Genomic DNA, 71,911 nt, shown 5'->3' with positions numbered 1-71,911 from the left:
ACATAACAAATAAAAAATAATGTTTTATTCTATTTTTTATGATAGAATATAGTATTGTCATCAGTATGACATAAGTATACCAAGTTTGCAGTCGATACTATTGTGGGAAATGGGTAGAAATAGAGTTACAAGATTTGAGGATACAACAACGACAGACAGAGTGAGTTAATAAAAAGCGTGTAATAAATGAATTGCCTTCTTCGTAGCTCATGGGATTTCCCTCCGTCCAGTCGAACTCAAAAGAAGACAGACCTCTCGACGCCGGTGGCGCGCGTAAGGTCACGGGGTCAGCAGCGACGGCACGCACGGCCACTCCCAGCGCACCGAGGGGATGGGAAGTGGCCATCGGTCGTGCTGTGCGGGGTATTGGGGCGGTGGCTCGCCAGCAAGACGCCCGACGTCGATCCACGTTCAGTTCAGCAGGTGGAGCAGGAGCGGGGTTCTTCGCTGCAAGGCCACTGGCAGCCCCTGATGTGCGACTCCTACCCCCCCCCACCCCCGAACAATACACAAATCGTGAAAATACCACCATCATCATCGTGCTGCTGTCAAACCCCCAATTGGTGTCAAATGTGTGGCGGCCTTCACACTGATGAAGAACAACCGCCGTAGATAATCGTACCCAACATTATTCATGATAATCGGGTGTTTTTTGGGGGGTGGTGGTTGGGTTGTGATATCGCGTAAATGTTGCCGTACACCCACGGACCTGCCACTCAACACCGCCAGTTAGTAAGATAAATACATCGTCACATTCTGTTCACGTGACAAACCTTACTCATTTGCCCTGTCGGGTGGAGGTGGGTGTAATGACACACGTTCACGCGATCGCATCCTCACCACACCCAAAACAAAATGTTCAAAAAATATATTTAATCATAAATCCATCCGCGTGTTACCGCTGCCGATTTGCCTTCCCCGATTGTCAGCTGAATTCCCTCCCCAGGTGTTGGCGTCGTGGTGGTGGGGCTGGGGAGGTGCGGGGGAATTGGTCACTCCCGCCCCATCCCACCCGCCCCATGCCCTAGTCACACCATGTCCCCACGTAGAACTCTTTGCTGTACAGTAACTCGTAAACGTGTGCCCATACATGGGCATAATTGATCGCGGGAGGTACCGCGTGCATTTGTGAGTGCGTGTACCAATGCGTGTATGTGCTCGTACTTGCCTCAAAAGTATGTTAGGGCTATACGGGGGATCTTTATCTTTGTTGTCATCGGATCAGCCTCAAATGAGTACCTGGTGAGGTGTGTAAACATCGCCACTGGGGAGACAAAGGCGGTCGGGCGTGGTTCTGGCCACCCACTCCCTCGTGTATCGTTCCGACTTTCATAGGCGGTCGCTAACAGCACTTGCCCCAACAGTCCGTTAAGGCTATACGGGGGATCTTTGTCTTGCTCGTGGCCATCTGTTGTACAGGTCTCTGTGTGCACGTGTGTGTCAATATCTTTATATGTAAGGGTCGATGTGTGTGGTTGTGAGAGCCCGTTAGTGTGTGTGTCATTGTCTTTGTATCATATTATGTGTGTGCGCTTGCCAGTGCGTGCGTTTGAGTGCCACTGTGTGTGTCAATTTGTGTCAATGTACCTATTAATGGGTGCGCGCTAACAGCATTTTTCCCAGCAGTCTGTAAAGCCATCAAGGGTAATCATTGCCTCATTTGTGTCTCTGTGTGTGTGTACCTAGCCTGGTACAAGCGCTGTGGTGATGTCACCACCACTTCATGGCCATGAGCGGCTGTAGTTGTGTGCACTGTGTCGGTCGTGGGAGTTGTTTAACCATACTTCACCACGCTGGTGTAGGGGCGGGTACCCAGTACCTGACGGCTTAGTTATCACTCGCCACTGATGCAAGCCGTGGCTGGGAATAGAACTCGGGTGTCCAGCTTCAGCCAGCCACCGCTACACCCCATCCATCACTCGTGACAGCCACGTTTTTGAATAACTTATGTTGCTCCTTACCGACTATAATCGCCCAGAAATGTCTGTCCGTCCCGGACGTGACGTCACTCAACATGAGGCCCACCCCCCCGCGTGACGTCACTCCACATGAGCCACCCCCCCCCCCCCCGCATTAATATTCATGAGTGGGTGTATTTCTACACAAACGCGGAGGAAGGTCGAGCTGAATGAAATAATGTATTACGCAAAGTCGCTTCAAATATGACGACGTTTATTTACAGAAAGTGACGGTAAAAAATTAATGTACGCAGCACAGTGCTACGTCCGTGCGTGACGTCACTGCAAAAGAGCCCCCCCCCCCCTTCATTAATATTCATGCCCGCGTGGAAATTTACACTAACGCACAAGAAGGTCGTACACTCCACATGCCGCACCCCCCTCCCCCCTCATTAATAATCATGAGCTGAACAATTTTTCTCTTGAATATTTCAGATTTACTGCAACATATACCTATACACCCGTCCTTGGCCGGGCGATAAAAAGCTCGTCTTAATCATAATCATCAACAAGTCATCCCGATCGTCAGCTCGCTTCTCTCTCGCTCTGCCTCCTCATCTCTCGCTCTGCCCCCCACCCACCTGTCGACTCTTGCCCCAAGCTCGTTTATTCTGTCGTATGACCTCGCCGCTCAATGATCCGTCAAGGTTTGTTGACAGCTCCTCTTGGTCGCTGGCCGCTTGAAGTTTGTTTTACTGGTTGGAACCTCCTGGTTACACCAGCCCACAGGGGATTATTGTGTCCGTCCGTCCGTCGGTCCGTCCATCCGTCGTGCAGGGAAAGGCTGGATGGGGAGGAAGGGGCTGGGTGGGGAGGGAGGGACTGGGTGGGGAGGGGCTGGTCACCCCGTGGTGCCCTTATAAAACTCAACGTTTAACCTACTCACGTCGGCTTGTGCCCGCCATCACAGTCGGGCATATTTGCGGAATACACCACGCCGCCGTTGACCCTGGCCATTCACCGAGCAACCCAACGTTCCTACCAGCTCCCTCCGCAGGAATGTGTTTGTGTTTTGTTTGGCGCTTGGGCCTCTCTCTGCTCAGCAACTTTGTTCAAACAAGTTTTAAAAAATCATCGATACGTGAATTAGTATTACCATCAACGTGATCATGATCACCTGCACAATTTCTCGATCTATTCCTAATTTTTCCTACACCCCCCCCCCACTCCATCTGCCACACCTCGCCTCTCCCCACCCACGATCTGTTACCATCGTCAATTTAGTTGTCATAATGACCAATACATAACCATCCTTCTTCAACAAAGTCGGTCGTTATCAACATCGTTGTTATCATCATAATCGCCTGCACATTTGCCCCCACCGCCACCCCCGTGCGTTCCTTTGCGTCGTCTTTATCTGGAAACCATTCACCCCCTCCCCCCTCTCTCTCACCTGTACCTGTTCTGTCTTGGCACCTGCAGAAGAGCATCGCAACAGGTGACCTGGTTTTGCCCATACCAGGCGCGACGCGTGTGGTGAGGGGAGGGGTGAGGGGGGAAGGGGGGTGAGGGGAGGGGTGAGGGGCGAAGGGAGTGAGGGGAGGGGGAAGGGTGAAGGGGGTGAGGGGAGGGGTGAAGGGGGTGAGGGGAGGGGTGACGGGAGGGGTAAGGGGTGAAGGGGGGTGAGGGGAGGGGTGAGGGGAGTGGTGAGGGGAGGAGTGAGGGGAAGGGGTGAAGGGGAGGTGAGGGGAGGGGTGGAGGGGGACGAGATGTGGGGGGGGGAGAGGCGTCCATGCGTAACTGGGAAGTGGTCACTGCGGCGCATGAGGTGTGCGCGTGTGTGTCAGTGTGTGTGTCAGTGTGTGTGTCAGTGTGTGTATGTTTGTGGTGTGAGTCAGTGTGTGTGTCAGTGTGTGTGTCACTGTGTGTATGTTGTGGTGTGTGTCAGTGTGTGTGTCAGTGTGTGTGTCACTGTGTGTATGTTTGTGGTGTGTGTCAGTGTGTGTGTCAGTGTGTGTATCACTGTGTGTATGTTTGTGGTGTGTGTCAGTGTGTGTGTCAATGTGTGTATGTTTATAGTGTGTGTCAGTGTGTGTGTCAGTTCGTGTATGTTTGTGTGTGTGTATGTTTGTGTGTGTGTCAGTGTGTGTATGTCAGTGTGTGTGTCAGTGTGTGTGTCACTGTGTGTATGTTTGTGGTGTGTGTCAGTGTGTGTGTCAGTGTGTGTGTCACTGTGTGTATGTTTGTGGTGTGTGTCAGTGTGTGTCAGTGTGTGTGTCAGTGTGTGTATGTTTATGGTGTGTGTCAGTGTGTGTGTCAGTTCGTGTATGTTTGTGTGTGTGTATATTTGTGTGTGTGTCAGTGTGTGTATGTTTGTGTGTGTGTGTCAGTGTGTATGTTTGTGGTGTGTGTCAGTGTGTGTATGTTTGTGGTGTGTGTATACTGCACGTGTGTGTGTGTCAGTGTGTGTATGTTTGTGTGTGTGTCAGTGTGTGTATGTTTATGGTGTGTGTCAGTGTGTGTGTCAGTTCGTGTATGTTTGTGTGTGTGTATGTTTGTGTGTGTGTCAGTGTGTATATGTTTGAGTGTGTGTGTCAGTGTGTGTATGTTTGTGTGTATGTTTGTGGTGTGGGGATACTGCATGTGTGTGTGTGTCAGTGTGTGTGTTTGTGGTGTTGGTATACTGTGTGTGTGTGTATTTGCGATGTATGTGTGTGTGTCAATGTAAGAGCGGTAGTTGCAGTGGTTAGCGCACTGCGCTCCGAAAACGACGACCCGAGTTCAATTCCTGCTCGCGGCCGACATCGGTGACAAACATCTGCACCGGTTCTGGGTCTCCCCGAGATCATCCCAACCTTACATAACAACCCGATGCCGTGTGATAACATCAGCACTAAAAAGACAAAGGCAACCGAGCGTGGGTTCTGGCAACGCCACATGTGCTCGCTGACAGCCATTAACCCCAAGAGTATGTTCAGGCGATACGGGGGATCTTTGTATGTCTCGTTGTGCACGGAGAGGTACGGGTGTGGACGATGCATGGTGGAACGATAGGGAGCTCTGCGTGTGTGAGTGTTGGGGAGAGGGTGTGTGTGTGTGTGTATCTGTGTAGCGGTTAGCGCGCTGTGCTACGAACCCGGCGACCCGGGTTCGATTCCCTGCTCACGGCCAACACCCAGTGACGATTATCCGAACCGGTCCTAGGCGTCCCCTAGGTCGACTCAGCCTCATATGGTGCAGCGTGTAGACATCGCCACTTGGGAGACAAAGGTGGTCGGGCGTGGTGCTGGCCACCCACCACCTCGTGTACCGTTCCGGCCTTCATAGGCGGCTCGCTAACAGCACTTGCCCCTACAGTTTGTGAAGGCTATACGGGGGATCTTTGTCTTTGTATCTTTGGGTGCTTGGCGGGGCTGCGGAATGTGGGAGGGAGGTTTGCTTCAGTGTGCCTCTGTGTGGGGGTGGCGGGGGGCTTGGGTGCAAGGTGTATTGGGGGAAAGAGTGTGCATGAGAGGGGTGTGGTGGAGGTGGGACCATGTGTGATTGTATCTGTCTTTGTGTAGGGGGTGGAGGGGGCTGTGTGTGTGGAGATATATGTGTGTGTGTGTGAAGGAGGGAGTATGTATGAAGGTAGGTGTGCGTGTGTATGGGGAGCGGTGGTGGAGCGGTTAGCGCGCTGCACTATGAACATCGGCGACCCGGGTTCGATTCCCGCTCACGGCCAAGACCATTGACGATTATCTGACTCACCTAGGTCGACTCAGCCTAAAATGAGTACCTGGTAAGGGCGTGGTGCTGGCCACCCACCCCCTCGTGTACCGTTCCGGCCTTCATATGTGCTTGCTAACAGCACTTGCCCCTGTTAAGGTTGTTAAGGCTGGAGGGGCTATACGGGGGATGTCATCACACAATGGTTCGTACGATGCACGATAAACTCGGCATCATAGGTTCGATTCCCGGCGAGTGATATATGAACCTGTCCTGGTCTTTCTTCGTCGACTGTAGTGCCTGCTTGATGATGACGATGATGTGCGTGTGTGTAAATATTGAACACCGGGGAGACAAAGACAGCCGGGTGTGGCTCTGGGCACATCCACCCTCTCTTGTACAACTCCATGCTTTCTGCGTTGTCTGTATTTTTTGTCTTATAATTGGAAATACCACGTGTCTCTCTGATCCATGTGCCACACATGATAATACCGGGTGCTTCAAAAAATGTTTACACTGACATGGGAGAAATAACGGATAATACACTCTAACATGATAACAAATGTATGTTAATAGCGTCAAAGAGTCTTCACTTCTTCGCCATCATTGTCAACACGTGCCTGGCATCTTCTCTCGGTGGTCTCCAGAGCCCGAAGGCGGCACATTTCTCGTTGACAATTCTCAGAAGAGATATTTCAAGCGCCGTAGCATCACCCGTGGCTGGTGGAGACCGCGTGCACCCGCGACAATGCAAGGTGTGCGAATTACCGGTCCACAAACGGCGATTCGTTTCCAGGTGGAATTTCAGTAGACACGTGGGGCTGTTCGCGAACACCTTGTTAAGTCTGGTTTGAGGAGCACGAGGGGGTGTGTGGCCAGCCTTTTGTCTCCCTCGTGCTCGATGTTTGACACACGCCGCGCCAGAAACTCAGCCGAGTCGACCTCGGGGAGGATCCATGAGTGGTTGAAATAAAAAATCGTCACTTGGTGTTGGCCGCGAGCGGGCATCGAACTCGGGCGGCCGGGTTTCGTGGCGCGGCGCGCTGACCACTGCACCACCGCTCCCCACGCTTTGCCCCGCCACGCGTGAACTACCGATCGACTCAACACGTGGTGTGATGCACAGCGACGCTTCTGGATGTGACAAAGGCAGCGGCGTGGTGGTAGGGTGGGGATGGGGTGGGAGGTGAATGAAGAAACTCGCCACGCCGAACCTCGGCGAATCTGGATGTCAAGTCCAGTGTACATACTGCCAACCACTGTGGCAGCTCCCGCCGTCCTCTCGGTCAATTTAACAAAAAAGGTTTACTGCTCCAGATATGTCTATGGGGGTGGGGGACAACCGGTTGTTTTACGGAGATGGGTTGTTGTGTTTAGCTTGTCCTACCCGCGCACCTCCGACTAGCACGGTTGGCTACGTACGGGGTGAAAGAAGTGCAACATACAAACATGATGCCCAACATTTATGGCTCACGACCTCCACTACCTCCGTGACCTTATCGCCACGGTGGCGAGATCTCAGCTACCTCGCCTGGTATACAGGAGGTCGTCGGTTACAGCCTGACCCTGACGCCTGCTGCACACAGTACTTTGGAGTTTCCATGTCCTCTCTCTCTCTCCCCATGCGGTTACCGGTTTCGTATATTTCTTAGAACGTTCGACGCTAGAGAATAGCGGTCCTTGAGAATCGATTCGACCCTTATCGGCCTGGTCCAGGTAGAACTCTGGTTATGCAACAACCAATCTGGCAAATCGCCCGATGATGCTGGATGTCATTACCAGCGAAACTTCGTATTCAAATTGTCGATGTTGTGGATTTACTCTCCAACACACCGGTGGGCTGAAGTAGTAACTAATTGGCGTTGTGTTTACGCGACAAATCCCTTACTAATTGGCTGTGTTGGTTGGTGGAGGGTTACGACACATTCATACTTACGCGATCTAACCCAAAAACCTTCACTCAAAGCTTTCGTGACTGCAGAAATTAATTTTCTTTGGGTCTTTCGGTAAAGTCACGTAGATATGTTCAAAGAAAATAACAAAAAACTACGACGTTTCGATCGCAACACAAGCTAAAGATGATGACTGCTTGTGTTGCGATCGAAACGTCGTAGTTATTTCATTTTCTTTGAACCTACTTACGTGACTTTACCGAAAGACCCAAAGAATACCAAAAGCGTTCATTATGAATAATATTGGCCACGAAAGCCTACGATCTGTTAAACGCAACAACCGTACAGCGGTAGCACCCTACTCCGTCCCTTTACCGGCGCGTATTGACCTTTGACTTTACCCACTCATGCAAGTGATGTTTGACTCAACCGATGGAGTTTCAGCCTGGCGATCTGAAATAAATAATAACTCAAATGTTACACCGTCATCAAGCAGCCATGGTCGATCCACTGCTGGATGAAGGCGTCCCCATGTCGTCCGCTGCCATCACTCATGATATGCATCATCATCATTATCAGCAGCATGAGGCATGGTCAATCCACTGCTGAATTAAGGCCTCCCCAATTCCACTGGTACCGCTGCTGATATCATCATCCATGGTCGATCCACTGCTGGATGAAGGCCTCCCCAAGCCCACCATCGCCTCTCACGGGTCTACGTGGCTGTGTTAATCCACGGGGGCACCTACAAGCTGATCTGATTTCGTCGCTCCATCTCCTCCGGTGGACGTGCTCTCGGACGGCGTTCCATTCCTCGGCTGCCACTCCGTTCTTAGTCTTGACCGTCTCGACGACATCTCTTCTAGCCATGGCGTGTCCGGCCCGAGCGCTTCCACCTTTTTTTTCTGAATACAGGAAGGCTGCTAAATAATTTATAACAACAATTATACGTATTAACACGTAAGTTTTCGCGAACAATATCATCCATAATACAGTTTTTTGGGGGGTGGTTAGATCGCGTAAATAGCAATGTGTCAATAAAATGCTTGGTAAAACCCGCCACAGCCCATCAGTAAGATTTGCCACGTAAACAGAACGTGCCAATTCGTTACCAGTACAGCACATCGGTGTGTTGGAGAGTAAATCCACAACATTTACAATCTGAGTACTCAAAACTTACAAATTGGCTGTGTCCGGTGGTAGTGGCGGGTTTAGCGACACATCTGTATGTACACGATCTAACCCCCGCTCCCTCCCAAAAAAACAACCCACTGTATTATGAATAATACATATTTAGTTGCTATTAAATATATATTTTTGATATGGAAACAACAAAATATATTGCCGAGATTGCGGTGGTCTGCGTGGTCGGTCGAGATTGAGCGTTAGCAGCGGCGTGAACTCGTGGGCGTTCAGCCCCAGAGAGGAGGAAAGGGCTCAACGCCTGGACATTAACGGGAAGTGAGGCCGGAATAAAGGGGTGAGTGGACATTGATACAGGAATGGGGTTTGGTGGGGAAGGGCAGGGAAGAAGTTTTGGAGCCGAGCGCATGAACTAATAACTAGCGAACCAGGCCCTGGTACTATCCATCTCACTGACCCTAACTCAAAAAAAAACTAGAACTAGCCACTACACTAGCCCTCTCTCTGTGCCTCCTCTAAATCAACGAGCTAACTAGCTAACCATGTGTGCTGATCCTCTTATTGATCCTAACCCAAATCAACGAGCCAACCAGCCCCTAAACTAGCCCACTCAATTAACTGAAACCAAATCAACTAGCGAACGAGCCAAGCATACAACCATCTCTCTTTCACCCTAACCGTGATCAATCTAACTAACTAGTGACCACACTAGCCCACTCACTGGCCCTAACCCAGATCAACAAACTAGCTAGCCACTATACTAGCCCACTCACTGATCATAGCCCAGATCAACAAACTAGCTAGCCACTACACTAGCCCACTCACTGGCCCTAACCCAAATCAACAAACTAGCTAGCCATTACACTAGCCCACTCACTGACCATAGCCCAGATCAACAAACTAACTAGACACTACACTAACCCACTCACTGATCATAGCCCAGATCAACAAACTAGCTAGCCACTACACGAACCCATTCACTGATCATAGCCCAGATCAACAAACTAGCTAGCCACTACACTAGCCCACTCACTGATCATAGCCCAGATCAACAAACTATCTAGACACTACACTAGCCCACTCACTGGCCCTAACCCAAATCAACAAACTAGCTAGACACTACACTAGCCCACTCACTGACCCTAACCCAATCAGCAAACTAGCTAGACACTACACTAACCCACTCACTGGCCCTAACCCCAATCAACAAACTAGCTACACACTACACTAACCCACTCACTGGCCCTAACCCAAATCAATAAACTAGCTAGCCACTACACTAGCCCACTCACTGGCCCTAACCCAATCAACAAACTAACTCGCCACTCCACTAGCCCACTCACTGGCCCTAACCCAATCAACAAACTAGCTAGACACTACACTAACCCACTCACTGGCCCTAACCCAAATCAACAAACTAGCTAGACACTACACTAACCCACTCACTGGCCCTAACCCAAATCAACAAACTAGCTAGACACTACACTAACCCACTCACTGACCATAGCCCAGATCAACAAACTAGCTAGCCACTACACTAGCCCACTCACTGATCATAGACCAGATCAACAAACTAGCTAGACACTACACTAACCCACTCACTGATCATAGACCAGATCAATAAACTAGCTAGCCACTACACTAGCCCACTCACTGATCATAGCCCAGATCAACAAACTAGCTAGCCACTACACTAGCCCACTGACTGGCCATAACGCAAATCGAACTATCTCCTCTCACTGAAGCTAACCGTCATCCATACCCTCGCGTGCAGTACTTAACAAGACGCCCTCTCTTTGCTGTTGGTTCTCCGGTCAGTTTTTTGCTTCGTCATATACATCATTCCGGTAGATTCATCAGAACCACTTAAACTAAATAACTAAAAATAAACAAAGCATGCCGGTGAACAATTCATCAGTTGCATGAACCAGGGTCAGTCAGGTTTATGGCCGAAGAGGTTTGGCGAAATCACGCTTGATTTGAAGCTTTCGTGACTGCAGGAATCCATGCTCTTTCTTGCTGTGGTTGTCCTACCTGATGAGCATTGCTTGTGTTGCGATCGAAACGTCGTGATTTGTTTTATTTTATTTCTCTACCTACGCGACTTTACCGAAAGAACCAACGAGTATGAAATCACGCTTGCGCGTGGATTACGTGATGCTGTTCAACGCGCGTTTAACCGGCATCGGTATTTAAATATATTCAGTGTGAGTAATAATGCAAAACTTGCAACGCGCAGCACAGTATCTGCTGCTCGCTCTCGTCGAACGGGAGAGTGAGGACGACTCAGAGGCGCCAGGAGGAAGAACCACAGGCGAAGAGCGGCAAGTGGCAGCGGCCGGCCACGTGGTGAGCAGCCGATGCCAAGTGTGCCCCCCCCCCCCTCAGCTCTGACGTCCTCTGTATATGAAGGCAGTATTGGTGTCCAAATATTCGAAGGCGTTATCGTGAACGTGTTATCGGCCAATTCATGAGGGTGCCGAGGGCATGAGCGCACCTCTACATTTGCCAATCGCCTGTCCCAAGTTCTGATCAACGTGCCCGGTTTTGTAGTCGGGTGAGTGTCCGAGTGGTGGTGAGTGACACAGCTGTGTAGAATCTTTGTCGTGTCCAACCCCCCCCCCCCCCGCGTTACGAACAGATGTACGGACGACACAGAGCTCGTGTGGTTTCAACACCAGTTTGGGGAAGGTTACGAATTAAACCCCCAGTCAGCATAAACAGCGCGCGTCTTCCGAGCAAATTTTCGAATCGCGTCTCTTCCTCGTTGCTCGTAAGGAAATGTCGCGCATGCCACGCATGCCACGCACTTTGTGTTTTTTTTCTTTTTGTTGCATCGACAAAGAGGAATTGAGGGTTTGGTTATCGGTGCGAGGAATTCACTTCGCTAAATCGCGCACGTGCTTATCGCACGTGGTCAAAGGCGCAGCCCTGCAATTCCTGACTTGCGCGACTGCCCGAGAGCTCCCCTGCGGAGGGTTACGTTGGCCTCGCTCTTCCACGATGGCCAGACGTGTTTGGAAGAGGCGGCAGTAACCCCGCTCTTTTACCCCACCGCACGCGACCTGCCCGCCTACGATTAGCGCGGTTGGCTACGTACGACGCGAGCGAAGTTCAACATTCGTGCATCGCCTTTAGCGCGGCTGGGCTGTACACATCGATACTGCTGGCTCAGGGGTCGGCAACCACAATAGCAAGAAGAACCATTATTGTTCGAATTCGGTAACAACAACAAAAAACGCGATATTTCAATACCCGCAATGCACTGTGTGGTGAACACGACACGGAGGTTCCTAAAAAAATAGCTGTCACGAGGCAGACCTTAAAGTGCCGCATGCCGCTTTAGAGAGCCACGGGTTGCCAACTGGACAAAGGCGGCGGGGAGATCTAAGAAACTTGCCCCATGGTTTTAACTGCACCCCGGCAGCTCTAACCGCGAGTGACCACGGCGGGGTGACGGTCGGCGCACTGGACTTGCAATCCAGAGAGGCGCCGAGTTCGACTCCCAACTCGCGTCCGTCGCGGCAGTCAAGACGGTGGGATGCGAGATTCTAAAGTCCCGCCGCCTCTGTCCCAACCACCGAGAGAGAAGGAACCACGGGTGAAGGCGATCGGCAGGTCGCGTTGTGGCGGGGCAAATTGTGTGCATCCCCCGATTCTCCCAAAACGTCTGGCTAACCGTGGAAGAGCAAAATAAAACAATATTATCTCGCGTTTCCTTCTCTTGCCAGCAATGGCATGACCAGCAAGCAACGGGCGCCACGGATGGCGAGATAGTAGCTACTTCGCCTGGTATGCAGGAGGTCGTGGGTTCGATCGCAAGCCTGACGCCTGCTGTATATTTAGAGTATGTGGGTGCTTTGCATGTCCACACGATAAACCACTTCGTTGACCTATCATTTGTGGCAAGGTCGCGTCTGAGAAAAAGAGCTGTGTAGCTCAGTGGGCCTTACCTGTTAAAATTAAAAATAGTTTAGTGTTCGTAGTTTTAACTGCAGGGCTACACCTTGACGACTTTCATTGCCCAGACCTTGGAGTCTCTGCCTATTGCCCCCTCAACCCCTGCCTCCCAGCCCAGCCCCCCGCCCCCCGCCGCCACATTATCATCAATCGCCGTGGAATTTACAACTTCTAAACGTAGGGTCTTAACCGCTAAAGTAGATGATCCTGCGTGCAGGTGAGACGGGAGCGTAAAACTGTCGCCGTGTCTACAACGCAGTAAGCTAACCGCTGCGCCACCGCTCCCCGCCCCTCAAAAAAACTCATTCGGGCGCGCGTGCATCGTTCACGTGTACGTACACACGTTTGACGACACACACGCGCATATACTCTCTGAGACAACAACAAAACAACAACAACCGCCGTTCACCACTAAGTGGCTGTGACGTCACCACGGCGCTTGTGCCATGCTAGGTGCACTTTGAGGCCACGTGAAGGTTCGAAGGCCCGCTGGCACGAGGTAACTGAGCAGACCCAGGTGCCATGGGTTGACTGACTGAGATGACCGGCAGATGCACCAACTGTGCTCCCGCTGTGACAAATCTGTGCGTTTTAGGTGCCCCACGCTCCTCACATTGTTGTGAGCGTCGCTCCTCCGCCCTCCGCTATTGTTGGAGGGCGACTGCCTTCAACTGCCCAGTGGCGTCCTTCACGAGACTCCTCCATAGAGGCCGATCTTGACAGCGCTGGTACCAGTCTTCAGCGAGTCCACTCAGCTCCACATCCTCCTGTATCGTATCACTCCATATCTTCAACTAGCCCGTGCCGCGCCCGTTTAGCCCCCTCTGTCCGGCCAAACAGAAGCTACTTAGGAATGCGGTGGCTGGACATGCGGGCTACATGACCCAGCCAACGCACCCTTGCCTGCCGGAGGAGCTCACTGATGCGAATGTGTCCAGATCTTTAAAGGATTTGTGAGATCCTCACACAATCCTGCTTGGTTGAACCGAGGATGGGTCGTTGGTAGGCAAGCCTGAATGTTTCTCACCAGCGCAGATGTTTCATTAGAGGGGTCCACATTTCACAAGAATAGAGAAAGGAAGGCATGCCTGCGTAGCGCTTTGTGGAAGCTACCTGGCCTGTCGCTCTCGGACACACCCAACCTCACACATTCAGTCCCACGCAGACAAACACACCTCACTTCACTCCCACTCTCATTCACTCATACTCAACACAAATACTGACACACACACACGCTCATTCACGCACCGACTCACACATGCATGCTCACTCACGCACACGCTAACATAGCCGCTGTCATATTCTATCCGGCCAAACAGAAGCTGCTTGGGCATGCAGCGACTGGTTAGGCGCGCTGAATGGCCCAGCTAACACAGCCTCGGTTGCCGGAGGGGCTCACTGATGGGAATGTGTGTCCATATATTGCAAGGATTTATCGGGCCCTCACACAGTTAAACCCGGTAAAAACTCAGGATGGATCGTAGGCGGGTAAGCCTGAATTTTTGCAACAGGCGCAGATGCATCTTCAAAAGGGGGTTCACTCTTCGCACGCAGAGAGAAGGGAGGGCATCACCGTGCACATGGGTGCGCTGGGGCCAGGTCGCTTCTACACGGTGTAACGCAGCTGATCCAAAAAAACAAGTTTAATACGTAGGCTTTCGCGACCAATATTATTCATAATCAACGTTTTTGGGTTTAGATCGCGTTATTTATAAAGGTGTCGTAACCCTCCACCACCCGACACGGCCAATCAGTAAAAAAGTGTCACGTTGACAAAAGACAAATAGTTCACTGCTTTAGCCCACCGGTGTGTTGAAGCGTGAAACCACAACATTTACAATTTGAGTACGACGTTTCGCTGGTAATTGCATCCAGCATCATCGGGCAATTCGCCAGAAAAAAAATAGCCGATGGACTGACTGAGTGAGGCCTCCGCACTCACACGCACGCGCTCTCGTTCACTCACTCTCATAGGGACACTCGCTAATTCACAAACATACTCATACACTCATTCACTCGTGCACACTCGTACGCACAAAGACACGGATCTCCCAATAGTCTCAAAAGACGAATTGGGTTAATGGCTGTGGGCGAGCACCTTTGAAGGCTGGCACGGCACACGAGGGGGTGTTGTAGCCAGGACCACGCACGGCCGCCTTTGTCTCTCCAGTGCTGATGTTGTCACACCACATCAGGTATATTCATTTGAGGTTAAGTCGATCTAGGGGTGGACTGGTTACCGGTTAAGATGACCGTCACTGGTGTTGGTTGTGAGTGGGATTCGAACTCGGGTCGTCGTTTTTGGAGCGCAGTGCGCTAACCACTGCGCCACCGCTCCCCCAGATCACTCCCCCCCCCACACACACACATTGCCCCGCCCCCCCCCCCCACACACACTCATTCCCCCACACACACACACACTCATTCTCCCCCCTCACACACATTCATCCCGCACACACACACACACACTCATTCTCCCCCCCCCCACACACACTCATTACCTCCCCCCACACACACACACTCATTCTACCCCCCACACACACACAAACTCATCCCCCCACACACACACACTCATGCACTCATGCGTACACGCGCCGCGCACTTCCTTTAAGTCGTGAATGTGCGAGGCTGTGTAGAAATCCCAACTTCCGCACACCACGTACACAGGGAAACGGGGCCGTGGTGGACTTTTTTTATTGGGGAAGGAGGGGGAGCCAGGGTAGGAGGGGGGGAAGGGCAGTCAAGAGTGAGCGGAAGGTAAAGGTGCAGCCCCTGCAATTCCCCTGCTCGCGCCACTGCCGGCGGGAAGGGTTTGACACTTGAGACTGCTCTGCAGAGGTCCCTCCAGAGAGGGGAGGCTATTCTCACCTAACCCTTCGCACGCTGGCCAGACGTATTGGAAGGGACTGGATCACTTTCGCGTTCCCCTACCGCACGCAGCGACGTGGCGACTGACCGACCGGCCGACTCTGGTGTGGTTATTCACATCCCACTGATGGGTGGCCAGAGGCGGGTAGCGAGACGGGAGGAGAGGGGCGTGGGGGGATAAAGAGACAAACTTTGACACTTTTTTTTTCAACTGCCACGCCGTGACATCGAATGGAATCTTGCAACCCCTGCGTTGAAATGGCAGTGCACTAACCATTGCACTCAAGCAGCATCTCAGATATTATAGCGACATTACGAAAACATATCCATTGAAATCATACTACAGTGCAGCATATTAGAAACAAGTTTTGCTGGCTGGCAGGACGTCATGTCCGGGAGGGACGGACGGACGGGCATGTGCTTGTATACACATTAAACAAAAAAAAACCTTTGGCATTGGACAAAGCCCTCTTACATCCCATACGTGTGCTCTACTTAAGCGCTCCTGTTACGGAACGTGTTGAATAATGCATGGGTGGGCCATGCATGATTGATGAAGATACATTGTAATTGATATTTAAGGACACACGCGCATATATAGCAGACTACAGATCAGAGAGAGAGGCACTGGATCGTGAGTAGTAGCCCTGTTTGTGTGGCGGGCGCGTTAGCCCATTGAAAACCCGATGCGGATGTCACAGCTACTACACGGCTGCTTTTACTTAAACGTATTTATTCGCAGTGACATTCATCAATATAGCCAAAGTCTTCCGTCAATCGACTGCTGGATGAGAGTGTATCCCCACGTTCTGATGTCAGGCTTGTTGACTTGGGGGTCGTTTTGCCCGTTCAGTGCGGGTCAGTGGCGAGTAGGGAGCGGCGGTGTTTGGCGTTGGGACAGGACAGCGGACGGGACAGTCCAACCGGTACCTAACCATCCTGACATTCCTAAGCAGTCATCTGCTCTGCCCCTCCCACCCCCCCGCCCCACTAACCCGCATCATCCGAGCACTGGGCAGGCTCAAACCTGCTTAGCTTCGGAGATTCTGACGAGACGATACCGGGCGTACGGCCAGAGGCGTCTTTGTCACTGGGCACTCAACTCTCTTTTCCCTGCCAAATATGGTGATGCCGACAGAGCGTACCCTGGCGCGGCTCGGGTCCGCGTGGATTCGGCGTCAATGATTACATGTGGCGCTGTTGGTCCTAAACGAGTTTGAGGTTGGACCACGGGGCAATGTTGCTTGTATTTTTTTTTACGACACTTTTTTTTGTCTACGACTTACTCCGTTTATTATCAGCGCGCGCATATTTCACGCAAACCCCCACGGATTCCGGAGTTGGATGTTGGTTATTATTTATGCAGTCGGCTGCGTGAATCACACCTATGGGTGGTAGTAGCACGCGTACGCGCAGTAACGTCTGGAGCACCAAGTCAGACCGCGTTGGACTGACTGATGCTGCCTTGTCCATCACCATACCTGGTGGGGTGGCGTACACCCGTTGTCACGCCTCGCTGAACGGGGTAAAATTCAAAGTAAAGCAGCCACGTAGAAAGAAAATAAATTAAATAATAGAATAGAATACGACGTTTCGATTGCAACACATGCAATCGTCATCAGGTAGAACTAAATTTGAGAGCGAGACAAAACACAGACACGGAGACACACAGACACACAAGCAGAGAGAGAGACAACACAGAGACACACTGCTTGTGCGTCTGTCTGTGTGTTTCCGTGTCTGTGTTTCGTCTCTCTCTCTCTCTCTCAAATTTAGTTCTATCTGATGACAATCGCTTGTGTTGCAATCGAAACGTCGTATTCTATTATTACATGTATTTTTTTCTACGTGACTTTACCGAAATAACCAAAGAGTAATTCCTGCAGTCACGAACGCTTCAAATGAATTTTAAAGCTGTCAGCTTGATTGACGAGCCAGCGGTCACTGATTCAACGCAGTCGCTGGCTCGCCTCCTAGTCGCTCTTCCATCGCTACTGCCACCGCTGCCGTGACCTCCACTCATTGATGCCTCCTCGCGCGTTGAGGCCCGCCAGACTGTGTCGTCTCACGCCGAGTTCAACTCCCACCACACAGCAGGGCGCCTCACGTATCTGTCCGCCTCTCCCCTTGTACTGGTCCACTTGGAAATGTCCCACAATCGTCGTCTTTTTTCGCAAGTTCTCGTGACTTTGCTCGATTAAAGAAACTGCTGTCTGTTGCAACGTTCACAGTGCTGCCTGTTGCCAACCGCCTGGTGTGTTTCGTGTGTTTGAATACGTACCCGGCAACAATGCTTTTCTTTTTCTCCCAGGATGGTACTCTTGTTGAGACAGCTGTTCTGCTAAAATCCGAAAGATTAATACACCGCTCAATACAATATACATTGCATACCTCCTCCCCCCCCACCTCACCATCTCTTCTTGCATTGTGAGATCTTCTCCTTCACACGAGAGGTCCCGGTGTTTTTTTGTACCACGGAAGTGGCAATCAACCGTTGCCTGCGCATTGTGAGCCCCATCACTGACACTCGAGCGCTGAGCGAGCCATCACAATGCGGTGTAGCAAATGCAATGTTTGCTCATGTGCACTATGGAAACCATATCAATATTTAATTGTATTTATATGCTGCGACTGAAGGCTGAGCGCGTGACAACGCGTGTACTCGTGTCTTCGCAGCAGCGAGGCGAGCAAATATTGAATGAGGTATTGTGCGAAATAAATAAACACATCTTTTGTCCAACTTGGTGTATTCTCGCCCAAAATATGTTTTACAGCCCTGGGTCCATTCGCTGCTGGATGAAGACTTGCCCAAGCTGTGTCCGTCATAAGGGGCTGTTTGAGATCATATTTCACCGCGATGGTCAACGAAAGTTTGTGAAGGGGGAGGGGAGGGTGGTGTTAGCCGTTGACTGGAATCGAACTCGGGTCTCTGGGTTGAAATCGCAGTGCGCTTATCACTGCTCCACCACGTGCCTCTGTTAAGCTCAGACATTGACACTCAACGATAAGTACCCTGAAGGGGCCTTCGTCTGGCTCTATGAGCCTCTATCAATGACGTTACACCTAATACACCTACAGGTGCTTTAGTCTGGCTCCATGAGTCTGTATCATGAACGCACACCCCTAACAATCCTAAGTGTGCTTTAGGCCTGCTCTACGAGTCTTTATCGTTGATACAAACCCGAAGAAACACGTGGTTTATTCTGGCTCCACGAGCCTCTGTCATTAACACCCAAGCACCCTAAAGTTGAAATAGTCTGGCTCTGTGAGCCTCAGCCATTGACAATGGATACTCAAGAGGCTTTATTCTGAGCATCGGACGTCAACAATGAAACCTGGAACCATCAATGAGCTTTAGCCACTCATCACGTATACGTTTATAAATAGAATGTACCGTAAGGATAAACTGACATTTAGAAATGACACTGCTATAATAATACTAAAAAGCATGTGATATGTTGTGATGTCACCCACACGTCCCTCCCTCCTCCCCCCTCCTGCTTCCCCACCACTTGCCACACGTATTAAACAGGAACACGTGGACTGGAGACATCGCACCGACTGTTGAGAAAACTCGGCCGGGCAGGACGACACGTCACGGCTCGAAGGGACGATCATCCCGTGGTCGAGAATAACAACGGAGTGGAAGGCAAAGGAGGGAACGCGCCACCAAGAGGACGTTGACCGCGGGAGTAGAGCGATAAAATCAGCTCCTGTGCAGTGGGCTTAGAGGGATTGTTGAGGCCTTCATCTAGCAGTGGATTGATCAAGGCTGATGATTAATTGTATCCTCGTGTCGTGATTCAAAAATCGTCGCAATTCCATTCAGTTGCTTCTTTTATGAAAGTGGTGAATTTAGCGGCCTCTCGTGACTTCATGGGGGTCACGTGAGCCCATAAAATATGACCTAGACATCGATTGATACACACGCGAATCAATTTATCGTGAAGATGATAACGACGACGAATCGCCGCATCATTACGCCCCTAATATAACGTGCGATATTTTTGTATTTAGTCATTTATTTGTTAACACCGTTTCCCAAAATTTAATCCAAATTATATCATCGGTGGCAGGCGATGAGATGAAGAATCCATCCCGATCTCTCGCAGATAACGACCCGCGGAAGAGGATGTCACAGAGCTACCTCTGAGGTCGTCTCATGACACGTGACCTCTCATCCGCACAGTTGAGGTGGAGGGGGGGTAGCACATTCCGCAACCGCTCTGCGACTGAGAGTCATGTCCGTGCCTCTACAGTCAAAACGACGCTATAAGTTTTATTCTTAGACCTGGAAATGGACCACATTTTTTTAAGCGGGGAAAACCCGATGAGTTGCGAAGAGCTCACGTTCACGGATGTCCAGCCCACACTGGGTGGTGCCGATTGTGGAAATGTACTCAGGAAGATAAGTAGATAAATTAAACACTCATATATAAATGCAATCGTGCGTATCATCAATTATACGTAAGCTCAAACAAAGCAACATACATTGAAATAGAAAAATTATTAACAGGAATACAGTAGTTAAAATGTAATATCGAACGGAGCAATTACACTTGCAAATTCGCAGTTGTCAAATCGCAGTTGGCAACTTGCACTTTGAAAGTCAAAGTAAAAATAAAAATCGCAGTTGCAAACAACAGTTGGCACATCATCGCATTTGCAAGTCGCGGTTGCAACTCACAGTTGCAAGTCCAACTTGCCAACGTGACTGCAGTTGACGCCGAGCGTGCGTTTGAGAGCCATTGCCTTGACGGTGAAGTCACCGGATTGAGAAAGAGGGGAGGATGAGGATGAGGCAGGAGGATGAGGAGGAGGAGGCAAGGGGGATGCCGCGCGATGGGTGGTGGCACCGCAACAGCAAGAGATGTGGCACGAAGTCCGACTCGCGGTTCAGGGACGATCAGCAAACAATCGCTCGTCTCATGATTGATCTTGTTTGCCAATGGTGTTACAGAGTTGGCTCGATATACTGCTCGATGTAGGTTTCATTTTTCTCCGCGTAATCATTGGCGACCGGGATGATACCATCAACACACTGTACAGTACTTGAAAACCCGGTTTAGTCATGAGCTTGGTCTCTATGAAGGTCCATGGCACTGTGTGGAAATTCATTTGGCCTATCTGTAATTCTATGAGTCTCGAAAATCATAAATAATAATACTACGTTCAGTTTATATAGTGTCATTCATGCTAATAGCCTCCCATAAAGTTGTACATTAATTATATACGAGGGTACAATCCCATGTACAGCCATCACCGAGCAAATGGAAACCTCACTACTAAGAAAAAAAATGGCACCAAAACACAAATCACAAACAACAAGAATAAAACGTTACGTTAAATCACTCGGTCTCTCTTTAAGTCGATGTGTCTCTATGTAAGTCAATTGGTCTCTATGTAAATAATTGTATTTCTAACTAAATCAATGGGTCTATGCAAGTCAGCGGATCTCTATGTAAGCCTATGGGACTCTGCGTAAGTCAGTGGAGAGCGAGCTGATAACATCAACTCGCTACGCCGAGAACCCAGTTCCATTTACAACTGGGCGGCTGATACCCGGGAATCGATCTCCAGGAACTGAGCGGCATTAGCTGAGCGCTCTGACCCTTGAGCCGTGCGGCCACGTGCAGAATGATCCACCTTCACCCAGGTGAGTCGCCGCGGCTGGCGCGGCCAGGTGAGTTGGGTCAGTAGCCGCGTGTTGTGTGCTGTTTACCTGCATGCCTTATAAGGCAATCGGCGTGGACAGCTGAGCAAGGTCGTAGAAATTCCACCACCACCTCACCCCCCCCTATGGCTGGGCGGAGCCTCTCCCGTGTGACGTCACGACCCACGCCGCCTGCCAGAAATAGGGCGTATAAAATGATTGTTTTTGCTTTACACCTTGAGACCCAACAGTGTCGGCGGAGGGCTCTTTGCGTGCACCGGCTGGCAAACGGCCAGCGTTCTATAGTGAACAAGGCTACGCCTTGCTGATGAGACTCGGAGAAGTTGAAACTGGTGCAGTGTTTGACTGCTGGTGTACACATCCTGTTGGAAACCAAATGTCCGGAAAGCCGCTAGGCTGGTGGACGAAAGTTACAGCGTCCACGTTCTGTCTGTATGTGACTTAAGATCGACTCTGGTGTTCGGGCGTGGTGGTGGCCAGCAACCCTCCCTCGTGTGGCGTGCCTGCCTTTATAGTTGTTCACGAACAGCACTTGCCCCAACAGTATGTGAAGGCTATACGGGAGATCTTTCCCTTTAAATCAACACGTGTCGGTTTGATATAATGAATGTGGGGTGTGACGATTCGTTTTAAAATCTATGATTATTATTATTCTTCTCAAGATGAGTTCATAGTTTATTTATATCTTTGTCGTGGGGTGGTTCGTGTTTGTCCGGTGTGCGGGTTCCCTCGAGAAAGAAATAACGTGCTCGTAACGAGGGGACAGAGAGAGAGAAAAGACGAATCGACTTGTGAATGAATTTACGACAATTCATCGTGGTATCTCATTCATTTGTGGCGGTGGAGGTGGTGAATTGTTATAATAACAACAACAACGTACAGCCTTTTGTCAATACACTGCTGGATGAGTGCATCCCGACTCTGTGTGGATGGAGGGGTTGGGAGGGGTCACCCGGGTTATTTGACCATTACTGGGCCACGCTGGTCAACGAGGTTTGGTGAAGAACATAGACGTGGCAGCATAATACAGTCCAACAGCTCACTGTAATGCAGGGCCACCCCGCTGACAATGTACCCTCCGCAGTAGATTTAGACCTAGTCGCTTATCACGTCTCTCTGTGTGTGTGTGCCGTCGTTGTTGTTTCACGCACGGCGGTCACCATCATTCAAGCGGGTTCCAAGGCTCAAACTCCCGCTCAGCTTCTCAACTGTGGCGGGTTCAGCTGCATTCCGGCCAATTTTGTCATAGCCCCGGACGAGATGTTGAGTAAATTAAGAACATTTCCGGTCAAAAGTGGTCTCGATGTTCACTTCTGGTCATAAGAGGTAGTAACAGGAAAACGTGTGTGGGCTGTGGTGCAATGATGGTTGAAATATATATTTATTTACTTATATCTTATTTTATTACTGTACCACGGCGTTACGGCTTCGTGTCTTCGTGCTGATGGCCACTGGAATCGGTGAATCGATTCATCTAAGGCTGAGACGAACAGGATGTATGTTGTGTATATTATATATTAAAATATCTACACATTTATGAATACAACACTGTGGTCGTAAGAGAAAAAAATAGGCGACGTTTTGAGCAATAGCCCTTCTAGATAGCACTTAAAGCCTTCATAACAGATATAAAAACTTTGTCACAGCACAAATGATGTACTTTGAAGTAAGAACATTGCCCAAATTGTGGAATATTATAGATTTTAATTATCTTAAGGCCAGTGTTATTAAGTTTGGAGTGCATCTTATCATACGTTAGGTGTGTGTGTGTCAGCTCTGCTGTATTGACACCGGGCACGAGTTGGGGGTGCGTCTTATGATCCGGTACATACGGCGCATCCTTGCTAAGTGGAAATGATCACTGGCTTTCACGACAAACACGTGGCCACGTTTTAGATTTAAGAGGGGGAAAAAAAACAATCAGCCGATTACGTTTAATCATCAATTACAGCTGACGACGTCTGCAGATGTGCACGTCAAATGAAGGAGTTAATTTAGCGTGGCGAAGCAATGTATGCGCGCGTCAGTATAGCTGAATCCACGGAGACCTATCAATTATACAATTAACGCACGTTTTAATTAGAACATCTGTTGAGGCGGCCATCGAACAAAGACGGTTAACTGCATGGCGCGCTTTTAGATGCACACCCGCGGCCGTCTGGAACGTTCTTCCTTCCGATATTAGGAAGCTACTGGAGCTATGCACTTTAAAATCATCAAGATTATAAACCCGTTTCTTTAGAACTGCTTTTTGTGTTCAATTTGTTGTCCTTCCCCACGCTCCTCCGATTATGGCGCGAAATAACTTTAACATGCATACATACATGGATGGTCCGTTGTTATTGTTGCTGTTGTGCCAAATCAAATGGACGTTTCGGCCATCCGGCCTTCTGCAGCGTCTCTTTTTTTTCAAATAGTGACGCAGAAAGAAATCGAATCGGCGAGAATGCGCCAGATCTGGCAAAGGGGCCGTCCATAAATGACGTCACGCGATTTTGGACGATTTTTGACCCCCCCCCCCCTAGTCACACGGCGTCACAAAAAGTCAGACCCCCCTCAAATATGACGTCACAAAGCTCTGCCCCCCCCCCCCCAAAAAAAGCATGCTTCAAATCGCTTTAAACCATTGTCATTGTAGTGCGTATTTAATGTGGCGCTGCACTCTGATTTTGTAGGAGAAAACATTTATTAAAAAGTATATTTAATTAAGGAGAACGTGTTGTCTATATTTATTTAAAGTTGCGCATTTTGATGTGACGTCACATTTCTCAAACCCTCCCCACCTCGTCACACATCGTCACAAATGTCTGACCCCCCCCCCCCCCCGTAGGTGCGTGACGTCATTTATGGACGGCCCCAAAGCAGGGTTGAGCCTGAATAGTGATTGAACGGGCGGTCATCAACAGGTTTGCTATCGGCTGCTGTGGGACTACGTTGCCAGCAGAACGCAGTGGAGACAAATCAATTGTTGTGCTGTACTTTGCTTCAACATCTATGATCCCCCGCCTACATCATTAACCCGCACAGCCCTTTTGTCAATCCACTGCTGGATGAAGGCCTCTTCCACGGGGGTTGTTTGACCATACTTCACCACGCTGGTCACTGCAGTTCGGTGAAAGGGTAGTGGGGGTTGGGAGCGGCTGGGTGGAGTTCCCTAGAATCGGTTCTCAGATATCACGCGCCACTCATGTTAGTCAGAATCAGACTCATGTCGGGTGCATAGTAGCGTGGTGTGAAAACCACTGCGCTAACCCCTCCACTTAACAATAATAACACACGTGTTGTGTGATCTATGGAGGCACACACTGTACTAGTAGGCAACACGTTTATTCCATAACGCCAACAGGGTCACTGCGTAACTATCACTGGTTAACTGAACCACAACGGGTTTCAAGACTGAAACGACGACCGAAGACCGACGAGTTGATTCCACAATGCAGCCGCGATTGCTCTCCGACCATCCCTCTTATCCTCCCGAGCGTGGCCTCGCTCCGCCTCCGGGCACGCCCCCCTCTGGATCTTTCCAGAAGGATCTGGCGTCAGTGTCACGTGTCCCTCAAGCCCCATTTTTGGGCCCCCTTGCTACCCTGTGCCAGTCACGTGCCCTCTCAGTTTCACCCAACGGCCACGTCCTCATGTGTCCTCTCTCTCTACCCGTCAACAGGACGATGTCCTCTCGGGCCCGCTTCCCTGCCTTAACTACGCCAGTATCAGGGAGAGGCCGAGAAACCCAAATCCGGGCTTGTGACCCTAGATGGCGCCCACGCCATAGTGACCCTATTACCGTCTCGACACACGCCTGAGATTACATAAGACACGGCGTCACGCGATGAATCCAACACAGAATTGGCCAAGTATGGGCTTACGAGTCGCATTTGCTCACGTTCATTGCCTCGGGGCATTGGTGAACGTGGCTGTACAATTGCACACCGACGGTGTTGGTGTCACCCCCGCGAACACGATGAGTCGATTGATAATATTGATTATAAATCGACTGTCATGCACACAAGTCCGCACGTGTTTGTTCAACAGAACAGTCGACACGCCAGTCTCTCCTCACATCCCATCAGCCGAATGGCCTTCTGGGTATCCGTAACTTATCAGCAGAGTTGAGTCAGTACGAGCAAAACTCTGGACCGGTTTCCACATCCAGCGTCTCATCGGCAGAGTTGAGTCAGTCCAAACAAACACCTCTGGACTGGTTTCAAACAGTCTGTTAAGCCTATACGGGGGATCTTTGTTTTTTTAGTGGTCTTTGTGGGTAGATTTGTAGAACTGTACTGACACTGGGCAAACGTGATGGGGTGCGCCTTACTTTCCAGGGCCTCTTATAACCGGAGGAACAGGTAACTCCCAAGATCGCGAGATAAGGCGGTGATTTGACGAGGCCTTCATTCAGCAGTGGATATATGATGGCTGATGATGATAATGACGTGCTCTGAGCGGCGACGCGACGCACACCAGTGACCGAAGGGCTGGTGGATCACGGAGAGATTTCCGAAAGTGCTCAGCTCCCCCGAGCTGATAACTGGCCAGTCGATGAAGGTGTGGGGGGTAAGCGGGTTCGTGAATCAGTCCGTGCGGAGTGGGTTCAGTCCGGTTGCTACGGATTCCTCGCACGCGAAGCCAAACTCCCCATTACAGGAACGGAATTGGCCAAACATGTCAATGCGGCAGGACCCTCCTGAACAGAGACGCTCGAGGCTGCTCAGTGAAGCGTCCCTATGGTGGAATTGTGGCACAGTGGTTAGCGCACTGCACTGTGAACATCTGCGACCTGAGCTCGACTCCTGGATACGGCAAAAAATCAGTGGCGAGCGATGTTTTGAATGGTCCTGCCCCCCCCTCCCCCCCATTAACTTCACCAATCTGCACTGAGACCAGCGTGGTGAAGTAAGACCAAGTAACCCCCATGACTGACCAAAACCTCACGTCATAAAAACAATGTCTTCCCATCCGCTGTTGGCCTCTTCAGCAAGGCCAAGGGTTTAAAATGACTTTTACACTTACTTTAACATTTTATCTACAAAATTACACCTTGCCATCTTTACAACATGTTACCCTATTTGTATTTTTGTATTTTAAGATTGTATCTTACGGCTAATTTACATTTTATATTGTATATTTATGAAATTTTTAAAAATATTTTAGCCCCTTAGTATTAGTTAGACTGTGTAACTTTAGTATAGTTAGACTGTATACCACTTATTTAAGTTTTAAGATTCCTACATGTTGAATGTATGCACCTTCCTGCCATAGTAAATTCCTTGTCTGTGCGAACTTTCATGGCGAATAAAACCTTTCTGATTCGGATGGCTGTCCATGATAATGATGCGAGCTGTACTGGGTTCATGTCACCCCTGCAACCGCTAGAGGCGCTGTCATTAACCGCGATGGCGAAGACACGGAACGAATCCGTGAGTCGAATTGCTCAGATAGACAATCAAAAATCGAAGTGATTTTCTGCCGCTCAAGTGAGCATTGAGGCATTGTTTCTCTTGTCCTGATTACAGCCCTGAGCCATTGGTGGACATCCCACATTCCCATGGCGGGGGCGAGTCTCTCCATAGGACAACCACAGTGTGCAGACTTCCCTGCAACGTGGTCCCGAATTGTATCGACCCCCCAACAACGTGGGCTGATGAGTGAATCACAATCACAATCCGATGATCTATAAAACCTCTTTTTCCACAGATGTCGAATCCGAGCGGCTCAGCAAGTTACAAGAGCGAACACAAAAAGAACACGATACAAGTGCAAAAAAACCCACACAGAAAACGGTAATTCAGTCGCTAAATGTAAATAAATAATCAACGCACTGAAGTCAACTTCCCTTCCGCCTCCCTTGAGCGAGGCTGTCAACCTTCTGAATGGAAGCTGCTCCCCCTAACGCTCAGTGGTTTAGTCGGGATACGCGGTACAGTACGGAATATTAACTCCCATTATAATCAGGGCGGAGGGTTCTGGGCACGTTGAACGAAACTGGTTTGTCCTGTGCACGTGTAATGCTAGAGTGAGTGGGTGGGTGAATGGGGGGGCGGTTGAGTGATGGTAATGGTGATGATTGAGCAATGTTAGGGAGTGGGGGGGGGGGGCACACGCGTGCTGTTGATGTAGGGTGGTGATGGGTGGTTTATGGGGTGATGTTGTTGTGAATCATTCGGATTCACGATACTATTTTTATGTCGTTCATTCGCATCGTCAGCGTCGTCGTCGTAGTCATCGTCAGTCATGATCAAGCCACTGCTGGATGAAGGCCTCTTCCGTGCCACGTGGGTCATTCGCGTTCTTTGACCATACTTCACCACGCCGGTCAGTGCGTTTTGGTGAAAGGGGGGATTCTGCGATGCCACTATTCACCGAGCTCTCGCCAGTACACGAACTGATTTAATCGCTCCGTCTCCTTCGGCTGGACGTCCCATCCGTTCCCTGAGCTGCAACTCCGTTATTATTCTAGACCGCCAACCACCATCATAGCCGTGACGCCCAAATCCACTTCTCGTAACACTGTAGTTTGGATCATGTCTGTAGCCTGCCCTGTGTTCTCTGAAATGCACGTGTTCCTCTTTTCTGTTTCCCAATGCACTTCCGATACGTGTCATCCCAATTGCAATGTGTCAAGCACATCAACACCGGGGAGACAAGAGGCAGGCCGGTGCATGGTATTAGCAAAACAAAATTCAAGGAACGCGTTTAACTCTCATCCATCGCAAGCTGAAAAGTGCTGCGTGTTGCTGGCTGTTTGGCGCATTTGGACCTCTGGGTCTGTGTTCAGGAGCAGTGATGGAACGCAAGACGAATCAACATCCCTTTGAGAGCGCGTGTCGTTATGGCCTTCGAAGGTGCTCGCTAACTGCACTTGCCCTCAATAACAATCGCAGGCAATACAGGGGGCCTTTGTCTTTGTTTTGGTGGGGGGGGGGGTGTTTCGAGTCTCGTGGGGTGTCAGGCGTGGCAGTGCTGTTGATGTGGGGAGGGAGAAGGGTGACAGTTGTGAGTGTGTGTGTGCGTGCTTGTGTGTGCATGCTTGTGTGTGTGCGTGCTTGTGTGTGCATGCTTGTGTGTGTGCGTGCTTGTGTGTGCATGCTTGTGTGTGTGCGTGCTTGTGTGTGCATGCTTGTGTGTGCATGCTTGTGTGTGTGTGTGCGCCTGTGTGTGTGCGTGCTTGTGTGTGTGTGCATGCTTGTGTGTGCGTGCTTGTGTGTGTGCCTGTGTGTGTGCATGCTTGTGTGTGTATGTGGGGAGCGGTAGTGTAGCGGTTAGCGCGCTGCGCTACAAACCCGGCGACCCGAGCTTGATTCCCACTAACGGCCAACACCAGTGACAATTATCTGAATCGGTTCTGGGCCACGCCTAGGTCGACTCAGCCTCAAATGAGTACCTGGTGCGGTGCGTAAAACATCGCCACTATGGAGACACAAAGGCGGCCGGGCGTGGTGCTGGCCACCCACCCCCTCGCGTGCCGTTCTGGCCTTCATAGGTGCTCGCTAACAGCACTTGCCCCAACAGTCTGTGCCAGCCTTTACGGGGAACCTTTGCCTTTGCGTGAGTGTGTGATGGGGGGGGGAGGAGGAAGAGGAAGAGAAGAAGTGTGGTGGGAGGGATGCGTGTGCGTGTGTGCGGTGGTAAAGGCGGTGGGGGGTGGGGGAAGGGAGAAGGGAGGGTGACTTGGGGTTAGTTTAGCAATGTGGAGATTCAATATCCAATGGGGAGAGCTGCTGGCTATGCATGCCCGTATAAGGAGGTATTTATGCAGCCTCGTAAGCCCGGTCGCCTCTTTAAAAGCGCGTGCGACACAAAGCCGCATCACCCAGCGCTCTTCCCACTCGATCCGCTCGCACGGACCTGCCGCACCTACTTCTCATCACGGTGAGACGCCAAATCTGAGCCGCTCCCTTCTCTCGAATGCCTAAATTGCCTTGCGACAATCGTTTTGCCTGTGTGTTTTTATTATCATTCCAAGTCCGCTTGCTGCTATGTGTCGGATTATATCTGGCCCGTCTGTCGGATTATCCGTCCTAATTATACCTGCGTGTCTTTCTCTCTGGCTGGCTATCCGTTTGGCCATCCGGCTTCTCGGTTCGATTGTCCTGTCTGCTCGCCTGCCTGAAATGATTTTTGTTTCTTTTCCCGATTGAATTGCGTCTGGTGTAGTGTTATATTTCCGTCTAAACGCGTACGCATGCAATTGACGCTTTCTAAAAGATAAACGTTCTTAACTCGCTCGATTTAATCGATGAAATCTTTCGTCCGGCTTCTTGCATTCCATAAAAATCGGTGTTCTGATCGAACGAGTGCATCGGGAACGCGTGAAAATATATTTGCTGCTTATCCTGCGGCTAGCGATGATGGCAGCCCACGATTACGCGAACGCTAAGTGATGCCCCCACTTAAATATGCCGATGAAACCGTTAAATCTTTCGATGGCCGCTTGCGCAACTGCCAATGCCATAGCAATATCAGCAGCAGTTGCTGCTGCTGCTGATGGCGACGATTGTGAAATTGATGAATTCTGGTGCCACGCGGTCGGTGTGTCCGTGAAGGGCACCCAGCCCGGGCGCCTCCCGATTGGACGGATTCTGTGCGCAGTGCAGATGGCACCGAGCGCGATTACAATGCCGGTCACGTCTCCGTGCCGGGTGGAGGAGCCGCTCGCTTGCTCCCTACAGATGTGGGGCGGGGGGGGGGGCGCTGTCTCCCCACCCATCCACCCAGCCCCCCAGCCTCGCCCTACTCTCCCTGCCAACCCCAGAGGCAGACATGCCCTCCCCCCACCATCTTTATTCCGGTAACCAATAGCCAGGACTTTGCTTCCAACCGTTTTTTTTCTTGGCAAATATTGATTTTGCTGGACTCCAAACCTCACCACTCCACTCCACCCCATCCCCCAGTAACGGTGAATTTGTAAGCCCCGAAAGCCAGACGGATTATGATGGTTGCTTGTGGTGAGACCGTGATGGCGGTCCATTTTAAATTTTTTTTAAAAAGACGTGTCGACTTTGTGCCACGAAGGTGAGACTTGGAAGGCAGATTTTATGGCGGTTGTTTAGACGATGGAGCAGACATTGCTACTTGCAATTCGAATCTAGCAGAAGGAAGTAAAGGCGAAGAAGGGGTGGGGTGGTAATGATATCCGCTACCAAATTCGTCTGTTAATGAAAGCCACCAATTATATTGTACGAACCTTCAACGGCTCTACAAACCTCGATCCGCCCCAGTTTCGGGGCGTTGTTCGTGGTTGTGCAACAATAATAATCAATATAAAATGTTAGGAATGGGTTTTGGGTTTGAGTTCCGCTAATGAGATCCATAAGCTTTTTTTTTTTGAGCCTCAAGTGTTGGGGTGGGTTGGGGTGGGGGGTGTTCCCCTTCGACGTTTCGGGCGTGGCTGTGACCCATTGTTACCATATAAGGGCACAACGAGACGCTGCGCTCCCATTGGCTCACGGCTCTGCGACCGCACCCCAAAGCTGCTCGATACAAAAATTGAACCGCGTGACCACGTGGGAGGGTTTTCTCCATTTTGTGCGTTTGCCTATTCATTCGTGTTGGGGGTAAAGTATTATTGATCGATGTTTTAATTTAAACGTCTTTTGTGGGGGATTGCGATGCTGTGGCGATGTCGGTGTTTAACAGATGACAAATTATCCATGCCGTGTAGACTTCGGAATCTATATAAATGGGTGACGTTTTGAACAGTGGCCCTTGATACTTCGAGAAGCCTAATAATTAGATATGTAAAATAAAATCCCATTTTTACCAAACGAGAGTTAATTTAAATAGTTGGGCGAATTTATGATTATTAGTAAATGCTTTTCACCACGGGGCGTTGACGTTTATTTAGTTCGGTCGACGGTATTGTCGTGTAACTATATACGAGGGGGCTGATTATTATAATTCGAACAATGCCGTTCCGCCGATTATCGGGTTCGATTATTCGACTCGTTTGGACAACACGTGACGTGGTGGGCGGGGCTTGGTGACGTCACCACTGGGCGTCGCCTGGAGGCGGTTTCCCGCCCTTTTGTCAAGGCCCCCCGAGTAGTCGACCACGAGTTGGTGGACTACGATTTTTTTTTTAAACGAAATAATTCCAGCTGTAGATTTTGTTTTATTCGTGCTCCCACCGGTGTATACATCAAATACGGCATGTGATAAAAAAAGCTTTACGCATTAATCGGTGATGTTTCCTTTTTTTTAAAGGAAATCTAAAATAACTGCCGCTAACCCTTTTGCTCATGGTGGCCGTTTATAAATTAAATATATTTAAAGTAGCGATTGCAACTTAATGGTTAGGTCGTCTAATCGCCGGGTATCATTCGTTAACACCATAATTGCTTCAGTGTACAGTGATTTTTAAACAGTGCCGTTTTTTAGTATGCAAATTTATCATGTGATTTCTATTTTTTTAAACAACCTCTTGAGTTTAATCGGTATCGTGTAGCCGCTTGCCCGGTGGTTACAAACTACATCGGCAAATTAGTTTATATCCACAGGCATGAAAACTGGATTTTAAAAAAAGTGCATTATACCGATTCCGGCAACCCGAGTTCGAATCTCACTCGCGGCCAACATCGGTGACCGATTATCTGACCAGATCCTGGGCCTCCACTGGGTTGACTCGGCCTCAAATGAGTACTCAACTCGAGCAATGTGCCAACAACATCGCCAGTAGGCAGACGGGAAGTGATGGCCACCCACGCCCTCGTGTGCCGGCATTCACAGCTGCTCCCAAACAGGACTTTCACCAATAGCCTTAAGTCTATGCATGGCATCTTTGCGTTTTTGGTTATCCATCCATTTGCAACAAATGCTTATCATGTTTTCCATTGTGTTTGTGTCCACACAGCTCTTGTGGTTAGCACCGATCAACCGGCACTATGATGGACGATGAGATCGCAGCGCTCGTGGTGGACAACGGCTCCGGCATGTGCAAGGCCGGCTTTGCCGGGGACGACGCACCCCGTGCAGTCTTCCCATCCATCGTGGGGCGACCCCGCCACCAGGTGAGGACTCTTCCTCACCCCCAAAAATCTGGCCTGCTGGATTGCTCCCTCGCCCAACCAGTCCACCCACTAAGTGCCCTTGCTGCGAATTAGCTCTCACACGCCCAGCCACGCACTTTCTCTCGCCCATTCAACCATCCGCCCACACTTGGCAAACTCGCACACTTAACGCTGAACCCCACCCGCCAGCCTACACACGCTCAGGCATGTGCATGCACAGGCACTTTCACGCCGTCACCAACACTTACTCCCTCGCCCCATCCACACACATTAATTTGTCCACCCACTTAGCCCACACACCCCATGGTCCATGCGCCTACACTCTCAGCCCCCAAGACTTTCCTCTGCAATTTTGAAGGATGCCAGTTTGCCCGCAACATCTGCATCACTAAAGTTAAGCAGCTTCCTGGTGCACGTATTTGATTCTACTTTAACTTAAATCGACAAATTCACCTTTTGTAGACCCAGCCCCTTCCGCCTTAGGCGCTCCACCCCTTCCTCGGGTACCTGCCCATGCCCTTTAGACCCCCTACCTCTCCTCGGACAGGGTTTGGGTTGTGGGTGTACAGCAGTGGTAGCGGTGAGCAGGGCACATAGGGCTAGAGGTAGGATGTCTTCAAAGACCACCAACCTCCACTTTAGAGCGGCAATACAATAGCTATAATAAATTATAATCGCTCAATGCTCCACCCTCTGCAGAACGCCCCGGTATCCCCATGCATCAAATCCAATTCCCCAAATACCCTCAAACGCTTCTTACCCAAATCCTCACCGTGTGCGTGTCGTGTTTTCCTCCCTCCCTACAGGGCGTGATGGTTGGCATGGGCCAGAAGGACTCGTACGTGGGTGACGAGGCACAGAGCAAGCGTGGTATCCTTACCCTCAAGTACCCCATCGAGCACGGCATTGTCACCAACTGGGACGACATGGAGAAGATCTGGCACCACACCTTCTACAACGAGCTGCGCGTGGCACCCGAGGAGCACCCGGTCCTGCTCACTGAGGCCCCCCTCAACCCCAAGGCCAACCGTGAAAAGATGACCCAGGTGAGCCCAGGGGAGTTTTTGACTGGATTGACAGTGGTACCAGGGGCCGTCCTGAGGTTCCCCCTGGTAGGCCCAGATGAAGAATGCAAGGTGGCAAATAGCCCATTTTTTCATACGCCCACTTTTGGCAGATCCCAGGTCTCCCTTTGAATTGGCCGATCAGCAATTATTCTTTGCCACGAAAAGAATGCTATGTAGGAACTACCCTGGCCTATGCCCTCCACATGGATGCTCCGGGTGTTCCCTACTGCCATTTTTTGTGGCCTTTCTAGGCTTGCAAAATGAGGAGTTTTGTCATAGTTGGACGCAGGCTTTGTGGGCAGTACTGTGTAGAGCTTCCATGCTCCTGCGTTGCCGTCGCCAACTCCCACTGAGCAGCGTGATGGAAGTGATGAACCCTAACATGATTATGAGGAGGCCCTCATCCAGCAGTAGATCGGGCAGGGGGCTGTGTGCAGACCCATCCGCAACTGATCATTGTTCTTGTTCCTTATTACCTCTTTGGGTCTCTGCAGATTCCAGGCTGACTGTGGCCTACCTTTCTACATCAAGGTTTCATTTTCCCCACTTTGATTTGCCTGCTGTTGATTGTTCAATGTTGTTTGCCTCCTTTGTTTGCCGTGTGCATCCATCTCCTTTAACTTTACTCGTGCCCTTCTCCTCGTGTGCGTTTTGTCATTCTCTTGACTAACCTCGAGTGGACGGGACCTTGCTGTGAACAATTGCAACGTTTGTGCCTCCGATCTTGAGGGTGGGGGGGGGGGAACTACGTTACGCATGGGTTTTGCAAATTGCCCAGTAATCTAATGTCATTTTTTTTAACTCCGTCACATGTTTTGGACTTGGCCGGCTGTCGGCACTCGCAAAAACTTTAATTGTACAGTCTAAAGTCTTTTTTTTTTAGCAGAAGGAACCGAACGGCCTATAGTATTGATCATTATTTATTTACAACCCGAGGCTCTGCTGATGAGATGCTGCATGTCGAAACCGGTCCAGAGTTTTGCTTGCTCCTGAAATGCACTCCCATGAAGCGGTATAAGAAAATCCTTTATAGATTTTTGTGGCGAGATATGTGAGGAGAGCCGTGTTTGTCTGCTTTTTCCATCTTGTTCTCCACAAATGACGCTTGATTTTTTTACAGTTAATTTATAACCAATAGTTTGAGCCGTTTAAAAAAAAATCAGTTTTTTTTTTTAAACCGACAACCCAGCGTGTTCACAACGACGCTAACAGCAGAGTTGTCTCGCCACCTGGTGGACACGGTTCGGCATTGCACTAAGGAAATCAACAGCACAGTCAGGAATTTACTTGGCCGGTATTTATCCAGGAAAGCCATTGAGTCGTAGGACTTTTTATCAGGCGAGTCCTACTGCGTTTGGGTTTTTTGTAATTTGAAGGTGTTTTTCGGCCAATCCGTGAGTTCGTACAACGTGGGAGGGAAACCTCGGGCAATCAACCTGCCTGGCGGAGGACCAAGCCGAACAGGACGTGGGGGCTTGCTGACGCCGTTCAGTTTCGTCGACGTCGTAGTAAATTTGCGACCAAAAACTCGTACGCTGATCTCGATCAATTTTTTGCGCATTCTAACAAAGGTCTCCTCTCTCTCCTCCCTCCCCCACACAGATCATGTTCGAGACCTTCAACACCCCGGCCATGTACGTGGCCATCCAGGCCGTGCTGTCTCTGTACGCGTCCGGCCGCACCACCGGCATCGTGATGGACTCTGGTGACGGCGTGTCGCACACGGTGCCCATCTACGAGGGCTACGCGCTGCCCCACGCCATCATGCGCCTCGACCTGGCCGGTCGCGACCTCACCGACTACCTGATGAAGATCCTGACGGAGCGCGGCTACTCGTTCACCACGACGGCCGAGCGTGAGATCGTGCGCGACATCAAGGAGAAGCTCTGCTACGTGGCGCTCGACTTCGAGCAGGAGATGGCCACCGCCGCGTCGTCCTCGTCGCTCGAGAAGAGCTACGAGCTGCCCGACGGGCAGGTCATCACCATCGGCAACGAGCGCTTCCGCTGCCCCGAGGCTCTCTTCCAGCCGTCCTTCCTCGGTGAGCTGGGCCTTCAGGCCGGCAGTGGATGGAGTTTGTGTGTGCCCACTAAACCCCCCTGCTCCCCTCCCCTCCTATTGCTGGTCTCATCAGAGCTGTAGATTTTGATGCCTCCCAAGCAAGGAAAGCGAGCTCGGACCCTAGAGCAGTTCCAATTTGACTTGGTGGACCACATGAGGCTATGACATTTATTTTTTTGCGCTGCGTTCTCGAGTCTCAACCCTGCTTGCGTGTGTCCTTCCCCGTCTCTCGCCACACAGGCATGGAGTCTGCCGGCATCCACGAGACGACGTACAACTCGATCATGAAGTGCGACGTGGACATCCGCAAGGACCTGTACGCCAACACCGTGCTGTCCGGAGGCTCCACCATGTACCCTGGCATCGCCGACCGCATGCAGAAGGAGGTGACTGCCCTGGCGCCCCCGACGATGAAGATCAAGGTACTACTGACCCCTGACCCCTGGAGACTCGTGCTGGGGATGTGGGGGGCTTGATTCCATTCTGTGCACCGGGAGGGGGGGCCCAATGCCGATCGATCGCGTGGCTCTCTGCTGCAGTACCACTCCACGTACTTGTCTGCACCTCTGTGCCCAGCTGGTCCCATCATAAGCAACGTTGCCGTACACCCCCCCCCCCTCCTTGCATCTCATTCTAAACGGTGGCGAGAATCCCGAATGTGCCGATTGGACCAATCGCTAACCGCTGCTTGCCGTGCCGCTGTCTCTTTCTCTCGCAGATCATCGCTCCCCCCGAGCGCAAGTACTCCGTGTGGATCGGAGGCTCGATCCTGGCGTCGCTGTCCACCTTCCAGCAGATGTGGATCAGCAAGCAGGAGTACGACGAGTCTGGGCCCTCCATCGTCCACCGCAAGTGCTTCTAGACGGGCACCGCCACAGCGGACCAAAGAGCCACCCATCCTGTTATTTCCCCCCCCCCCCTAATCTCTCCAAACGCAACGCCCCCCCCTCACCCGCTCCATCCCCCTCCCCCTTTGGCCCCCGGCACCCAATTTGACATTGTGACGGGAAAAAAAAACTTTCTGCCGAAATGGTTTTTTCGCTTTTGCTTTTTAAAGTGGGGGGAAAAGTGACAACCGCAGATTTGGTGGAAAGTTGGTGGCTGGCGGTTTGGCTGCCGTTTTGAGGGTTTTTCGTCTCTGCCAAAAAATGTTACTGGAAACTGCCCTTTCCACTGCCCCACCCCCATCGTATCCCCTCTACCCACTCCTGACAATGCCAGCAGATCGTGGTAGTCCAAATCAACTCGCTGCTTTTTTTAAATGTGGGCGGGGGGGGGGGGTGTTAGGGAGGCCTGTTGGAGATAGGGTTGCCACCTATCCTGGTTTAAAAACAAATCTTTACCAGGACCATTGATCCATTTTATGGGTTGGGGGTGGAGTGGGGTTGGTAGCAGTCCCCGGAACATTAAACGTCCAGGTTTGTCGGTTGCATCGCAACCAACAACGCAGCACTCTGTGACGACACATCCACGTGCAGCGTTGATGCGCTTATTATTCTTCCTCCCGTGGTGTACCCATCCTGGTTGGAACCCGGGAGGTGGCAACCCCTAGCGAGCGTGAGAGGAATGGCGATGCCAGCTGACGATGACCGATCATCAATACGATTTTTGTAAAGCTGTGTCTTTGTTTTATTATCTGTTATTCTTATTTGTTATTATTTGAATTAGTATTTAAGTTGTAGTAAATGCAAATTCATCTCCCTGTTGAATGTTTATGAACCTGCTGTTTGGGCAACGTCACGCATAGCCAGGGCTGCCCAGAGGTTCATGGGGGTGGGGTGAGGTTTGGGGGTGGCAGTGCCACTTTAAGGGGGAGGCCCCTTTCAAGAACCAGGGGGGCAAATTGCCCCCCCCCCTCCCATCCACTGAGCAGCCCTCTGTAGGTACCCCCCCGCCCGACTGTCAATGTGAGCAGCTCCAAATTTGTTTTATTTTCTTGGTTTTTGTTTTGAATCCTAAAAAAACCTGATGTACATTTTTGTAGCCGAAAGTTATTTTTTGTTACTCGCCTTTAAACGTGTATTGTAAAATTTGACTGCGGAAACCATGAGATTCTTTGTCTGACCAATGCTCCAGTGCATGAGACTATGCAAATTGTAAGTTGGAAATAATAAACGTTTGCAAAGATTTACGTTGCGTGTTGTGAAATGGTGTGGGGAGTTGAAGTCTTGTGGTTGTCATGCTGCACTACAAAACCATCGACCCAAGTTCAATTTCCACTCGTGGCCACCAACGAAGTGGTGGCTTATCTGAACTGGTCTTGGGCCTCTTCGTGGTTGACTACCTTCATGAGTACCTGATGTGCCTAAACATCCCCATTTTTTTAAAATAAGTGGCGAGGTATCGTGTTGGCCACCCACTGTGCTGTGCCGGCCTTCATACGTGCCCATTAACAAGCACTTGCCCTAAGGCTATATGAGGAATCGATCTTTATATTGGTGGAATCTGAGCTAATAAAGCTTTTTTTCAGATGTCCAGTTGGGGGCGGATTGAAAAGTTACAACAACAATACAAAAACACGATAGGAGTGCGAAGTATATAAAGGGTAAGCACGTGGGTGTTGCCTGAGAAAATATTTTAGCGACATCTATTGGCTTTTTCACAAGTGACCCGGCCACAAATGATAGCTCTGAGCTTGTCATGTGGGAATTCATAGCAGCCATAGTGGGTCGGCATAAATATTGAAGTGTACAGACACTAACTGCACCAGAGGTGCCCACACTGCCAGGCTGTGAAGAGCAAGGGAAATTATTGGACAAGGTGGGAGCCATTTCATCCCTTGCACCGTGGCCCATTTGAGGCCCACTGCCATACACCCATGGATATAAATGGGCACCCGCAGGCGTGCATTGAGACCCATAGGTTTCCTTAAAGCACAAAATACTTGTGCACATTGCCAACGGTTCGTATGGGGATCCAGAAACTTGTACAGGAACTCGACTTCCTAACTTTCAGAGATGCGAGAAAAAAACCTGTTCATGTTCAACTGCCTGTTCGGATCAAGAGTCGTAAGTTCAACCGCTGCACAATAGATGGTGGTGGCATCTTCATCTGCAGAACGTGAAGAACCAGTGGCATCTACATTGAGATTAATTACACAACGTTTAAATCCATTGTGTTTCGTGTGCATGCCGTACAACGTGTTTGGAATCGACAAGAGTAAAGTTGGACTTTTGCACATGCTTACAGATGCCCACAGACTTGCGCCAATACTGACGTGTGTATATAGCCACGAACGCCCATCGATTTGCTTAGACCCAAAGACTTGCTTTTATGGTGACTCGTATGTTTGGACGGTCGCAAGGCTATCGATTGGGACGGGTGGTGCAACTGACCCGGGGCTGTTGAGGGGCAGGTCCCACACTACAAAGATGGGGGGGGCGAGGGGGTACATTTCATTCCTTTCACAAGGGGCCCATGTGTTGGTGCACTTCCGATTTGCACGGTTGGCTATGTACGGTGCGAAAGAAGTTCAACATACGTGCGGAACGTAAGATGCAGAGCAATGAACGGTAAGGCAAGCCCCCCACCCAACCACCACTTTTATATCCTTCTCAAAGATGGTTTAATCGCCTCTTCTGATATGGTGCATTCATTGCATACAATTAATGGAAAGGCAACCACTGCGTGGCTGCAGTTGTGATACGAGCCATCATTGAAAACATTGACAATACATCATCAACATCGTCACCACCACCACCAATCTCAGCAGGGTGGAGCCTGGATCGTCTGTGGCTGAGTGATAGCCACGCCTACACAGGTGGTAGAGGCCTCTATCCGAGCCACGTGCTGGCCAACGCAGGTACAGTTTCAACAACAAAATATCAAAATCTTAATTTGAAGCTTTCGTGACTGCAGGAATCCATACTCTTTGGTTCTTTCGGTAAAGTCACGTAGGTATAAAATAAATCACGACGTTTCGGGCGCAACACAAGCGTCCGTCATATTTTCCCACCTGATGATGGACGCTTGTGTTGCGCCCGAAACGTCGTGATTTATTTTATACCTACGTGACTTTACCGAAAGAACCAAAGAGTATAAAAATATCCAAATGTTATACTGTACTGTGCGCCTATGCTCTATGGCACTGGTTCTTAACCTTTAGTTGAGCCTTGCACCCCTTTGGTTCCCAATCGTTAACATGTTATAATGTTAATACAAACATAAGTTTCATGAAACAAAGTAGTTGTACCTACTTGTCCGTGCTTAATTTGTGTTTGAATGATTTACTTTTTTTTAAATCTTCCCACGTCTCGCATCCCAAGGAAGGGCATCTCGCACCCCCCAAGGGAGTGCGTGCACCCCCAGGTTAAGAACCATCACTCTGTGGGTTCCCCTTAATATTACGGCGCTTGGAGGTTGATTGTCGTCACTCAGAACGGCGTCAGTGTCAAGTTCTGTATTGCTTTCTCGAGACGTGTTGCCCTACTTATATACGTTGTTGTATAATGCTTCAGTATGAGTTAGTTTAGTTCGTGTTAGGTCCATTGAGCCAATGATTCATTTTACAACGGCGACCCTGCCAAAAAGGCGAGGCGCGTTCAATGGGAAGGGTTTATAGGGCCTGCATGGCACGGCTGGTACCACAGGAGCCAGCACGCTCCATGGGCAGGGATGGTTTACTGGGGCTGCATTGAACAAAAAACGACATTGTCTGACTACGAGTAGAGAACTCGTTGCGGAAATGCAATGGAAAGTGACAGACAGCTGTCATTGCCACGCTCTTCTCATAATCCGTTATCTTATTTAATAATAAAATGCTAAGATAATCAGTATTGTGAGGTTTGTTTTTCCATGATCTAGGATTTAAATAATAATATTCTGGGGAAAGAATTACATGAATAGGAGCACAAATTGAAACGTAAGGACAATTGTAAATTAACCGTGGCAAGTTGTCTGTGTTCGTTACCCCCGTTTCTTCCGTGTTCCTATCCAGTACATGTCGTCCGAACTTGTTTTTCCGCCAATTTAATTCAATGCAATGTTTATTTCTTAAACGGATAATTCCGTGTAGCCAGTTAGGGGCCGTCCATAAATTACGTCACGCACCTAGGGGGGGGGGGGGGTTAGACATTTGTGACGATGTGTGACGAGGGGGGGGGGGTTGAGAAATGTGGCGTCACATCAAAATGCGCAACTTTAAATAATTATATATAATTGTTATAACAACACTAATTGTTATAACAACACTCCGACAACATCAGAGTGCAGCGCCACATTAAATACGCACTACAATGACAATAGTTAAGCGATTTGAGGCAGGTTTTATTTTCAAAATGGAAATATGGTTTTGGGGGGGGGCAGAGCTTTGTGACGTCATATTTGAGGGGGGGGGTCTGACTTTTTGTGATGCCGTGTGACGAGGCGGGGGGGTAAAACATCGTCCAAAATCGCGTGACGTCATTTATGGACGGCCCCTTACCCAGCTAGTTCCGGTGGCAACGGCCGGTAGCCACTGACAACAGAGTTATTGTTGCAGTGGAGAAGAGCCCAGCCAGCAGCCAGCCATGAAACTCGAGGCATAGATTATTTTGATTAAAACCAGAAGTATATGATGACTAATACATAGTAATAATAATATGTAACACGTCAAACTTCAGACCACGCAGCGGAAATTCCGAAAACATCACCAGATTTTTCCAAACGTGCGAGTCGCCATTATGTTGTCGTGGGACATTTGATTTCACGTTTGACGTGCAACTCTTGTCACCAAAATTAAATGTGACATTTGACTTTGCGAGTAATTCTCGTTAGGTCGGTCTTGTCTGTACTCACTCGTCCGATACAGTGTCCAGCACACACAGTCGTGTTTCTCCATGAGCCTCGGAGCAACACGAAGGGAATCTCAAATACGGGATTCTCCAGATTGTAGAAAAAAGTCCCAGGAAGTAAAACGCGCTCCAAACTTGTGCCCGGTGTCAGTAAAGTTACACGGATCTGGCATGCACGCACATACACATTACACAACCCCGGTTAAAAGACACAGCTCCAACTTTTTTGGGTAAAAACACAGGATTGATGATCTATAGCACTCACCAATTCACCGAAGTCACTCGCTCATCGGCGGTCAGGCTGGATTGTGTGAGGAGCTCACAAATCCTTGAAAGATCTAGACACATTCCCACCAGTGAGCTCCTCCGGCGGGCAAGGCTGCGTTGTCTGGGTCATGTAGCCCGCATTCCCAGCCACCGCATGCCCAAGCTGCTTTTGTTTGGCCGGATAGAGGGGGCTAAACGGGCGCGACACGAGTTGGAAAAGAAATTGACTGCTACGGCACAGGAGGATGTGGAGCTGAGTGGACATGCCGAAAACTGATACCAGCGCTGTCAAGATCGGCCTCTATGGAGGAGGCTCGTGAAGGACGCTGCTTCTGGCCAGTTGGAGGAAATCGCCCTCCAACAACAATGGAGGGCAGAGGAGCGACGCTCACAACAACGAGCCGAGCGCCGGGCGGATAAAATCCAGCAAGTTGGCACAAATAGGGAGCACAGCTGGTGCATCTGCCAGTCGTCTCAGTCAGTCAACCCGTGGCACCTGGGTCTGTCCAAGTGACCTCCTGTCAGCAGCGAGCATTCGACACTTCACGTGGCCTCAGAGTGCACCTGGCCTGGCACAAGCGCCGCGGAGACGTCACCGCCAATTAGCGGCGATTGGCGGTGACGTCACCACCAATTAGCGGCGATTGGCGGCGGCTGCTGCTCCTGATTGCTGTTGGTGGTGGCCAAGGCTGGCAGCAGCGGGTTTTTTTCCATCGGGTTTTTCACGGTTTTAATAAAAATAAGTATAACCCGTAAAAACAAAGTTTTTCACTATAAATCCTTTATATGCGTGGCGGCGAGAGTCCTCTCGTCCTCTGGCTTGAGATGGCTGCCACCTATGGGTCAGATGATTGTCTGCCCCCATTAAGCAATTGGTAATTAAATATTTAATTTGTTTTCCCTAAACAGTGTAAAATGTTTGGAAAAAAATTTTCACGAACATTAATTGTCTCGCACAACGAGTCTGTGTGCAAAATGTCAGCTCGATTGGATCACGGGAAGTGGGTTAAAAAAACGACCGAAATATTTGCACGGTCGTAAGCAAGCAAGCACGCAAACACGCAAGCAAGCAAGCAAGCGAACTTAATATAAAGGATTTAAAAACGATCATCTCAGATGGCCAAAAATCCGGTTTTATTGCCTGTTAATCCCTATAATCATAGCCCCCACCAAAGAGAAGACAAACAACACGTTCCGCTACAAGATGATGGTTAAAGGTCTTCAAGACGCCGATGGAGTATTATTATTGGCTGTCCGATGGCCGTGAGTGGCGCAAATTCGCCGTGGAGCTGTCCAGCATCGCCACGTACAGCGCCGCATCCGAGAGGAACGTCTTCTCCACCACGGCCTTCGTTCACTCCGAGCTGAGGAGGTGCAGCCCGAGCGTGGCGTCGTTGGAGAAGGCCGTCTTCATCGAGAGCAACATTCACGACTTCTTCCACGGCGCGATCGAGATGATCGAAGAGGACAGCGAATCCGATGACTCTGCCGCCGATTGACGACAACTTGACTTGCCGGATTAAAACCGTGGTTTTTTTTTCGACATCTTTTTTAATAAATAAAACCAATAACCCAATAAAATTTACCGAAAAAACTAAATAGTTTTTTTTATTAAAACCAATAACCCAATAAAATTTGCCAAAAAAACTAAATATTTTTTTTAATAAAACCAATAACCCAATAAAATTTGCCGAAAAAACAAAATCTTTTTAAATAAATAAAACCAATAACCCAATAAAATTTGCCAAATAAAACCAATAACCCAATAAAATTAGCCGAAACAAAAAATATTTTTAAATAAATAAAACCAATAACCCAATAAAATTTGCCAAAACAACTAAATAGTTTTTTTTATAAAACCAATAACCCAATAAAATTTGCCAAAAAAACTAAATCTTTTTAAATAAATAAAACCAATAACCCAATAAAATTTGCCAAAAAACTAAATAGTTTTTTTTCCCACACCCTTGGTGGTAGCGAGCGAAGCGCTCGCGATTGCTCGGCTCGCGGTGACGACCCCTCGCGGGTCGTGACGTCACCTGCGTCTCGGAAGTAGTTGACGGCACAAAAAAACCCGCGTGGCTGGAACAGCTGATCGGAGAGTGGAGACACGGGGAGAGACGGGGGGACAGAGATACCGGGAGAGAGAGAGAGACGTGGAGAGAGGAGGGAGATACGGAGAGACGGAAAGAGAGACGGGGAGACATAGAGATACGGGGAGAGAGGAGGGAGAGACGCAGGGAGGAGAGACACGTGGAGAGACGGTCGATAGGGGAGAGCGGCAGGGATGTCGGGAGACACGGGGAGAGAAGAGGTGTGATCGACGCGGAGGTATCCAGGCAGAGACGTGGAGAGAGGAGAAGCCCTGGGAGAGACGACAGGCACCCCAGCGCGTAACGTTGAACTTCTTTGGCGCCGTACGTAGGCAACCGTGCCGATCGGAGGTCACGGTTGTGGTTTGTAATGGAAGTGGACATCCCAGGTCGCAGCTGTAGCAGCAGCAGCAGCAGCGAGGGTCCATCGCTCATGGGGCTCAGCGACGAGGTGCTGCTCCACGTGCTCAGCTTCGTGCCCTGCCCCGACCTGCTGGGCAGCGTGAGGAAGGTCAACCAGAAGCTCCGGGCTCTCAGCGTGGACCGCAGCCTCCTCGCCGACATCAAGCTGAGCGGAGTCTACCAGGTTTGGGGGTGCAGGCTGCTCGCGGGGGCCGTTGTGCACCACCACGGGCACCACCATCACTGGCACCACCACCACTGCCACCATCACACTCACCGCCACCATCATCATCGCCACCACCTTCATCACCACCACCACCATCATCACCGCCGCCACCATCACCCGTCACCATCACCGCCACCACCATCATCACTACCATCACCACCACCATCATCATCACCACCACCACCATCACCACCATCATCATCACCGCCATTGCCACTGCCACCACCACCGGCCTGGTGACATTTCACGCCCGTGCCCCGCTAGTCATGACTTCTTGTGGGCCACTTCAGTGATTAGTTTCAATACGAAACAGCTGTACCTCGTCTTCATTTTCCATGTCCATGAAAACATTTTTACTTCCATTATATACCTATATAAAAAATATATCTTTATGGAATTCGAGGAATATAGGGTGCAATAATGTAGGATTATTGTTCGGTAGCATGTACTCTGGTGGTAGTGCCACACGCCGATAAGTCCCGACTCACAAGTCCTCGCCCACCTTTCCCCGGTTGCGTCTATCGCTTCGTGAAATGTCCTCGGCTAAGCCAAAGGCGCAGCTCTGCAATCCCTTGCTCGCCCTGCTGCCGGCTCCTGAGAGCCCCCGTCTGGAGGCGACGTGGCCGGCTCTGCCCTCGTTGGCCGTGCATCTTGGGAGAGGCGGGAGACGGAGGCGCACGGGGGATTTGGGAAGCGTGGACATTTTTTGTCCAGACCGCCACGCCAGGAGATCGAACCAGCATCGACAATATAAAAAAAGAGAATGTGTTTTTTTTTTGACAGATATATTGTGTTATCGTTTATGAAATTGCTTCTCGCAATTGCTTACGAGGTGTGTAGCTTTTTTTCAGAAGCAGCCTGGCAACAAATCATCGCTCAACAAAGTGGCTAATCACGTGGAAATGTATAGCCAGTCAAACACTCTGAACGCGTGTTGATTCTAAGTGTGGAGGGAAAAAAACTGAAAAATTCACGCAGCCAAGGGGGGAGAACATGCAAACTCTAAATATACAAGCGTCAGGGTCAGGATGGAACCCACAAAACTTCTGTATACCACACAAAGTAAGTGACAATTTGCCACTTGCTGTCATCCAGCCAGGCGGCGAGCCGGTGCCAAAACTGCCAAGCTCTGCAGTCCCCTATTTATACATCGAGTGTTAACAAAGCTCCACTGATCTTGCTGGTTGTAATCTCCAGTTAAGCATCACATAAAATATTGTCAACATATTTCCTTGCTGCTCCAACATTCCTCCTCCGGTTTTGTTTATAAACCAAACCAATGTGACATATTTTCCCATGACATAACAACGTGATTTGATTGGATCTGTCGCTGGATGGTGGAGCGTTAGGCTTGAAAATGTATAACCCAAAAGAAACCAATTCCGAATGACGGTTTTGAACGGGAAAGCCTACGTATAGAAAAACAAAACATTGATAGTGCTATGAGTATAAGAAACACATCACCACCACGTCCCTTCTCTCTGCTCTTCCCGTCGACACCCTCCCACCCACCCACCCGGGACCAGGTGACCGATCAAGACGTCCGCGAGATCTTGGAGTGCGCGCGCCCGGGCGTGCAGAACCTCGACCTGGGCGGCTGCTACTGGCTGTCGGCGAATGTGCTGGACGCGGTGTGCCGCTGCCGCTCACTGGTGCGGCTGGACGTGACGGGCTGCGCTCTCACCGCGACGCGTCTGGACCGCATCCTCGGCGGTGCCCCGGCACTCGCCTCGCTCGCCATCGACGTGCGCCCGGGCTTCGACGCTGCGCGGCTCGGAGCGGAGGCCCGCGCGGTGGGTAGCGGTCGTCGCCGTTGTTGTCGTGGTTGCCTCCGCCACCCCCCACCCGCCCCACTCTGGTGGCCATAGGTGGACGGGCCCCGTCCAGCACCGCCACGTTTTTTTCCGCACTGGTGTGGTGTCGAGGTTGCGCCGATCCTCCGTTGTGTTGTTTAGCATTTAGGTTTGTTTGGGGCGTCGCTGTGGCGAGACGTTATCTGCAGGAGGTCGTGGGTTCGATCCCGACCCTGACGCCGGCTGTATATTTGGAGTTTGCACGTCTCTTTCTCTCTTCATGGTCGCGTGGATTTTTTTCCGGGTCCTCCGGTTTTTCCCTCCACATTTAGTAACATGCTTTTAGAGTATTTCGCTGCTATAACGTTCCATGTGATAAGCCACTTCGTTATTTGTGATGGCCAGGTCGCTTCTGAAAAAGAGCTATATAGCTCAGTGGGCCTTACCTGGTTAAATAAAAAATGTTCATAGTTTTTATAGTCGTTAGCGCTGTGCAAATTCCGGTTTTATTTTCCATCGTTGTTTTTGTCGTCGTTCTGAATAATCGGCTGGCCCAGAACCGGCCAGGTGCTTCCGGCGGTAGAGCGAGCGGCTCACAATCGGAAAAGGTCGCGAGTTGACTGAGCCCAGTGTCTCTTCCTCCATGGTCGATAAAATAGGTACTACTTTGTCGGGGGGATAGACTCACCCCCGTCATAGTCAAGTGAAAATTCCACCAGCGGGTAGGGGCTGTAAACAAGAAGCTAACACCTCCTTGCCGCCGATTCCAGCAGGAAATCACTTTTGAGCTTTGCACTTCACTGTTAGATCAGCGCGCCGCACGATACCTCACGCACGCTCTCACACCTCTCTCGCACATCTTCCCCCTCGCGATCTCACCACCGCCGCCGCCGCCGCCGGCAGGCGTTGGCGCGCATCACCGAGCTGCGCCAGACCCTGCTGACGCCGTCGTACGGCGTGGTGCCGTGCTGCGTCGCCGTGCGCACCCTGCTGCTGCGCCTCGAGATCCCCGACTGCGACGAGGTCGGGGGGGCGCTGCCCCCCGCGCAGCTCATGGTGGGCCAGAGCAACATACCGTGCTACCGGCACCTGCGCGTGTTCGCCGTGCGGCTGGCGCCCGGCTTCAGCAACCAGGACGTGGCGCGCATCTACCTCTCGTCGCTGCCGTCGCGCCCACCCAGCGGCATCGAGGTAGCGGCATGGCGAGCGAACCCACGCTCCCCTCTGCATCACCACCCCCCACCACCCACCACCACCCACCACCACCCACCACCACCCACCCCCCACCACCACCCACCACCCCACCACCCACCACCCCACCACCCACCCCCCACCACCACCCACCCCCCACCACCCACCCCCCACCACCCACCACCACACCACCACCCACCACCACCCCACCACCCACCACCACCCACCCCCCACCACCCACCACCACCACCCACCACCCACTACCACCCACCACCACCCACCACCACCCACCCCCCACCACCCACCACCACCCCACCACCCACCACCACCCCACCCCCCACCACCCACCACGACCCCACCCCCCCCACCACCCCACCCCCCACCACCCACCACCACCCCACCCCCCACCACCTCCCACCACCCACCACCACCCCACCGCCTCTCAGTCCTCTGGCCCCATTCCTGCCCCCGCCAGTAAATTGGGAGGTGGCAGCCCCTGTTCTGCAGCTGCCATCCCTCCGTAGCCAGCCGTTGTTCACTCGGTCACTCTTCCACTGCTACCCCCTTCCGCCCCCCCTCCACCACGTCATTTGTGATTGGGAGGTGACTCCTTCACTGCTCCGTTCGTTCTCTCTCTCGGTGGGTTATGAATTACAGGCAGAGCGGAGTGCCGTATCGCCACACGTCTTCACGAGACGGCGATAGCCCGATCGATCACATGACCTATACGTTAATTCTCGGAGGTGGAATTCAGAAGTAGATGGATCTTGGCTAATGACGATGATGACGATGCTGACGATGGATGATATGCAACCTCTCTCTCTTGGACAGACGTTCGTGCTGTCAGTGCCCTGCGGCTTCCCGGAGCTCACTCCGTGGATGTCGGGCTTCCTGTCGGCGGTGGCCGAGAGCGACGACCTCGCGTCGTTGCAGCTCCCTCGCTCCTGGCTCGCCGAGGGCTCGGCGCTGCGCTCCGTCCGCCTGCGCCGGCCCCGCCACCTCATCCTCCCGCGCTGTTCGCTGCGCAGCCTCGACCTGGCGCACATGCTCGCCCTGCCGGCGCCAGGCCCCGCCCGCAGTGACGGCGATGACGGAGCTCGCGCCGCCGATCGTGAAGACGAGGGCCACAGCAACGACGACGACGGCGACCACGACGGCGACGCCGCCAGCCCGGCCCGCTCATTGGTGACGCTCAACCTGAGCGGTTTCGCGTTCGGCCGTTTTGGGGTCCAGCGCCCGGAGCAGGCCTCCGTGGCCTTCCTGGACGCGTTGACGCGCGTGTGCCGCCGCGGCCTGCGCAGCCTCAACCTGGCCGGCGCCCACGTCCACCTGCCGCTGTCGCCGCCGGCGCCCGGGCAGCTGTGCCGGGCGCTGTCCCGCCTGCGCCGCCTGCGCTCGCTCGCGTTGCCGCTGTGCGCCGTGTCGTCGAGCTCCCCGGCGGGGCACGCGCCCGCTGGTGGGCGGGCGCCGGCGGTGTACGTGCGCCGGCGCGGCCCGAGTCTGCGATCCGGCGGAGACGCCGCGGGATCAGCGGAACAACGGGCGGAACCGCCGAGGGCGGCGCCGGAGATGCCGGCGCGCGGATTTGACAAGAAGATGCGGGTCATGAGGACTGCGCCGCTGACGGCGGCGGAGGCACCGGCGGTTGCGTTGCTCGGCGTAGCCGGTGACCCCGCCGACGCTGGCCCGTTTGCCGGATTGGTGTCTCGGCTGCCGCAGCTGCGCGAGTTGGAGCTGGTGTCGTCGAACTTCGTGTCGGCTTTGCCGCGGTTCGAAATGGCCAACCAGCAAGTGCGGCACTGCGGGCACGGCACGGCGTTCGGGGACGCAGAGATGGCGCTCATTGGGCAGCTACCGAACCTCCGCCGGCTCACGGTGGCGCAGGTACCCGGGGGGGGGCGAGGGGTTGCGCCCGGCTGGCGGGGCAGCCGGTTCCTGGCTGACGTGTGAGCGAGTGAGAAAATGATGGGATTGGTCGGTGGGTGTGCGAATGAATGGGTGGGTGGGCAAGTAGGTCAGTCATCAGGTGAGTGAAGAAGCGAATTAGTAAATGGGGGAGCAAGCAAGCGAGTGCCAGTTGGGTTAGCTCACCCATTTTCCAACTAAGATCCCAACGGATCGCTCGAACGACAACGGGAACCACCTTCGGCTTACCTGTGCCCCCACCGACCTTGCCCCGGCAGGCACCCGAGGTGGTGACGGGCACCGGGCTGGTGGCACTCGCTCGGGGCTGCCGGCACCTGCAGGAGCTGTCCCTGGCGAACATCGGCAAACCTGCGCACGCCACGTACCTGCCGGCGCTGTGCCAGGCGCTGGCGCTGTGCCAGAGGCTGCACAGCTTTCGGTGAGTTCCCCCCCCAGGCGTACGATCGGCTACGATGACGATCACGACGATCACGACGATGACGACGATGATATTGCCCCTGCAAACAGCGCCGCCAGGGTGCACAACAGGGGATATTTGCTCTGGACCCCACAATGGACCTGGGGGATGAGGAGATGAGCGAGCCCGCGCGCCATTTTCCCCCAGGCCGCAAGAAACCTCTGGGCAGCTCTGCCTGCAACTTAAACCCCCACACATGCACAGTCTCAAATCCTTATCGCAGGGCCTCTGCGAGACTCTGTGGGCCTCTGTGAGAGTCTGCAGGACTCTGTACGAGTCTATAGGCCTTTGTATGAGTCTATAAGCCTCTGTGGGTGTATGCACCTCTGAGTCTATTGGCCTATAAGCGAGTCTGTTGGCCTTTGCGAGTCTGTTGGACTACGTGGGTCCGTGGGTCTCTGTGCGAGTCTGTTGGCGTCGGTGCGAGTCTTTTCGGGCCAGTGACGCGATAAAGGCCACCGCCGCTGCGATCCATTCAAACCCTCGACCTGAAGGTTTCTGTCGCCGGGGATCGGCACGTCACGGCACTGAAAAAAATGGCCCTGGCTCGGCTCGGCACGGGTGCCCAAGCGGAAAAGGCAGCCGTAGGGCGGCAATGGGCCACCGGGCGTGGCGTCTTATGGCGTCCGTCTGCAGGCGTGAGCCTTTCGGGAGACGGCCGTTTATAACAAATTACCTTGACGATCGTGCGACTGCAACGCAAACGGTGATGCCGAGGACCGCCATCCACCCATACGCCTTCCGACGCATCCAATAGAGACAAAGATCCCTCGTACAGCCTTGACAGACTGTTGGAGCAAGTGCTGTTCGCGAGAACTCCCGTGAAGGCCAGGAACAGTGCACGAGGGGATGGGTGGTAAGGACCACGCCCGGCCGCCTTTGTCTCCCCAGTGGCGATGTTTACACACTGCACCAGGTACTCATTTCAGGCCGTGTGGACCTCGGGCAGGCCCAGGACTGGTTCAGATAATCGTCACTCGTGGTGGCCATGAGTAGAAATCGAACCTGGATCGCCGGGTTCGTAGCGCACCTCCACCCCCACCCCCACACACCCACCTAGCCCCACACACACCCACCCACACCCACCCACCCTTGTCTCCGGCACAGGCTGGAGCAGCCATACGTGAGTGCGGGCGCCACGTTTTTCCGGGCTCTCCTGCGCTGCCCCGAGCTGCAACGGCTGTGCGTGGTGTCGCGCGGGGGCGGACTGCCCGAGCCCGACGTCGCCCTCCACTTCGTCGCCGCCTCGCCCCACCTCGTCGTGTGCCACCTCTTCACGGGCGACACGCGCGTCACCTGCAAGGAGCTGCAGAAGACCATCATGAGGAGGTGAGCATGGGAGTGAGGAGGAGGCAGGGGCCGCCGGTGGTAGTGGTGGTAGCGGTGATGATGACGATAATGTGATGATGACAAGATAACTATAGCGACGATGATTGACTGCAATAATAATGAATGAATGGGTGGGTGAGTGGCTGGGTTGGTGAGTGGGTTGGTGGGTTTGTGAGTGAGTCATTCAGTGGGTGGGAGGGTGATTGAGTGGGTGGGTAAGTGGGTGAGTTAGTGATGATGACGACAGATAATGATGATGAGGGTAATGTTGATTGTCGTAATAACGATGGCAGAGATGATAACGATTTTGTTTTCGATGTACCGCCCTCCTATATGCAGGGGGGGGCATCATCTCGGAGTGCATTACATCTCACATATCAACACATTTCAAAGGTCGCACCCCCAGTTGCAGCTGTCCCTGTGTGGCACAAGGTGACTCGGCACCTGGCCGGCAAGCGGGCTTCGTCTGCCGGTGGGGGGGCGGTGATCGCTGCTGTGTGCGTGATCCCAATGGACGATGGGAATGCTTTGGAGTTGGGGAATGAAAATTTGGGAAAGCCGCAACATCCGTAAATGCTACACGTGCCTGCACGAGTCTTGCGAGCCGAGAATTCACGAATTAATTGTTTCTCTCAAGGCCACACAAACATTGCTGTAGATTTACTGACAATACAACGGTAAAAAAACGTGGCCTTGGTCATAACATCCTCCACTAGAAAAACTGCCATTACCACCACCACCCGCCCCACCATCACCACCACCCGCCCCACCATCACCACTACCACCACAATCTGCATCACCACGACCCCCATCACCATCAACCACCCCCATCTTCATCACTACCACCCCCATCTCCACCAAGACGACACTTGCTACCACCACTACCACAATCTTCACCACCACCACCAACTCTGCGACCACGACACCCATCACCACCAGCCACCCCCATCTCCGCTACCACCACCACCCTGTTTACCACTACCAGCATTGTCTCCACTACCACCATTACTCTCCCATCCACCACCGACACCACAATGCTGTGTCAACAACAGCGTCATGTGGCTGGCGAGAGATAAGCCAGCGCCCCAAGCTCAGTCTGGGACAGGATGCAGATACTGCCCGCCCCCAACTCCGCTCCCCCGCCCTCCTACAGCACTCCCTTCCCCCATCTCTGCAACCCCCCCCCTCCCTGACTCCTACACTCAAGCCCCCACCCCGCTCCCTATCCCCACTTCCCCATCTCCCCCCCCACCTCCCGGTACCCCCTTTTTCCTGCAAAGACCCCTGATACCGCCACGTACCACGATCCTCCCCCACCAACTGCCACCACCACCCCTTGCTCCTCGTCACCTGCATCTCCCGTCCACCCACCCCTGCACCTAGGCCTCGGCAAGGTAAGGTAAAAGTTAAACGGTAAAAAAAACAAGAGAAACTTTACCCTACCTTTTACCTTACCACAAATACAATCGCGCTACCCTACCTTTTACCCTTTAGCAGGTAAGGTAAAAGGTAAAAAAGAACGAGCCTACCTTTACCTTACCTTTTACCCTTATCCCATACAAATTTCGCGATTACAGGGTAATTACTGGGGTAAAAAACATGGACATTTTTTTTTACGATAAATGCTAGTTAGAGCGCTTTATTCATTTTTCGATTTAAAGCTTTCGTGACTGCAGGGATTCATCTTCTTGGTTCTTTCGGTAAAGTCACGTAGAATGGAAATAATAAAATAATAAAAATAAAACATAATAAAATAATTCTCACGACGTTTCGGCCACAACGCAAGCAGTCGTCCTCAGGTGAAGACCAGGTCTGTCGGGGAGACAGCGTCTGAATGAAACAGCACCATGCTTGGATTGTATATTTAATCTGGGTTGGAAGGGGGGGAAAGGGCGCCTTGACAAAATAATTTGCATATCAAAAGGAATTTAGCATATTTATGGGAAATGCAGGTATGTGGTTAATACTACTTATGCCCGTGTATTATGCAGGATTCGCAGCATCAAAGGGAGGGGATATGGGAAATGCAGGTATGTGCTTAGTACTACTTATGCCCGTGCATTATGCAGGTTTAGCAGCATCAAAGGGAGGGGATATGGGAAATGCAGGTATGTGATTAGTACTACTTATGCCCGTGCATTATGCAGGATTAGCAGCATCAAAAAGAGGGGATAGGGGTAGCATTAATAAAGGGAAGGAGTGTTAATAGTATGTAGCTGCAGTAACTAAACCCACCACGTAAACAACTAAAGTATAAACTACATAGTATCATCAGTATACTAAATATACTCTACAATAAGCTGAGTTACTAACAGTAAGTAATACATTACAATTCTATGTCGTAAAAAATATAATATGCTTCCATCTAAACTTTATTCTCTTACATCACACGAGTCTACACCGTACTATATACTGCCATAGACAAACCCAACGTTAAAGTATATACTGTATTGCTATTAACCATACATTGTAATATTACACTATGTATTATTCTACCCACCCTAATGTATATCACACTGCTGTATATGGTACAGTATATAATAACAATCGCTCTAAGGGCGGCTTCACCGTGATCACAATGACGGACGAGGTGCTCCATCGTCACCGGCACGAGATCCAATGTCGAATTGTGGTCCGCCGACAACGAGGCCATGACCTGGCGCGGCATTCGCAGGAATGCTGTCACGCCCTCGATGTTTGCCCACTGCAGTTCAGATAAAGCACCGACACCGATCACATCCTGGAAGCGCGCCATGATAATGTCCAATGGGACACGCTTCTTGATGGCGTCGTCGCCCATGTCAAACGTCGAATGCCACCTGGTCGGCGAGTCCTGGTGCGTCGGCTCCTTGCTGGCGAGCTTGGCGATCTCGGCCTCGTGGCGGTACGACTGCCGGACGACCTTGCTGCACCTGATATTGACGAGCGCCTTGCGCAGTTTGGCATTTGTTGACTTGATCAGTTTTAGAACTTGGACGACGCCGATCTGGACGGAATGATCCGCACATCGAATATGGTGGCAAGCCCGCAACTGCTCATATCCGGCGTCCACGTTGACCAGGGCGAACAACGTCTTGACAGCACATTTCGCATCGGAGCCATTGTCGCTGGTGACAGCGAGCAGCTTGGTCGAGATATTGTGCCCGAGGCTTTGGAGGTGCTCAAACAGAGTGGCCCCAATGCGCTTGCCGACACCCCTTCCGGACTGCACATCGAGGATTGTGTCAGCAGCATGGATTTTGACGCACCAGATTTGCTGTCGATCCAGTGCACCGTGACCATCCGAAATCCCTTCAGGTTGCGGTTCGACCACCCGTCGATGGTGAGCGAGATGGCGACGTTCAGGTTGGAGAAGAACGCCCCGACGATGGTCAGCATGATGGCGTGATGCTCGACAATCCTGCGAATGATGGTGCGGGTCGATGGGCCCTCGTATCCCGGCGTCAATGTGTTGACCAAGGTCTTGAACTTGTCGCTGCCGGCGGCTCGCAAAGAGATTGCACCTTGGATAACAAAATCCACCACCGCGTTCTCAAACTTTCCAGGAGGCGATCTGGGATTGCTGGCCGGCTCAGCGTTTGCTGTATTAGGCGGCTCGCCGACGCCAACGTCCCGACCTCGCTGCCTGGGGCGAGCACGTTGTGTTTCTTGAGGTGGGCTTTCCACCCCGACGCGTTCGTGTGGGTGGAAAACCACTTGCGGCAGCGCACGCACTGCCGCTTCCCTTGCTGTGCATGCGGATCACCCTCCATCCAATCGTGTGTGTGCTCCCACGGGAACGCATACCGCTGCCTCTTTCGATTGCTGTTCGCAGCAACCCCAAAAAAGCCGTTGCTGGCATCCTCGTCCTCTAGTACCTCGACCTCAAGAACGTGGACCGTCTCCATGTGCTCCGCCATCACTTTAAAATGGAGGCCACGGATTGCGTCACTGCGCCACGGAACTTTTAGCGGTAAACAAGGTACTGTATTTACCAGTAATTATTCGCCCTACCCTTACTCTACCGGGTAATTCTTCTGAGCTACCTTTACCCTACTCTTTACCTTACCCCTTGGCATGTCGAAACCTTTACCTTTACCCTTTTACCCGGTAATAAAGGTAATTTACCTTACCTTGCCGAGGCCTACCTGCACCCACCCCTCACCCACCCCATGCCCCCCCCCCCCATGCCGCCCCAAGCTTTCCCATGATTCCTTGCGTGCTATTGTGCTCCTGGATTGTCTTTCCGCTGGTGATTTTATTCTTCTTAAACGAGGACAGATGTCTGCCTCGTGACCGATCGCCGGTGCCCGTTTTTGTCGCCGCTTTGTCCGTCTTTTGTTTAATTCCTTACGTCGCTTTAAGATCGATGTTGATGATAGATACATACATACGCTTGATACTGCGGGTTGTTGTGAACCGTAAACACGACACCGCCATCTGTCTTGCAGAGCGCGTGAGACATCGCGCTGCGGTTATCCAGCGGAGACACCGGAGGGTGGGCAGGCCCATCTGTGTGTCGGCAATTTTCCAGGTTCGATCGGCGAACCTACAAATGATCGCGGCGTATATTCTGCGGATTATAAGACGCTCTGGAAAGTAAGACGCACCACGAATTTGTGCCTGGTGTCAATGAAGTTATACGACAAAGATTACACCCCCCCCCATAGCCTTCAACAGAGTGTTTGGGGCAAGTTCTTTTAGCGAGCACCTATGAAGGGCAGCACCACGCCACCCAGTGCTAATGTTGACAAACCAAACTAGGTGCTCATTTTTGAGGCTGAGTCGACCTAGGGGAGCCCCCGGGACCGGTTTGAGATAATCGAACTCCCAAATACACTCGTAGCAGATGATAATTATACTCACTTGATACTGTACGCTGGAGAACACAGTGAACCCACGTACTGTATTTAGTTTGCCCCTTGGTTTATTTCAATTGCACCAAGAAACACGTGGAACAGAACATGCACAAGTTACAGACGTCGTATTGACTGTGAAGATGAACCTCGTTTGGGAGTTTTACAAATCTCTCCGTGTTCCAGCAGCCCTTGCCTCCGAAGCTGTGGATGTGCAAGCCCACAGCTAAAACAGCCCTTTGTCAATCCACTGCTGGATGAAAGGCCTCTGTGTCCTGGGAGTTAACTGACCATACTTCACCATGCTGGTGCAATGCGCTAGCCACTGCGCCACCGTTCCCCCTCCCCTTTATTTTACACAAATAGAATAAAATACTTTATTTAAAACAAGATCCTGTGCTTAACCTTGGCCTCAAGGCTGTACAGACAGTGCCATAGATTTACCGCACATGGTTAAACACTGCAAAGTAAAATATGACCTTGTCATTAGCAACTTCCAGCACAGCAATCCCCCCCCCCCCCCCCACACAGCAACCTTCAGCACCACCACCACCACAGCAACAACCCCACGGCAACCTCCAGCACCACAACAACAACCACACCCACAGCAACGTTCAGCACCACAACAACCACCACCCCCACAGCAACCCCCACCACCACAACCACCCCCACCACCAGCCTTACAACAACAACCACCACCCCCACTGCAACCTCCAGCACCACCACCACAACAACCACCCCCACAGCAACCCCCACCACCACAGCAACCCCCACCACCAGCCTTACAACAACAACCACCACCCCCACTGCAACCTCCAGCACCACCACCACAACAACCACCCCCACAGCAACCTGCACCACCACAACAACCACCCCCACAGCAACCCCCACCACCACAGCAACCCCCACCACCAGCCTTACAACAACAACCACCACCCCCACTGCAACCTCCAGCACCACCACCACAACAACCACCCCCACAGCAACCTGCACCACCACAACAACCACCCCCACAGCAACAACTACCACCACCCCCACAGCAACCTCCACCCCCACGGCAACCTCCACCACAACCAAGACTGCCACCACCAACCCTGTTCGTCTGTTCCCCCTCCTTCCTTGAATGACAAACACACTTCTCTGCGGAAGAGGCAATTCCTGCGTCTCTTCAGCAGCAGCAGCAGCAGCTGGACCTGCTGATAGCTGAAGAAGCAGCGGTGGTGGTGGGGGCGGCAGGGGGTGGGTGTGTGGGGGGGGATGCGGGAGATCGCTCTGATGTCGGCTGGCAAGGGGGGGGGGGCGGGCTGCTAGAGTCTAGGAAGGAAGATGAGGGCCTCTGGGACTGGGATTAAACAATCAAATGTTGATTAAACGCACGTCGCGACAGACGGTTCTTCGCTCAACCTCGCGCCCCCCCCCCCGCCCGGGGCTCCCTCTGTCCTCCATCTGAAAGCCCCCCCCCCCCGGCTCACCCGCCCCCCCCCGTTCCACGCTCTCGGTGGAAGAGCCTTGACTGGCGAGGCCACGTGGCAGTGCTGGTGGTGGTGCGCTCGTCGCTTATTGCGCGAAGTTCGCCGCTCGAAACGAGCGGCCGCCCTGGTTAATACGGCCTGTGCATCTCCGCCGTGAAACGTACGCGCCGTGTGCTTTGCGCTGGACTTGAGAGACACCCGCGGTGTTATTTCAACAAGGGCAGGCCGTGTGTGATGTGTTAACGTGTGTGTGTTGTTTTGCAGCTGGGTTAGGTCCGGTTAGATGCTCGGTATGTGTAAATGTGTGTGTATGTGGGGAGCGGTAGTGTAGCGCTTAGCGCGCTGCACTCCAAACCCGCCGAGCCGAGTTCGATTCCCCCTCGCAGCCAACACCAGTGACAATTATCTGAACTGGTCCTGGGCCTCCCTTAGGTCGACTCGGCCTCAAATGAGTACCTGGTGCAATGTGTAAACATCGCTACGAGGGAGACAAAGGTGGCCGGGCACAGTGTTGGCCACCCAACTCTCCCATGTGCCGTGCCGGCCTTCATAAGCACTACTCGCTAACGGCGCTTGCTCCTCCAGTCTGTTAAGGCGATATGGGTGATCTTTGTCTTTGTTTCAGCGTGTGCCCGTCGCGCCCAGCTCTCAGCGTCGCCGTCTTCCCGCTCATGCACGACCTCCTGGGCGAGGTGATCCGCTCGCTGCCGCTCTCGCACCTCGACGACTTCACCCTCTTCCGCTCGCACGTCGCTCAGGAGCCGCCCGGACTGTGGCACTGACGAGAGATGAAGGGGGGTGGGTGGCGGAGGGGTGCGGGGCAATGGGTGGCAGTGGGTGGGTATGGGTGTTGCAGCTACTGAGGCATCGTGCTCATCTCTCTTGTGTTGTACAGCCCTGCAGAGCCAGTGGTGGACATCGCACGATCCTAAGGCGAGTCTTTCAGTTGAACGACCGCCGTTGATTTCGCCGCAAAGTGGTACTGATTTTATCGACCCCGGAGGGAGGGATGCTGGGCTGAGTCAACGCCCACAACCAGGATGTGAACTCGCGGCCTTCCCATGGCGAGAGCCGCTCGCTCGACCGCTGAGCCACCCGGCCGGATTCAGGAGCCAGTGCCGGAGAATACAGGAGACGCTTTCATCCGATGAGATTTATCTGTGTGACCGAGGAACTAATGTTCGGGAATATTGCTTCACCTGATTATTATTTATACCCCCGTATTATTTTTGCGTGTCACAAAGGAGTCTTCAACATGAGTTTGTGAGTAGGTCTGTATCCATGTGTTTTCAGAAACGCGCTACGTTTTAAGACTAACTTACGCAACTTACGGGAAGTTGCTTCACCTTGCTTTTTTTTTGTACGGTTTAACGTCTTAATATAAATTTCATACGTCGGCTTTTACCACCGACATTAATGATTGATAATTCGTTGATTTTGAGTTAGATTGTCGTGGAGGTATAACGTAGATTTTTTTTCTTAACTAACACTCTTCACCGCCCAATGAGAGAGCCAATTAAATCGAGTGGGTCACCTCGTGGGCAATGGATTGAAAACTACATTCTTTAAAACTGCTTATTGCTGATCGTCCTTCCCCCGCACCTCTGATTAGCGCGGTTGGCTACGTACGGTGCAAAAGAAGTTTAACATATCCGTACAAAAGGTTCCACAGTGGCTCGGTTCGTCAGCAAAACTGGCGGAGGATTGAAAAGCGAGCAAGAAACATCTGGAACGTTTTGTAGGAGATTCCGACCGGCATCATCGGGTAATACCAAGAGCTCAGGGGTTGATAGTTTTTGTTTTCGCGAGATCTGAGCTCTTCTGAAACACCTGGTGATGCTGGTTGTGTAGTCTCCAGCGAGAAGTCCTCCATAACTGTGAAAATATCTTGCATATCTCGGATCTTAACTTTGTCCTAACAAATGTAGAACTTTCTCCTAAATCTGTAACCACCTTACCCCTAATAATAACCCCAAGACCTTAACCCTCACTTAACTTGGGGGGGGGGGGGGGGGTACAAATAAGTAGTGGTGAAAGCAATACTAATTTCCTTGTAATTATTAGTTCCTGGGGATATATGTCCATGGGGATTACATGTCATATTCTAATTGTTTAATATTATTTGTTGTGTATCGTTGCTCTTGGGTAGAACGAGACGTTTGTTTACAGAGGAGGAGAAATGGAGTGAGCGACGTGCCTCACCTAGATGGATTCAGGGCGCCCCCTCCCACCCCGTCCCCCACCTGCGATTTAATAACGAGTCACGATCCAGGGTTATTATTCGATTCAAGAATCTATAAAAAAAAAACACCTGCCGACTGCAGCATGTGTGCTGCCTTCGTTAGCCTAAATATAACATTCGCGTATGCATTATTGCTTTGCATGCAATTTCCATGTAAATATGCACGACATTTGCATGTAGTTTGCACGGATTACCCGAGACTAGAAAGGAGCAACCAACTGGCACACGAACAAAACACGAAACTCGAAATAGCAATTCATACGAGACAAAGAACCCATTTCTAAATCGTGATAATTCATCGAATCGTTGTGGGTTCACGAGAACGTGACTGCCGAGCCGAGCTGAGATGTAATTCGGCCAAAACCGGCGGCCCAGGGTGGAGCTGCGTGTCGAGGGATGGGGGGGGGGGCGGTGCCAGGTAACGACACGGGCAGCGGAGTGATCTATATGAGCCAGGCAACCAAGGGCAAGAGAAGACCAAAGACCGAGAGGGTGGGAGACTGTGAGGGCAGATCTATGGGTGTCTGTGCGAGCCTCTGAATCTCATTGCGAGGCTATGGGTCTCTGTGCGAGTCTCAATGGTTTCTGTGTGAGGCTACGGGTGACTGTGTGAGTCTGAGTCACTTGCTAGTCAATGGGTCACTATGTGAGTCTGTGGGCCCATGGGTCTGTGCGGGTCTGTGCGGGTCTGTGCGGGTCTGTGGGCCCATGGGTTTGTGCGAGTCTACGAGTCTTAGTGTTGAGTTGTAACAGCAGCCGCTGGGATGCCTGTTAGTGCGGATCTTGGAGGTCCGCTGCGTGTCGACTGCAGGATCTGGCAGAGGGTAGAGAACGTTGGTAGCGAGGCGTGATGGTGGTTTCATTGGCTTTGGCCATAGTGACGCCTCGATTTCTGGTGATTGGGGTGAATTGGTGCCCACGTAGGGGGGAGAGTTGTTCACGGTGATGCGAATTGGCCTGGGTCAGTTGGACTCGGCTTGCTTCGGGCCTGGACAATTACAACCAGGGTCAAGAATAGTAACGGAGTGGCAACCGGTGAATGGCACGTGTCCGAGAGCACGTCCATCGTGGAGACATTAAATCGGTTCACGTGCAGTTGCTGGGTGGGTTGTTACATCGCGTTACCATGAGAGGAGGGGGTTAGGTTTGGGGAGGCCCTCATCCAGCCGTGGATTGACTGTGGCTGATGATGAAATGCGACCAAGCCATGCACCTGACCTCGTAAGATCGCGGAAGCTAGGCAGGATTTAGCCTGGTCAGTACTTGAATAGGAGGCTCCTTGGTAATACCAGATGTTGCAATGGGCTGCTAGGTGACCATGGAAATGTCAGTATAGCAGTGGATTCTTAAATCCATCTGTGCAGAGCTTTGAGTCGGTGTGTGTGTATGTTTGGAGTGAGGGGTGGGGGGTATCTTGGTCCTGTGGTTTCTCTCCACACGAAGCTAAACTCTCATTCATGCAATTGGCCAAACATCCATGTGTCGCAGGACCCTCCTGAGTACCTGGTGCGAGGTGTGAACATCGCAACCCGGGAGACAAAGGCGGCCAGACATCCCAATGCTGAAATACTACCGTACAGGTCTGCCTCGATTTACGAACTCTTAAACTAAACTGAACGTTTCGGTTTACGAAAATTCACGTGAACACAATTGACAAATTGTGGACACTTTTCGACGAACGAAAATCGAGTTTCCGCGTATACAAAATGTCACTACGGCACGTGCCATGAGACCAAACAAGAAGCACCCGGGGGGGCCGCGACATCCATCCGCGACATCCATCCGCGACATCCATCCGCGGCATCCATCCGCGGCATCCATCCGCGGCATCCATCCGCGGCATCCATCCGCGGCATCCATCCGCGACATCCATCCGCGACAGCGTCACAGTGTCCCGACAGGGCAGCAGCAACGCCTCCACATGGCCTTGCCAGTCACTGACACGTGCAGTTCTTTCGGTGAGTTCCCCGATAAGGTTAATCGTTTTTGGTTTACATTAATTATTATTTAATAGTTTTAATATTTGTTTATTATTTTTTGTATTGTGAAAAGTGATATAGGTGTATATTTTTAGGTTAGGAGTAGAGTTGGAATGAGTGTCCGAAACGCATCCCTAATTTCTAGTATTAATGGGAAAAGCCATTCCGATTCACGAAATTTCGCATCCCTTTCATAAACCCAGTTATACCTGTACCTGCAAATTATTCAATTGGGGTCTCACACAGCAACATGGCCCTCTACTGCGAAACCTTGTCAGGTCCCACCTGACAGAGTCTTGGGACTCAGCGAGGCCTTTCTGGGTAGATAAAGGACATTATTAATAAACATCATACACTGGGGGCCACATCAACTTCCTCTTGGTTCTACTCAATACGAGGCTTCGTTGCTTTTTTCCTCCCAGCTGGTTCGAGACTTGTTTCCACTTCTCTGGGACCATCTCGCATTTTAAATGAGCATGGCCAAGCAGGGGTGCATTTTCTGCTTGTTGCAGAGCTTCGCGGTTGGAGCCCAGCTGGACACCCGCCCTGGTTAATACTGCGGCTTGTGTCAAACGTAAGATTCCACCGCACCGTCTTGTTTCACAGTGGACGTGAAAGGCCATGTGGCGTCAGTTTAACATGTAGGCTTTCGCGACTAATATCCATTAAGAGGGTGTTTTTGTTTGTTTTGGGTCAGATCGCATTAATGTGTCGTTAAACCTGCCACCACCCAACACAGACAATTAGTAAGGTTTGTAATGTAAACAAAACACGCCAACTAGTTACTACCGTACTTCAGCACACCGGTGCGTTGGAGAGTAAACCCACAACATTTAACAAATCGAGTACGACGTTTCGCCGGTAATTACAACCAGCCTCATCAGGCGACAGCCATAATTCTGACGTTCAAAAGGGATTGCCCACGCGTGCCGGTGTCACGGTCCAAATATCCCAGTTTTATTATTCAATCATCAAACTCCAACTGATGTTCACTGATGATGATGAACCCACTCGTCGGGATCAGAACAGCCCATGCACAGTGAATTGCCATTGTTCACCAGTGCCTGGGAATGTTCACCAGGCCACGTGACATCACAACACCACTTTTTGGTGTCGAGGGTAGAACGTTGCCTATCCGGCTGGCTCACGTAACATCACTGGTTTGTGTCGAGGGTAGAACGTCGCCTATCCAGCTGGCTGTCGACTTGGGTATGGGTTGGTCATGTGAAAAGGTCAGATGTTTACTGTATGTCTATAGAATCGATCAAGACGGTTACACCCGGTCGTAAATACTGCCCTTGGGTGTGGGCACTTTACCGGTCAGGGCGCATATGCGAAGTCGGAGTATACAGTTAACTCGAGATTATCATCGGGTGGATTCATCCGGTCCGCTGATTAAACCTGCTTGCGAAAAAATGTCTCGGGAATTGCACGCCCATTGGGTAAGTTGTACACACTTGCACTGGGCCCACGGTGTCACGGTTAACACACTGAAGTCTCCTGGCACGGCAGTTCTCATCCCCTCCCCGTTGCCTCTGTGCATCCAGCAGTGCAAATGGGTGCAGCGCAGTCCATCGGCAGGTGTGATGGTGGGTTAAAGTGTGGGTAACGCCCACCTCTTCCAAAACGTCTGGCCAATGTAGGTTTAAAAGTAAACTCTAATGCAGAGAACTCTTGCCAGCAGTGGCGTGAGCAAGCAATTTGCAGGGCTTCATATTCGTGGTTCTTTCGGTAAAGTCACGTAAAAGGGAAATAATACAAATAAAACATAATAAAATAAAATTCTCACGACGTTTCGGCCACAACACAAGCACCCATCTTCAAGTGAAGAACAGAGCTGTCGGAAAGACAGCATCCCAATGAACACCGCTAAGCTTGGCAGCATATTTTCCCTTCTACGTGACTTTACCGAAAGAACCAAGGATATGAATCCCTGCAGTCACGAAAGCTTTAAATCGAAATTGCAGGGCTGTACCTTTATCTTTGTTTATGTTTTGCATTCTCCGAGTTTTTGTTGTGCCCGGGCCACTTCTCCACCCACCATTACCCCGGATAATTCCGGATAATTGAGAGTTTGTTTCTACATCTCATTGGACCATAGCTTGTTGGGGTCACAGAAATAAACTAACATGGGCCTCGAGTTGCATAACCCTGGTGTATTATGCGCACTTTGTTTGTTAATGGCTGTGTTCTTGTTTGTTGTATTGAATCGGCAATATTAAACACACACTGTCTTACGACTTCAATGAGTCGATCTAGTCTTGTGTTTGAAAGGCTGCACTGTTGGAATTAAACGAGCGATGAGATTACGCCCATCCATCTCATCTTTACATCCATAAGCCAGTGTGCCGTACTGACCTTCATTGGGGCTCGCTAACAGCACTTGCCTCAAAAGTCTGCTAAGGCTGTACGGGGGGGGGGGGTCTTTGTATATGTTGGTGGTGCTGACGCATGTCTTTGATCCAGCGCTCTTGCAGGCAAGGGTTAGTGGATCACGCAGATCGAGATTCGCGAAACGCTCCAAGCCTCATCGTCTCGTGAGTGGAACTTCCACGCCTGGATCTGCGGGGGTTGCCGGCAGGCTCAATGGTCATTATGAGCAGGAAATCACTTTGTGAGCAGCGCTCCACGCTTCTTTCCACACAGCTGCACGCAGTCTAAACACAATAACAAACTCAACACATTCGTCAACAGCAATGTGGACCTCAAAAGGAAAGTTACATCATAGGCGACGTTTCGGGAAATTGCCTTTATTCACGTAACTTGTGTCTACAACATCCTTACATGACGTGAACCCCTGCAGCCACTCGGGGCGCTACAACGCTCTGTACTGCCATGTCCTTCCATCTGGCTATGTGCATGATGTCCATGATATTTACTCAAGAAATGTGCATCGGATACTCCCAGTTGCATCCAATCGTTCAAATTAATGACGTCCTTAATTCGCTGTCTTCCCCGGCTTGTTTTACTGCACCTATAATTGCCCCCAGTCAAAGCCACATTTATATTGAGTCTCTTGCTTCTCCGTTTACAGGTAGTCCTCTACTTAGGATGGAGATGCGTTACGACGACCCCATCGTAAGTCGAAAATATCGTAAGTCGAAGATGGCCTAGCCTACCCATGAGTCTTAAAGAATGGTGATAATTTAGCAAAACAAAAGCAATTTACAGTACCGTACTGTATAAACTATATACTGTATGCATTTATTAATTACAATACTGTATTGCACGGTAAAAAGTAAAAAAAATGAACCCGTAAAAACAAAGTTTTTCACTATAAATCATTTATATGCGTGGCGGCTAGAGTCCTCTCGTCCTCTGGCTTGAGATGGCTGCCACCTATGGGTCAGATGATTGCCTGCCACCATTAAGCAATTGGTAATTAAATATAATTTATTTTTTCCTAAAAAGTGTAAAATTGTCACGCACAACAAGTCTGTGTGCAAAATGTCAGCTCGATTGGATCACGGGAAGTGGGTTAAAAAACGACCGAAAGATTTGCACGGTCGTAAGCGCGCAAGCAAGCAAGTGAACTTAATATAAAGGATTTAAAAAAGGTAAATTATTAGCCTACCTATATGAACTGCAATTTAATAGAAAGTTTTTCAGGAAACAATCCTATCTGCTGTAAAAACTTTTAACATGCATTGAACGTATCGTATTGTGGTAACCTTAAAATGAAATCGCTAAAGCTACGTATCATACATGCATTGAACGTATCGTATCATATTGCACTGTTATTGTACTCTACTCACTAAAATTATGTCCGTCGTCTGCATACTTGAACGATGTTAGGGTTATTGATGGCAATTTTGTCGTATCGCTATCGCCATCGTAAGATCGAAATATAGTCGGACCATCGTAACTCGTGGACTACCTGTACGTGTCCAATAAATATTACTTTCCTTTTTCGAATTATTATAAATGTTGTTGTGTAATGCTTCTGTCCATAGCACATGTACGTCACCCATGTTGTCTGTTCGTCAACTGTTTACCATCCTAGTTTGCTCTGCGGGGTCTTTACAATGCACGCACGAACGCACGACCATCAAATAAAACAAAATCGATTCTTCAATCGGGATTCGAGTAACAAATGACTATGACATCATCGCGTGGCGAGATGTTAACTGCCTCGCCTGGTATACAGGAGGTCTTGGGTTCAATCCCGACCCTGACGCCTGCTGTATATTTGTAGTTTGCGTGTCTCTCTATCATCATCATCATCATCAGGGTGGCTAGGGGATGTTAACTGCCTCGCCTGGTATACAGGACGTCTCGTGGGTTCGATCCCGACCCTGACGCCTGCTGCTGTATATTTGGAGTTTGCGGTGTTTGTCTCCCCGTGGTCAAGTAGAATTGTCTCCGGGTCCTCCGGTCGTGTCCCTCCACATTGAGAATGAACACCACGCGTTTAGAGCGTTTTGGCCGCTATACATGTCCACGTGATAAGCCACTAAGTTGAACTACCATATGTGACCAGGTCGCTTCTGAAGCTGTTGTAGCTCCAGTGGTCCCTTACCTGGTAAAAAAACAGAAAAAAACATCGTTTAGTTTATACTTAATCTGTGTGCCTATGTACGTCTCTCTATGTATCTCTGTGATATGTCTCTACTTATATGTCTGTCTATATGTCTGTGTTTTATCTCTCTCTCAAATTTAGCATTCTCAGGAAGAACGTAATCAACCAGGTAGGGTGTTGACTGTTATGTTATCCGACTCTCTGTTGTATAACATTACATTTCTAAGTATACTAGATTTGTGTTTCTATTTCATTTATACCTGATGACGATTGCTTGTGTTGCAATGGAAACGTCGTATGCTAATATTTAATTTATTATTTTATCTTTATACGTGACTTTACCGAGAGAACCAAAGAGTAATCGTTTAGTTTGACCGCCGTTTCCAACTCAGTGGCGGTGGCGTCACCACAGCGCTTGTGCCAGGCAAGGTGCACCTTGAAGCCGTCACGTGTGTCACTGAATGTTGAACTTCTTTCGCAGCCGCACGTGGCCCACCGTGCCGATGTGAGGTGCGGTTCGTGGGACAAAACGAACTTAAGCGCAGTCTCCATCCCTGTTGAGTTTGCACGCGAAGTGCGTGAGGCTGCCTGTGGGGCAAGAGGCATCACGGGACACAGATGCCAACGTGGCTTGACTGAACGAGATGACCGGCAGATGCCCCCCCCCACCACCCACCTGTGCCGCCAACTCGCTGCGTCGATTTTATCGCCCGGCGCTCCGCTCGCTGTTGTGAGCGTCGCTCCTTTTTTTACACGCTTTTTATTAACTCACTCCGTCTGTTGTTGTATCCTTAAAAACATATTGTAACTCAATTTTAACCCATTTCCCAATGTGCTATCGACTGCAAACTTGGTATACTTATGTCATGCTGATGGCAATACTATATTCTATCATAAAAAAATACAAATATATGTTTTAACATTTTACACGCTTTTATTTAACTCACTCTGGCTGTTGTATCCTCAAATCTTTTAACTATTTCAACCGTCTTCCCAATGTGGTATCGACTGAAAACTTGGTATAGGTATGTCATACTGCTGACAATACTATATTCTATCATTAAAAATAAAACACATTTAAACCATCTTTTTTAAATCCTTTATATTAAGTTCGCTTGCTTGCTTGCGTGCTTGCTTGCTTGCCTACGATCGTGCAATTCTTTCGGTCGTTTTTTAACCCACTTCCCGTGATCCAATCGAGCTGACATTTTCCACACAGACTCGTTGTGCGTGACAATTAATTTACGTGAAAATTTTTTTCAAAATTTTACACTGTTTAGGGAATTTTTTTTAAATATTTAATTACCAATTGCTTAATGCTGGCAGACAATCATCTGACCCATAGGTGGCAGCCATCTCAAGCTAGAGGACGAGAGGACTCTAGCCGCCACGCATATAAAGGATTTATAGTGAAAAACTTTGTTTTTACGGGTTATACTTATTATGTGTTATGTTTCGGCTTGGGTCTAATTGTCCACGCTCAACTCACGTTGGCTGCAAATCACCACGGTCCCTTACGTTGTGGCAAGCTTCGGGGCCACTTCCTGGAGTTATTCCATTACTAGTCGGGCACATTTAATTAAAGCGTGTTTTAAAAGAAAGTTTGTTTTTAAAATATTACTTGTTTTTTCCTTCTTTCTCCGCCCTCCGCCGTTTTGCTTTGGAGTGCGACTCGCCCACACGCAACATCAAACATCGCGATTGGCCATTCGCGAAGTCTCCTCGCCAAGCCCAGCCGCTCACAGTTCCCCACCTCGGCACCACCCCCACCACCACCAACTACCCACCACCACCAACACCACCAACTACCCACCACCACCAACTACCCACCACCACCAACACCACCAACTACCCACCACCACCAACTACCCACCACCACCAACTACCCACCACCACCAACTACCCACCACCACCAACACCACCAACTACCCACCACCACCAACTACCCACCAACACCACCACCAACTACCCACCACCACCACCAACTACCCACCACCACCACCAACTACCCACCACTACCCACCACCCCCAACAACCCACCACCACCAACACCACCAACTACCCACCACCCCCACCACCAACTACCCACCACTACCCACCACCATCACCGACCCACCGACACCACCACACCGACCCACCACCACCACCGCCACCACCACCGACCCACCAACACCACCAACCTCACCGGGGGTTGTGTTTAGGGGAGGGTCGGGCAGCGACGCTGGTGATTGATGGACAGCGACAACTGCCCGTAGCGCGGTGAGGAGTCACCTCCGGGGAGAGAAGCTAAGGGCGAGGAAGGGTCTCGAAGGCGGCAATATGGACACGTTCCCGCTCATCATCTACATCTTGGCGGCCAAGAGTATCCTGCTGTGCCTGGGATTCATGTGGGCGAAGCGCTACCAGGCGAGGCGCCTCGAGAGGCTGGCGGTGCAGGCGGCGCAGGCGGCCCAGGCGCGCCGCGAGGCCGAGAGGGAGAAGGCGGACGGCGCGGGAGAGGCGAGTCGAGCGGCCGGGCTGAAGGAGGATTGAGGCCCGAGGTGAGTGGGGAGGGGGGGGTGAGTGGGGAGGGGGGGGGGTGAGTGGGGGGGGGTGGTGAGTGGGGGGGGGTGAGTGAGGGGGGGGGGTGAGTGGGGGGGTGAGTGGGGGGGGGTGAGTGGGGGGGTGAGTGGGGGGGGGTGAGTGGGGGGGGGGTGAGTGGGGGGGGGGGTGAGTGAGGGGGGGGTGAGTGGGGGGGTGAGTGGGGGGGGTGAGTGGGGGGGTGAGTGGGGGGGGGGTGAGTGGGGGGGGGGTGAGTGGGGGGGGGGGTGAGTGGGGGGGGGGTGAGTGGGGGGGGGGGGTGAGTGGGGGGGGGTGAGTGGGGGGGGTGAGTGGGGGGGGGTGACAGAGGGGGGGGGTGGTGAGTGGGGGGGGGGGTGAGTGGGGGGTGGTGAGTGGGGGGGGGGGGGGGTGGTGAGTGGGGGGGTTGTGAGTGGGGGGGGGGTGAGGGGGGGGGGACGTGGTGAGTGAGGGGGGGGTGGTGAGTGGGGGGGTGGGGGGGGGTGAGGGGGGGAGGTGGTGAATAGGGGGGTGTGAGTGGGGGGGGGTGAGTGAGTGGGGGGGGTGGTGAGTGGTGGGGGGGGTGGTGAGTGGTGGGAGCGTGTGAGTGGGGGGGTGGTGAGTGTGGGGGGGGTGGTGAGTGGTGGGAGGGGGTGGTGAGTGGGGGGAGCGTGGTGAGTGGGGGGGTGGTGAGTGGGGGGGGGAGCGTGGTGAGTGGGGGGGGGCGTGGTGAGTGGGGGGTGGTGAGTGGGGGGGGTGAGTGGGGGGGGGTGGTGAGTGGTGGGGGGGGTGGTAGGTGGGGGGGGGTGGTGAGTGGGGGGGGGGAGCGTGGTGAGTGACGATTATCTGAACCCGTCCTGGGCCTCCCCTAGGTCGTACTCAGCCTCAAATGAGTTACTCGGTGCGCTGTGTAAACATCGCCGCTGGGGAGACAAAGGCGGCCCGGCGTGGTGTTGGTCACTCTCCGCCTCGTGTGCTGTACCGGTCTTAATAGGTGCTCGCTAACAGCACTTGCCCCAACAGTCTGTCCAGGCTATACGGGGGATCTTTATCTTTGTCATCTCAGTCAGCCAACCCATGGGCACCTGGGTCTGTCCCGTGACCTCCTGGCAGCGAGCCTTCCACACTCCACGTGACGGCCTCAAGGTGCACCTAGCCTGGCACAAGCGCCTTGTCGACGTGGTGGATAGGTCGCGTCGTGGTCAGCGCACCGGGTGACGATTCCAGCGACCGAAGACCGCCGCTTGTTTGCAGAGGTTCACGGTTCGATTCCAGCGGCCGCCCTGATTAATACTGCGGTGTGGATTAGCCAAAGTCAATACCATATGCAAGACTATGCCATTGTGTGCCGGCGTCAGGGTTCAAATTTGCTAAATGTTCGAAATAACATCGCAAATGAATCAATTGGGACTATAATTCCCCCCCCCTCACTACTGACAGACTAATGCCCCAGGTCGCTCTTGCCAATGACTCCTCGACAAAATAAACGTGAATTTGAACCTATTGCTTACAATTGCTACCAGCAATCCATTGGTACATTCATCCATCCAAAACTCCCTGAAGTCATCCATTCGTCTCTCCCTGTAGATTACAATCCGTCCACCCATCCATTAATCACCCCCCTGCAGAAAAGCTCACGTCCATCACTAAATAGATTAATCCATCCTTCCATCCCTTCATTCCCATGCCCAATCAATCACTGAATATAATAATAACTCACTCCATCCATTGCCTCATCAATCAATACCAACATCCGTTCCGTTCATAACCCCTCAACCACTCCATCACTTCGTCCATCACTCCACCACTCCCATCAACTCCATCCATCACTCCATCCCTTCCTCTCTCTCTCTGTCACTCCATCGTTCACTATAAATCACTCCTTCTCTCACGCCCTCCGTCAGTCCACCACTCCCTCCACTATGAACCACGCCATCACTCCATCGCTTCATCCCTCCATCCATCTTCACCTCCCCGGCGGCAAGTACAGTTCAACACGTGTTGACCTGTACAGTACAGGCACCAAGCAGCCCAGTGTGTTTGCGTGCACTGCAGATAAGCACACAACCGCCATGGTTATGCGGAATTCCCACTGCCGTTTCACGTGAGCAGCAGCAGCTATCTCCATCTTTGTGGACCCGATTCACGCCTTTTTAACCCAATGTTTTGGAGGCAAAGGTTAGTGGATCACGCACAGATTACTGAAACTTCCCAACAACAGCTATGCAATACAGGAAGTGGGTTGGTGGACCTAAATACATGGATGGTGCTTTGACAGTGTTTGCCCGCTCATATCTATGTATGGGTGGCAGGGTTTCTCTGGTGTTCTTGGTCTCACTGCCACATACATACTCATTATTTAAACGTAAATAATTGGCCAACACCCCAACTCAGTGATGCTCTCCTTAATATATATTCATCACATTTTCTGCGGATTAATAGAGCACACTTTCCTTCGCCCCCCCTCTTGTGTTTTAAAGCGAAAGCTAAGGGGTGCGTTATTCGGTGGGTGTGTGAGAGAGAGCATGTTGGTGCAACTTCATTTATACAGAGCATAAGTTAGGGGTTCGTCTTACTTTGCGAAAGCGTCTTATAGTCCGGTGAATACGGTATTGATGACTTCAGCTATACGCGGGTACAATTCCCCAAGCACGTTTCGCCAACATCGTCAACATAGTTACGTTTATTTTAAGAGTTTCTTACTCCAACGCGTTGCCCGAAATAGGATTGCCGATATCGTTTTTTAATGCGACGATACGATCTCGAGTTTCACGGTACGGAGGATCATCGTGTAACATATGTAGAGTAATTGTATGATGCATTTTTTTTTACTTTTTTTTAAATATCCCGAACAAACAATACATGAGCAGTGGTATCACAGTGTAATGATATAAAAAAACGGACGATACAATGATCGTGGATCTTATATCGTTCGTACGAGATAGAGTCGTATTGCCATATTGTGTCAATACCTTGGCACGTGATGACCTATTGACCTCGTGTTATTATTTCGTTCGTTCGCCCAGAAAATCCTCACCGAGTCCCAAGATTCCTTTTCAGGTGGGGTCCTGCCAAGTTTTTCACAGTAGGGGGGGACGATGTTGCTGCTGCTGCTGTGTGTAATCCCAGTTGAGTTATTTGCAAGGTTCATTTGCAGCATCGCTAACTTTTGGCCAGCATCGGTTACATTGTGTGGTTTTATTTTAGCCATGGGCGAAACCTCGGGAGAAAACCGTGCAAGACCAAGGGGAGAACATGCAAACTCTGTGGAGAAAGGCACCCCCCGCTGAGTCTGAAATCGAATCCAGTGGCGAGCATTAGCACTGTGCCACCCTCCTGCCTGTTGACCCATACGAACCCGGCGGCTCGAGTTCGATTCCCAACTGTGGCTAAAACACCACTGGCAAATATATGAACCAGTCCTAGTCCTTCCCTAGGTCGACTCGGCATTAAGTAAGTACCTGATTGGGTGTGTGGTTCTGGCCACACCACCCCGTGTTGGCCTTCATAGGTCTTGGTAGGTGAGTGAGTGAATGTATGTGCATGGGTGTGTATGTGATGTATGTGAGTGTGTGTATATGTGTATATCACTCT

General features: G+C 51.2%; 2 protein-coding genes across 2 annotated transcripts; both read left to right on the top strand.

Annotated features, from left to right (window-relative positions):
• Positions 1-28,878: 28,878 nt before the first annotated feature.
• Positions 28,879-37,404, top strand: LOC133339206 (actin, cytoplasmic 2-like). Its single transcript, XM_061547357.1, has 6 exons — positions 28,879-29,012; positions 31,993-32,149; positions 32,956-33,195; positions 34,819-35,257; positions 35,518-35,699; positions 35,996-37,404. Exons 2-6 carry the CDS (start codon positions 32,024-32,026, stop codon positions 36,137-36,139), a joined length of 1,131 nt encoding a protein of 376 aa, XP_061403341.1. The 5' UTR covers positions 28,879-29,012; positions 31,993-32,023; the 3' UTR covers positions 36,140-37,404.
• Positions 37,405-43,423: 6,019 nt separating this feature from the next.
• LOC133339207 (F-box/LRR-repeat protein 18-like) lies at positions 43,424-57,832 on the top strand. Its single transcript, XM_061547358.1, has 7 exons — positions 43,424-43,994; positions 45,563-45,829; positions 46,733-47,020; positions 47,852-48,904; positions 49,204-49,364; positions 50,511-50,732; positions 57,665-57,832. The coding sequence occupies exons 1-7, from the start codon at positions 43,779-43,781 to the stop codon at positions 57,819-57,821; spliced, it is 2,364 nt and encodes a 787-aa protein (XP_061403342.1). The 5' UTR covers positions 43,424-43,778; the 3' UTR covers positions 57,822-57,832.
• The last annotated feature ends 14,079 nt before the right edge of the window (positions 57,833-71,911 follow it).

This window comes from Lethenteron reissneri, unplaced genomic scaffold (genome assembly GCF_015708825.2).
Source record: "Lethenteron reissneri isolate LAM-NWPU_2019-01 unplaced genomic scaffold, ASM1570882v1 scaffold_1653, whole genome shotgun sequence".
Classification (NCBI taxonomy): domain Eukaryota; kingdom Metazoa; phylum Chordata; class Hyperoartia; order Petromyzontiformes; family Petromyzontidae; genus Lethenteron; species Lethenteron reissneri.
Note: the sequence above shows the minus strand (reverse complement) of the source record. Positions and strands in the feature narration are given on the sequence as shown.

What these genes read in the sequence shown, in the direction of transcription:
- LOC133339206 (XM_061547357.1), top strand. Translation starts at nt 32,024, where the DNA reads ATGATGGACGATGAGATCGCAGCGCTCGTGGTGGACAACGGCTCCGGC. An exon ending in TGGGGCGACCCCGCCACCAG is followed by an intron (nt 32,150 to 32,955) that starts GTGAGGACTCTT and finishes CCCTCCCTACAG; the next exon opens with GGCGTGATGGTTGGCATGGG. An exon ending in ACCGTGAAAAGATGACCCAG is followed by an intron (nt 33,196 to 34,818) that starts GTGAGCCCAGGG and finishes TCCCCCACACAG; the next exon opens with ATCATGTTCGAGACCTTCAA.
- LOC133339207 (XM_061547358.1), top strand. Translation starts at nt 43,779, where the DNA reads ATGGAAGTGGACATCCCAGGTCGCAGCTGTAGCAGCAGCAGCAGCAGC. An exon ending in AGCTGAGCGGAGTCTACCAG is followed by an intron (nt 43,995 to 45,562) that starts GTTTGGGGGTGC and finishes ACCCGGGACCAG; the next exon opens with GTGACCGATCAAGACGTCCG. An exon ending in GCCCACCCAGCGGCATCGAG is followed by an intron (nt 47,021 to 47,851) that starts GTAGCGGCATGG and finishes TCTCTTGGACAG; the next exon opens with ACGTTCGTGCTGTCAGTGCC.